The sequence below is a fragment of the Protomyctophum parallelum genome (genome assembly GCF_964188405.1).
Source record: "Protomyctophum parallelum genome assembly, chromosome: 1".
Classification (NCBI taxonomy): Eukaryota; Metazoa; Chordata; class Actinopteri; order Myctophiformes; family Myctophidae; genus Protomyctophum; species Protomyctophum parallelum.
In genome coordinates, this window is record NC_139697.1 from 100,911,868 (window position 1) to 100,983,531 (window position 71,664).

Here is a 71,664-nt window from a genome sequence, read left to right on the forward strand (position 1 = left end):
GTCGTAAACGCTGCATTCAGGGTCTGGAGAGGGCAGTTGTTATACAGACGGGTAAAAGGAGGGGCATGTGCATTCCATTAACCATGTCGTAAACGCTGCATTCAGGGTCTGGAGAGGGCAGTTGTTATACAGACGGGTAAAAGGAGGGGCATGTGCATTCCATTAACCATGTCGTAAACGCTGCATTCAGGGTCTGGAGAGGGCAGTTGTTCTACAGACGGGTAAAAGGAGGGGCATGTGCATTTCATTAACCATGTCGTAAACGCTGCATTCAGGGTCTGGAGAGGGCAATTGTTATACAGACGGGTAAAAGGAGGGGCATGTGCATTTCATTAACCTTATAGTAAACGCTGCATTCAGGGTCTGGAGAGGGCAGTTGTTCTACAGACGGGTAAAAGGGAAAGGGGCTGAAGTCAGGGGGAAAAAAAGCACCCTCGATAAAAATGGCCCAATTATATGCCAAACTAGATCCCTTAAGGCCTTGTCCGTCACATATAAAGAAGCTGGACAAATGAAGCACGCAAAAATACGTTTGAAGCAGATTTTACTGAGAATGTGGGCGTGGCCACGGTACCCGTCACTCAACTCAACGCAGCTAACCAAACGGTTACTATGCAGAGCCAGCTTTTGTCGCTGCTAACTTGGGGAGGGACTTACAGTAGTGAAGGGCTAATTGTCTGGAGGAGCTTGATGTTGAGACGGTTGCCATTTTAAAGAATGTGTCTGAAACACTTCCAAGGTGCAAGGATGTTGATGAGTTGTTTTAGTCCAGTAAGTAAAGTAAAAAACATCCTCTCAGGCTGGACAAAATGTGATTATTTTGTTTCTCAACTGATTCTGACAGGACATTAGGTCTACTAGCCAGGATAAAAATATCTACCAAAATCTGCTCTCTGCTAATACACTGCCTTAATCCACGATGGTCCTATTGATAACCTATAAGGCAATATTTTCTAAATGTCATTATGCTTTAAGTAGCATGTGACGCGTCAAACTAGGGGGTTTTCATGATTCTGAATCCATTCTTTAAGTAGCATGTGACGCGTCAAACTAGGGGGTTTTCATGATTCTGAATCCATTCCAAGCATTAGTTTTGTATGAAAAACACTCCTTGGGCTAAATATGGCCATAGCCACTTGCCCAAACGTCCCCAAAATGTGCCGACCATTACATTTGTCATGATTTAGGGTATTTGCAGTGAGCAGATTAGGGTAGATTCTTTATCCCGGCTAGACGACCTAATGTCCTGTCAGCATCAGGTGAGAAACAAAATAATCGACAACTTTTGCCCAACCTCTTGCCATTTAATTATTGGACTATTTGGCAGACCGGTGACTGCATGGTGAAATGAAGCCAAGCAGGGATCCAATGACCAAGATGCCATTGTACGTACATTGTAAGTTGTGCATTAGTTCTATATGGGCTGTGGCGATAATTTTACCAATGGCTCGCTCGCAGCAGCAACAACAACAAAATATGAATGACAAAATTTGTAACATTTTTTGAACCATGAACTTTAGTTCAAATGTTGTGAATTATGAACTGTGAACAAGTTAATGTAGAAAGTGAACTTTCCCCAACAACACTGCCCACCCCTACCATAGAAAGGATGCAAAAACCCATGTTAAAACTGGCAACTGGCAACTGGCAACTCACAAACACATGTGACGCATGTAAAAACACTGGCAAACACAAACACCTCTGAGCCTCTGGAACCATGGGCAGCTTTATGGTGACGCCCATGAAGAGAGGAGCCAGCCAATCACCTCCGAGAAGCCACCTACTAGTTAACCACTCACGTTCATACGCCACTCACACAGGCTGGTAACCAATCACACATAAGTGAGAACTGACTAATTGAACTGATTATGACTAGCAGGCTACAACCTGCTCAACATGAACTAGAATAAAAACACATTTAGATAGGACATATTTAAGAGCACAAAGGTATTGTCTAGAGGACAGTTATGATTCACACACAGAGACACCAGTTTGATGATATGAGGGTATGTTTATTTTAGAGACTGGTGGATAGGAGGGGGTTGTCCCTTTTTTCTCCAAGCAGACACTGCTCTGAAAACGCTCAGTTTTGGACAAGAGGTTGTGTGACAGTTGTGATGTTCAGGTGACCGCATAGATCGTCACACTCTTGCAAGGTCTCGAAGTTGTTGAGGTTGCCGTCACAGCCCCCGTACTGGAACAGCTCGCACTCCTTTGTGTCTGTGTTGAAGTACCACCGAGGTATGACGTTAAAGCACGGCCCAACATCCACGGGAACACCACATAGACAAAGATCGTCACACACTTGCATGGTCTCGAAGTTGTTGAGGTTGCCGCCGCAGCCCCCGTAATCGAACAGCTCGCACTCCTCTGTGCCATTGTTGAAGTACCACCGTTTCATGGCCCCACGGCATGGCCCGACATCCTTGGAAAGACTACACGACACCGCGTCTGATGGAGATAAAAACAACATGACCATTACAACATGACGATCACTGGAGGAAGAATTAGGACTAATATGTTTTACTTGGAGTAAGTCTTCATTATGGTGTTGATACTGTCACAAGTAAAAGTCTGGTATTCAAAATGGACTTACATAGTATACAAGTATAGCCATCAACATAAAGTACCAAAGGTCATTATGCAGATCAAACTGGACTTACAAAAGTATAGCCATCAACATAAAGTACCAAAGGTCATTATACAGATCAAAATGGACTTACAAAAGTATAGCCATCAACATAAAGTACCAAAGGTCATTATGCAGATCAAACTGGACTTACAAAAGTATAGCCATCAACATAAAGTACCAAAGGTCATTATGCAGATCAAACCCGACTTACAAAAGTATAGCCATCAAAATAAAGTACCAAAGGTAGTTGTGCAGAAAGTGTTCATAATGTATAAACAAACATCTGGTGTATAGGGATGAAAGTGGTTAATGCTTGTTTTGTAGTAATAGACAACCTTTACAAAGTAACTAGTAAGTAAAGTTTTAAAATAAGTGGAGAGTAATATTTGCCTCTGAGATGTAGTAGAGTAGAAGTAGGCTATTGACATTTTAAAATAGGCCACCTACTCCTGTAAAGGAGACATTTTGGAATATAGAATGCGTGGACCAAATGAGAAGCTCCCAATACATTTAAGGAATATTCTTTTTTAAATAATACCCACATTAGACTTATAAAAACCATAAACCAAAAGATTACCTGAAATTGCCATGTATTGCTGTACTTTAATATATTTTGATGATTTGTTTTTAAATGGAATATATTACATCGGGTAAAATATACCCGGATTTTAGTGGTTTGACAAAAGTTGGGTTTAGTGTTCTAGTGTTAAAACAATTTAGGAACATTTGGAATAATGCTGGTTTAGTTTGAATAAATCTTCTCTTCTAGGGGTCCTTTCTAGACGTGGGGGTCCGCGGGCCAAATATTGAACCACTGCTCTACACCAGTGGTTCCCAAACCTTTTCATGTCAAGGACCCCCAAATTGACATCAATTAGCCCCACGGACCCCCATTTGAAAAGAATATGCCAGGGACCCCTCCATGAGAGAAGATCTCTCTACCCGTTTCATTTCAAGGACCCCCAGTTTGACATGCATTACTCTATGGAACCCCCATTCAATGTCTATCTCTGGGACCCACGATTTATATTGTAAAAGCAATGTTAATTTAACTCTGAGAGTGTACGGATGGAACCAAATGGACCAACAAGGGTCCATTTGGTTCCAAACTATAATTTAGCTGGGGACCTGGACCCTGGAACTCCCTCAGGGACCCCCCCCCCCCTCCCCCCTCTGGTCAGGAAGTTGTTGCTGGGGGTGGAACAGCCTCCGTAAATGAACGCGTCACACTCCTTTGAGGTGAACTCATGTTGATGATGTAAAACAAACTGTGCCAACAAACACTCTTTATCGTTAAGGGCATCTAATGTTTGTTAGGGACAAGATGACGTACATTTTCCCTTCATAGTCAATTGCCTTTGCGATTGACTATGAAGGGGCCAGTGCCCCTCAAAATAGAGTATTATATAAATTGTGGATCATGGTAAATTCACTAATTCAGGGGTTGAAAGTTGGAGTACCATTAAAAACCTTTAAGGCAAAACAAATCTTATTTTTTTTTAATTATGCTTTAAGACGCATGAATGTGTCAAACTATGGGCTTGTCTAGCCGCAATTTGCAACTCTAGATTTTTATATAATGTAAAGAATCTAGAGTTGCAATACCCTCCAATGACTCCCCACTCATCCAAATTGCGTTTGCGATCTGTATTAACAACGTTAAACTCATCATTGCAGCTCTAGGCCAAGCTTGAATTATCCCTTTTCAATCTGCCAAGCTTTTGTTTCATAAAAATCCACCGTAGACATGTTGTTGTGAGATACTTTCTGTCAAGAAATTCTATGCATGAGATTCTTTTTCCAAGTGTTGCAGTTTGGAAGCACTCGTTATTAACGGGTTGCGCTGCTGCCTCCTGCATTATGTGCAAATGCGAAACAGGTGGCACACTAGGGACGTTCAGTGACTTACGACGAGTGCTTCTAAACTCCAGCACTTGGAAAAAGAATCACATAATCTCATAACATGTCTATGGTGGATTTTTATGAAACAAAAGTTTTAAAGAGGATAATTCAAGCTTGGCCTAGAGCTGCAATGTTGGTGAGTTTAATGTCGTTTAATGCAAGCAGATCACAAACGCAAATTGGATGAGTGGGGAGTCAATGGAGGGTATTGCAACTCTAGATTCATCCCATTATAAAAACATCTAGAGTTGCAAATTGCAGCTATAGGGTTTTGTCATGATTCTGAATCCATTCCAAGCATTCGTTTTGCACGAAAAACACTCCTTGGGCTAAAAAAACGGCCATGGCCTCTTGCCCAAGTGTCACCCACACCACACACCCCCACACACACCACATAGCACACACAAACACACACCTGTTGTTGCTCCGGCCAGAGTCATCACAGCACAGAGAAGTAGACCCACACTCGGCATCATGTTTGAAGATGGTGGCCTTGAGATCGAGAGGTTGAGATACGTATCTCTCAAGAGAAGTAACAAGGAGGAGCGGCGGAAAGGAGGATTCTCAAACCTTCAGTAGGCTACGCTGTGTACGTCGTCCTTCCTGTGTTGAAAATAAATGCAGAAACAGAAGCACTTTTATGTCCAGTTTGTGATCAGCATGTGGGCGTGTCAGACATTCACTCACTCCCCCCGAGACCACGTGCCCTATTAGAGACAGTGCACTTTACTGTGCCCTATTAGCCCATTCTGACCTGAGATCAGATTCATACGAGGTTTCCACTGGACACACACTGGTCTGATTAACCCATTCTGACCTGAGATCAGATTCTAGAAATGTCACTCGCTCTTCGATTTTTCAAAAATAGCAGACCTACAAGCTATGTTGGGTGGTGTTTTTTCCTTTTCATATGTGAACGTGTCTGTTATCTGTATGCAGCTGTGACTCTGTCTCCAAGACACATTTCTCCCAAGGGAGACAAATAAAGACAACCTTGAACCTTGAACAGGGATAATGCACACACACTCACACTCATCTGAATACACAGTTTCTTCTAATTCACAAGTAAGACGCGCAAACGCGTGAAGCGAACGCAGCTCGTGTGTGTGTGGTTGTGTGTGTGTGTGCTACAGCTGCGCCCTGTGTGTGTGTGTGTGTGTGTGTGTGTGTGTGCGTGCGTGCGTGCCACAGCTGCGCCCTCTGGTGGCGGGCCGGTGGTGTAACAGCGTGACATAACAGCGTGACACACACACACACAGACACTCAGCCCCTGCTGTCATAGTAAGTGGCTCACTGCGTTCGCAATTATCGCTGGCCAGCTTGGAAGTGACTGTGGGGAGTGGTGCGTTTTATATAGTGTGTCTCTCTAGTATATCTGAATAATTCCTGGACATTGGAATTGTGAACATGATTGTTGAGCCACCTGTCCTCTCCTGTGCTGCCAATCCTCCTGTTGATTGGGAGGTGCCAAGCGCTGTAGAGGAGAGGGGTGTTTGTTCCCGTTTTATATTGTAGCTTTTATTAATTTTTGTTTTAATATTTGTATTGGTTTAAAAAAAAAAAAAAATCACGTACAGTTACTTACTTTACAAAGGAGTAAGGACATACTGACATAACATATGAACAAAAAACAAAAACAAAACAACAACATTAGGACATGGGGGTTCCTCGATCCAGTCCATCTACACCATCATTCACACCATACCATAGGAAGCAGAACTAGATCTGTCCAGTCAACGGGGCTTTTAGAAGGATCCCAGATATTTCAGCAGGAAAATAGTCTAATAGTGGGGCCCACACCTCCTGAAAGGAAGCGCCGTTGCCTCTATGCATTGCACAGATACACACACACACATATTGTAGCTTTTCTAATTATACCAGGCCTATATAATTGTGTTTGTAAAGTGGTGCTTGAAATATGAAATGTAAATTGTATATGGTTTAAGTAATGGCCTTAGTTTGCCTTGTTTAAGTTAATTGCTACTAATTACTGTGCGTGTTCTTGGTATGACCCACCTGGTATAAAAATGGTGGCTGAATCTGCAGACAGGTAATATTGAGCAGCTCAAGGAAGCTTTGAGAAGGAAAGGCAGTGGTCACGTGACTGGGCTGCACCATGACACTTTCATGGGAGCCAACCTCACACCGGAAGTGCAATGAATACATGCCAGTGAATGTAGCCGGCTGGATGTAGCGGGCTGTGTGAACTGCAGGTGAACAGCCCATTGGTCATCAGTGCAATAATATATAGGACCAGTCATAACACGTTGCAAAACAATTCAAGGAATACATTAACCACAAGAATAGGGAAGTTGCCGGTAACTGCCTATAGCTGAAAAGAGGGAACTTTTCAGCTAAAAAAAACCCCCAAAAAACCACAGGATACAAGGTGAGCATCGCAAAGAGCTGCAGAGTGCAAGTACAAGTCAAATGTAAGGTGAATATCCCTCACAAGAGTTTGGGAACTAATGTGACGTTAATGTTAATTAATTTTCTAAATGACCGTCTAAAAAATGGGGTCAAAATAGTCTAAAAATTAAACGGGTTGATGACTAGGCCTACAAGTATTTGGGTTCATATATATCTTCTTCCCAAAAGGACTTTCATTAGGACGACCGTTGAGCCGATTCTACTCTATGGATCCGAGTCAAAGTCAAAGTCGTACGATTTGTCACACAAGTTACCGCAGTGACATTTGTGAGCCGCAGCCAAGGAGCAGTGAGCTGCAGCCATGCCGCACTCGGGAATCATTTGACTAGTAGATTTGACCCCCCGATCCAACCCTTTGATGCTGAGTGCCAAGCAGGGAGGCATTGGGTCCCATTTTTACAGACTTTGGTATGACTATGACCGGGGATCGAACCACAAGGCCACTGAGCTGGTGTACACACACATGAACACTTTCAAAGAAACAGGATAATCGGTTGGATGGCACTTACACCCGCCTTCTAATGAGAGCGCAAAATCTGTCTTGGAAGAGAAGAGCCACCCATCGACTAATCTAACCTTCCCGTGTTTCTTCACCAGTGCGATCCAGAAGAACACATTTTTCCGGCCCACTGCTACAGAGCTGACAATGAGGTTATATCTTCCCTTCTTCTCTGGAGTCCTGCCTCAGAGCAGACCAGAGGTAGAAAACTGTCCTTCCCTGATGTCATCGCTAGTATAGGGACACATGCATCAGTAAGCAGGAACTGGGAGTGGCAATGAAGAACCGGGAAGTCTGGTGTGAAGTAACATTGGCGTGGCATTGTGAAATCTGCATGGTCTCGACCGTGGTCGAAAAATGATGATGATAGTCCGTCCATGACGCACGCATGCGCACACGCACGCACACACACACACACACACACACACACACACACACACACACACACACACACACACACACACACACACACACACACACACACACAGTCAAGCATGTAAGTGGCTATACTGCATAAGAATAGAACATGCACGTGATGCGATAGTTAGTTCATTTATTTAAGTTCAACCTCAACACCAAGGCTATTGGCAAGGATGTTACAAAAGCTTTTTCTATTGAACATTATTGCTCAACATGTTCATGTCAAGGACCCCCAAAAATATGTATGTAATTGGCCGCCGATCCCCATCGGGGGACCCCCCCCCCCCCCCACCCAGAAGCAGAGATTTGAGGCTCTGGGCCTGGGCTGTGGTTCAGCGGTCCAGGCACCTTGGCCGGTATAGCCTGAGTCTGGCAGTGTGCCGCGGGTTGGCCGGTATAGCCTGAGTCTGGCAGTGTGCCGCGGGTTGGCCGGTATAGCCTGAGTCTGGCAGTGTGCCGCGGGTTGGCCGGTACAGCCTGAGTCTGGCAGTGTGCCGCGGGTTGGCCGGTACAGCCTGAGTCTGGCAGTGTGCCGCGGGTTGGCCGGTATAGCCTGAGTCTGGCAGTGTGCCGCGGGTTGGCCGGTACAGCCTGAGTCTGGCAGTGTGCCGCGGGTTGGCCGGTACAGCCTGAGTCTGGCAGTGTGCCGCGGGTTGGCCGGTACAGCCTGAGTCTGGCAGTGTGCCGCGGGTTGGCCGGTACAGCCTGAGTCTGGCAGTGTGCCGCGGGTTGGCCGGTACAGCCTGAGTCTGGCAGTGTGCCGCGGGTTGGCCGGTACAGCCTGAGTCTGGCAGTGTGCCGCGGGTTGGCCGGTACAGCCTGAGTCTGGCAGTGTGCCGCGGGTTCGACTCCCCATCCCGACGGCCCTTACTGCATGTCTACCCCCCCCCCCCCCCATCTCTCTCCCCATGTCCTGTCAGCCTACTGTCTGTCCCTCCATGAAACATTTAAAATAAAAAAGGCCGAAAGCCACAAAAAAACATAAAAAAAAAAAGAGAAGACAATTTATATTTTGTATATATTCAAAGATTTGCGCCACATTTTCACCTTTTTTTCAAAAATGGCAGATCTACAAGCTCGTAGATCTATGAGCTTGTAGATCTTCTCGTTACACAGGCTAAGCAGCCCATTCCACCACGCACTAGCACGCACCCACACACAGAAGGAGATTATCAGGATGGGGAAATGAAAGACCATGTTGTGCAACCCCCCTCCTCCCCCCCCCCCCCCCCCCTCTCCTTCCTTAACCCATTCTGACCGGGCACCCATTTTGGTGTCAGCATCATGTTATGCTTTAGCTATTGAAAATTAGCAGATCGGTGGCGCGATACGAGCTTGTAGGTCTGCTATTTTTGAAAAATCGACAGAACGACTGACATTTTTTAGAATCTGATCTCAGGTCAGAATGGGTTAATCAGACCAGTGTGTGTCCGGCGGAAACCTCGTATGAATCTGATCTCAGGTCAGAATGGGTTAAGAAACTGAAACAATTAGCAGGATGGACGTTGGTTCCCACGCTCTATCCTCCTCCTTATTAGTGATCTGTTCATGGTTGACCCGCATAAATAATCTATTAATTAGATAATCTATTAATTAAGTATTGTGTCACATAATGGACATTTAATATCTCAATCAGGAGATTGTCATTGATAAAATGGTAAATGGTGCATTTATATAGCACCTTTATCCAAGGCGCTTTACATAGATTGTGCATTACATTCACCCATTCATACACCGATGCCGGAGGAAACCATGCAAGGCACCAACCTGCCTGTCAGGAGCAATCAGGGGTTCAGAGTCTTGCTCAAGGACACTTCGACACTAACTCTGGGGGAGCCCACAGGGTTCGAACTGGGACCATCCGGTCACTCTACCCCTGAGCCCCTGTTGAACTAACAGCAGAAAAGAAAACATAATAAAATCAACAATAATAATAATAATAATAACAAAGCACTTTTAGAACAGGCTGAATGAAACCAGACACCCAAAAAGGTGTGTCCCAGCTTTAAAATCTCATCGAACTAGCTAGAATGTATGTTTGACTCAGGGATTGAAAACAAATGCAACATCAGTTGCCCTGCACTTTCGGTTAGTTACCACAAACTATAGGGCTATAATAATTCGTAACGGCGTATATAAATTACGTCGTCGATCCATTCAAACGCAGGTCGGTGTCAGGGGTGTCCAGAGCTCGGCGCAGGTTCTGCCAGAACAGTCCAGGGTTCTGTGCAGCCTGGGACCAGCTCAGGTAGGTGTGTCTCTTCACCAGCCTCCTCATGCGAAAGTAGGGAGACAACCGCTGGGCTGGAATGTCCTCCAGGAACACCAGGATCAACACGTCCTTCTTCTCGTCAAACAGACGGTAGCTGCACACACAGGACAGCAGAGCAGAGCAGCTTTACAGTATAGGCTAAGACTCAGACATTACTTGCGTTATGTGCAGACTCATTCACAGTAAGACATACGGCACTGCAGCTTACAATAAGGAAACACATGCAGTAAGTGAAGCTGCATCTATACTGCAAGTAAACATTTATGTACAGTGAAAAGGGTTATTATTTAAACATTTGAATTGAATTGAATTTAATTATTATTTTTGTATTTTCTTTATTGATATAGTAGCCTGACAAGACATGGGGAGAATGAAAAGCAGCAAAGGTAAAATAAAATAAATTGTTGGTCACAAAAAAAGGTCGTCGGGATCGGCAGTCAAACCCGCGACACACTGTCAGGCAAGTGGCAACATTAGCAGCCTAGGTGCCACAGTCCAGGCTAATGGAATGGACATTAATGGGTTAGGGCTACAGCTTTTGATAAATCAAAAAATATGAAAATGTGATTGTAAAGTTGCCCGAACGGCCAAGGCTCCAAGTACAGTCAGTAATGCAGTTTAAGGGTCTTTATTTTTCCCTAAAACTCCTCCACCAAAGTCCAGGACAGATTCAACAGTGTGAAACCAGGAAAATAACAATAACAATAATACTGAGAAATAAAATGAACACTACACACTACAAACAAAACCCAACTGGATAAGAGCTCTCTTCGGGACCGTACCTATGTTCCCTCAGCTCTATGTTCCCTCAGCCTACGACAACCTACCTCCTCCCTCACCCTAACCCTAACCTCCCCCGGGGCAGACACCTAAACCTAACCGCAACCCTCTCCCGACCCGCAGCACACCTCAGGGCTGAGCGAACATAGGGCTGAGGGAACATAGGTATGACCCCCTCTCTTCAGGCTGTACCCTGATCACACAAGGGCCTGCAGCTCTCCCTCAGGGATGTTACCTGTGTCATTGCCCACTTCTAACTAACTAGCCTGTCCCTGCAGCCTCCTTTAAATAGGAGTGGATCCTACCACTGGGCACAGACTCAATTAGCACATTTCTTCTCACATACTTCACCAATATAAATACTTCCATCAACCACCTTGAATAAACAGTAACCTAAACATTCTAAATAATGTGTTACAAATAAACAAGTATAAAACAGAATAACCACTCAATGACAATTACTCGAGAAACACCCCTCTCCTGCATAGCACGTGGCCCCTTCCTCATCAAGGGAAATGCCACCAGCAGTGCAACTAACCAATCAGTGATTACAATTTCAATAAAGGTTAAAACAATAGTCCTTGCATGTTATAGGCAACAGTTTCATGTGTGTTTGTATATAGGGCACGGGTTGCCCCGTGACAGTGATATTTGTACATCTATAGGACCGGTTATTTCACAAAATCTTTAAGCACACATTGCATAAAATAGAATGCACAGATTCTCCTGCCACTTCCCAGTGAGTAAATGTGGCGTTCAGAGAACATGCACATTTGCATGATGTTGCAGTGATATACATGTCTAGGTCATTTGGGAGCCCACCTGGCCATCTGGATCTCTCTGGAGCACCATTCACTCTCCAGGTAACGACGACTGATGACACAGATGGTCTTTCTGCTGCCATAGATGGCCTCTGTGATGTTCTCTATGATGGCTTTACCTGGAGACATGACAAACAGTCAAACCCCAGTCAAAACTACTATGCATATAGACATTAACCCATTTTGGCCTGATGTCGAAATTAAAAAAAGAAGTCTTCTAAATCCTGACAGTTTTCTGAAAGAAAAACATGTTTCTATGTCAGTCGTTCTCAAACATATTCATGTCAAGGACCCCAAATATGACATTGGCCGCCGACTCCCATCTGAAAATATGTTGTTCCAGAGACCCTCCCAGTAGCAAAGATTTGAGTTAAAAGCTCTGAAAGAATATATTCAATGATTTCAGGCACATTTTCACGATATTTCAAAAATAGCTGTTCTGCTATTTTTCAATAGCTAAAGCATAACATAATGCTTTAAAACACCAAAAGGGGTTCCCGCCCAAAATGAGTTAAATACTGCCATAATAATGCCATTAGAGGACTACTTTTCAACCTACCTTCATATAATTGGTCCTCACTATAATGTTCATGATAAAATGCCACAATTTTTGTCTGCTCTCTTTAGTCTCATGGGAGGGCTGTGGGCATTTCAGAAACCCGTCCACCAGTGACATCATCGATGGGGAAACCAAGCTAATGGAAACTGCAGGCTTTCTATTCCTGAAAAGTTGAAATAGAAGCCATCCTTCTCACAATAATAATAATCTAAATATTTTGTAAAAAAAAAAGAAAATCTTGGTTAAAAAAAGAACATTGCCATTGCCTTTGCCTTGAGACACAGACTGAGTAGAAGACAATGGTGATATTTTATCATGAACATTAGCCCCACGAGTCAGAACCCAATGGTAGTGAAGTTTCTGACATTTTTAAGACTTCATACCATGGGGTCCTGTTCCATCGCTAACCTGCTACCAGGTACACAAACATAAATACCGTCGGAAACGTTGTTTCTGCGACGTTTGAGTGATTCTGATCGTTTGAGTGATTCTGATTCTGAGAGCTATAAGATACAACGGAAACCGCTGCAAATCTTCCTGTGCCGCAGAAGCCGTTAAGTATTTTTAATCTGTGTTTGACCGATTTGGTAGCTCTGATTCCTCTCTTCCTTCCTTGTTTATTGACATCCCAATGTTACCACCTCCAGCTGCGGGGTTGGCTAGCTGTGCGTCCCTACGTTCCTGCCTCTGATCTGCTCTGCCATAGCTATAGCGCCACTAGCTAGCCAGATAGGCGGTACAATGAGGTGTCAATAAACAAGGAAGGAAGAGAGGAATCAAAGCTACCAAATCGGTCAAACACAGATTAAAAATACTTAACGGCTTCTGCGGCACAGGAAGATTCGCAGCGGTTTCCGTTGTATACTATAGCTCTAAGAATCAGAATCACTCAAACGATCAGAATCACTCAAACGATCAGAATCACTCAAACGCCACAGAGACGACGTTTCTATCATTTGCATAAGAAAACAAACTTCCAAACAGGGAGTGCATGCTTTTCATCCGACGGAGCATTGGTCCGAACGACAACCTACCTCCTCCCTCACCCTAACCCTAACCTCCCCCGGGGCAGACACCTAAACCTAACCGCAACCCTCTCCCGACCCGCAGCGCACCTCGGAGCATTGCTCCTTCGGAGCAATGCTCTGTCGGATGATAGTATGCCTCCCCCAAACAGGGACCCCATGGGTCGGCACGATAGAATGAGCTGACCCAGGGTGTCCCGAGAGGGGCTACATGAACATTAGTGAGGACAAATTATATGAAAATGAGTTGAAAAGTGGTCCTTGAAACACAATATGCCCTGTCAAAATGTCTCCAACACTTTTAAACGGGCAGGTATAGATAATTACAGTGCACTGCAAGTGAGAGACAGAGATTAGTTTGTACCTGGTAGGAAGTCTCGGTGGTGCAGACAGAGTCTCCAGCCCTGCTCTCCCTCCAGCACTGGAAGCATCTCTCTGTAAACCCAGAGCTCATCGTGAACGTTGTAGGAGATGAAGGCATCGTAGCGCTGAGGAGACCCCCTCTTTCTTTTCTGGGCATCATAAAGGAAGGCCAGGAAGAGGTAGTAGGCATAGAGGAGCTGCAAACTCAGGAAGCGGTAGGCGAAGGTTGTGAGAATAGTGAGCACAATCACACAAGTGGAGGAAACATAGCAGACGAAGCTAGCGTCCATCCAACAGGAATGGAAGTCAAAGTCCAGAAATCTGGTTCCCTTTTTCATCAGAGGATAGCCACAAGTGTAGCTGTGAGCATCAACCACCTGAGTTTGGCTGTTGTTCAGAATCCACTGCTGAAAGTCGGAATTAGTGCATTCGCAAGCGAAAGGATTGCCACTCATCTTAAGATACCTGAGAGCAGGAAGAAAACTGAACACCGAGATATTGATCACCGTCAACTCGTTCTGGCTCAGGTCCAGTAAAGACACTCGAGTCAGGTTGGACTGTTCCAGGAAATCTAGGGACTTCAGTTCATTGTGGGAGAGATCGAGAACTTGTAAGTTTGGTGTGTTTTTAAATGTGATGTACGATATGTTTTGAGTAAATAATTGATCCTTGCATTGTATTGTAAGGCTTTTCAGGCTCTTCAATAACGGTAAGTCACGGCAACTCAGCAGAGAAATTAGAGTAAGGGTTTCAAGTTCATCCAGTCCTTCAAAAGCGTTTCTTGGCTGCGGATCTTTGCTGAGTTCCTCCAACCTGAAATTTCGTAATGTAAGGTACTTCAGCCCAACCAGTCCTTCAAAAGCTAATTCGAACAACCAACCATAGTTCTCCAAAAATCCGTCTGAATACACATCTAAGTGCTTCAGAGACGAAAGACTTTTAAAATCATGATCTTCTAATTTAAAAATGTCATTCATATTTAAATCCAATAATTCTAGTTTCTGTGAACCAGTCCAGAATGTAGTGCCAAGCTCTTTAATGTAATTTTTTGTCATAGTTAGAACCTTTAACTCGCTGAGATGTTGAAAAACACACGGTTTCATTTCAGTGATTTGGTTGAAATCTAGATGAAGGTGTGTGAGTCTGGTTAAATTTAAGAAGTCTGAGCAGAGTAAATTATTTATATTATTGTCTTCCAGGTGTAAGATTTGAAGCATGGAGAGATCCTTGACATCGTCTGGCACTTTAGTAAGCTCGTTGCTGTCTAGTCTCAGGAGACTCAGTTGTGCCATTTGTTTGATTGAATCCTTTGACAGTCCAGTCAGGGAATTATATGATAGATCAAGGTTGGTTAGCTGAGTACAAGTTGTCAGTTCACTTAAGTCGGGCGCATGATTATTGTGTAGGTCAAGTGTCTTCAGTGTGGGTATTTTGCAGGCAATATTCAATAGACCTCTGTTTAGCCACTCCTCCATAGAAGACAGCTGTAGGCACTCTAGTGAATCAAGGTTCTGTAGAGACTTTCTGATGGCGTTAAAAGAAGTTGGAAAAGCAAAATACACATGCGTTATATTCCTGAGAAAATACTTGTCTGGTATGTCCCACTCCCATCCTGATTCGTCACAACATTGTGTCAGATCAATTGTCTTCAGATTTGGAAATACAGCTGTTGTGATGCTAAACGTTTTTATGGAATCTGAAATAATTCTCAATGCCCTGAGCTCAGAGGACATGTTTAATGGCAGATCTTTTGACTGAAAACACACTAATTCCTCAATTGTGATTTCCAGCACATGCAATCGTGGTACTTGTAAGATGGTGATGACATCGGCCATTTGATGTATATAGTTGAAATTCAGATATAGTTCCTGTAAACTGGGGAGTGACTGGAAGGCAGCATGGCTGATGAACCGGATCTCGTTCCAATCCAAGCCCAATAGCAAGAGGTTAGACAGTCCCTGAAACATATTGTCTGTCAGTGTTGTTAGAAGGTTATTGTTCATATGGAACACTTTAAGTTCCCCCAACCGACTAAAAGCCCCGTCATCGACATGAGTTATTGAATTAAAACCCAGTGACAATTCTCGGAGATTCATCAGATTCATCAAATCCGTCCTGTTTATCATTAGAATGTTGTTATGAATGAGTGATAATGCCATAACTTCTCTGGGAATGTTGTCTGGTATGCTACCGAGTTGACGGCGCTCACAATCTACTGAAACACCAGCGGTGACATTTTCAGAGTAAAGAATAGTGCAGTCTTTCAGGACGTAAGCCGGTATAGCAGTGAGATAAAGCGTAAACAGCAGGAATAAGAAAGGGAAAGGATGCCAGATTCCCCTCTGTGGCATCATCGCTGTCCTTAATTCAGGGTGAACGGCCAGGTCCTTTTGGGGATTATGCTGGTTGCTGGGAGGGAATTCGTACATCATCATCAAAATTGTGCATTGGTGTGCTAGCTTTTCAATTGTGGCATATGGTGTTAGAGGTATTGGCATAAGGTTTTCAAAAAACATTGCAAACGTTGCAATCACTTACAGTTTACAGTACTTCACCAAACCACCAAGATATAATATAGAACAGTCGCATGCTTCTCAAGATGATTTGCACTACTGAGATCGTCGGATCAACCCCTCTCAAGGCCCTGGCGCTTCACCAAATCAAAAGGCCCTACAGATTCAGCCAATTAATTAATTAATTAATAATTAATTAATAATTAATAATTACTTAACATGCATGCGTTTAGCGCGTATCCACTACTGCCTGCGCTGCCCGCTGACACAGCCTTTCCAACTTCAGTCTCTGCTAAACTATTATGTAAGGACTAGGAGATTACTTTATGGTTATTAATACAGTCATTAACAAGAAACATGCATGGCAATGATGAGATGAGGGGGAAAACGATGCTGTTTCATGTATTTTCTTACAGGCCTACTGTATTCAACAGCCAAACAGCTGATTGATGGACCACGCATATCATACCTTCCTGAAAAAGGCTATTCAGGTCCTGAATAGCTTACAAGCGGCAAACAAAAAGCTGCCTCCTTAATAGGAGAATATAGGCCTATACAGAACTGGACGGTTGAGAAAGACTTTGAAAAGCTCCACTTCTGGTGTTAATACCGTTTTTCACATTTTACTAAAGGCACCATATCTGTTCTGGCAAGACTGGCAACAGGTTCACTCAACTATCTGCAATTTTCCCGAAAAATAATTAGCCTATAGCCTATCTACCATTAGCAGGCAGCAGCATGTTTTGTCTAAATTGTCACAGCACTCATCTGGGATCTCTCAGGCAGTTGAGCTGACAAAGATCCGTTCCGTACCGGACCAATCAGCGTGAGCTAAGGGCGGGATATGTGCGAAACCGGACGTGAAGCTATATAGACACGTCAATATGATTGGTTGTGTTTGCACGCCCACACGGTGATAGACAGACGGTCCCATCCAATCATCTACCAAGTATCTTGAAAAAAAGGAACAGCCCTGTCATCGAATTTGCTTCCGCGATCCCAGATCCCAATAAGCTGTGAAACAAATTTGTGTAGCAAGCTTCTTGGATCTGGCAGCGTCAGGTTAAACAAATGTAGCTACATTTGCAAACAGTGCTGTTGACCATGTTGTTACATGGTCCATATAACATGTGTGCACCAACAGACAATGCCAATATGCTATATTAATATTAGAACGTTTTAAAGACATATGAATTATTGATGACAATGCAACCAAGTTGTGGGTGCAACGTCACTGAAAACTTTCATAATAGCAATTCAATTAATTTACTCACGAGTGCTGAAATCGTGAAATGGAGGATGTAAGAACACACTTTTGTTGCATTAGAGCAGGGTAAATATGACGTTTTGCGCCACGGTCTTGTGTTTATATTCCTCTTACATAGGCTGTATGTTATTGTCGCAACAACACGAAGTGGCCAGTGCCAGTGCGTTGACTCCACATGCGGTTACAGATTGGGGATGAGGAAATGAAAGTGGCATATTGTGTGACATGCACCAGAGATTGGAACGAGGAACTGAAACAATTAACCCATGAGAACATGGGTCTTGGCATCGCTTCCAAATACCGGTTAAGAATGTTTTTATTTTGGCTTTCTTAAAAAAAAAAAAAGTAAAGAAACGAGTTGAACAAATGTAGGCTATCCTTCACCAAACAAATATTTTTCAACACTAAAATGTATCTGCAAGCATTCAATTGATATTAAACCAACAGATCAGTAATAGAACATTAAGATTGAAAGGGGTGCATATGCTACTTAGTTTAGACTATAGTCATTGGTTAGACATGGGTTAGGTTAGGTTTAGGTATGCTGCCCTGTGGGAGGTTAGGTTTAGGTTTCTGGTTTAAGGAAGTGTTCAGTGTTTTGTACCGTACTATTCTATGAGTACAGAACAAAGAATGTTTGCTTTGTTGAAGAAGAGTCTGGGCAATTAAGATTTAGTCTTACTAGAAGTTAGCTCTGGTCAATATAGCCTTCTAGCTGCTTCCATTCTGCCCTGCAGTATAAGGCTATGGGACTTTCAACTTTTAAATCTCAAATCGAAATCAGACCAGCCTCTCCTCTTTTGTATAAATCTCACCAATACAAAGACGGGTTGTGTCATTAGAAAGCCTACTTTCCTTAGTGGGAGCACTCTGAGCCCCCCCAGCACACATATAAACGGTACTTTTTGGCCAAAAAGGGATTTTGTTTCAACCGGGAAAAAAATACTTTTAGTTACTCCGCTGCGCCCTCTACCGATATTGCCCAGAGAACTGCCTCATAGAGAATACTTTCTCTCCTCCGGTGAAAAAAAAATCCCTTTCTGGCCAAAAAGTACTGTTTATAGTGTGGTGGGGGGCTCAGAGTGCACCCACTAAGGAAAGTAGGCTTTCTAATGACACAACCCGCCTTTGTTTTGGTGAGTAGCAAAAACGTTATTTTTATTTACACTAAAGAGGAGAGGCTGGTCTGCATTCATGCGAGTGGCGGAAGCTGAGAGTAACATACTGTAGCTCTAAATGAAACGCATTAGAGCTATATGGACCAGAGCTAACTAGAAGTACTAAAAGTTTCTCAATCTTATATTTAGATTTAGTCTGGCTTAATCTAGTCACCTCTGAGGTAGGTGTCTGGAGGTCAATGCTTAAAGTGTGATTACCTTTGAGGGTATCAAAGCCCATTAGTGTCAACCTCAGACCATCAGATCATGGTCTGATGTTGAATCTAAATGTCTTTGTGTTTCTGCTATTGTTCCTGGCTCTGCTCTAATTGAGAGCAATTTAGAGGGTTAGGATTCAATGGTTTGTTTACTACCCTGTTTCCTGTAATGGATTGGTATCGTTTAAATAAGCCATTGTGACCGGGCACCCATTTAGGTGTCAGCATCATGTTATGCTTTAGCTATTGAAAAATAGCAGATCTACAAGCTCATAGCGCGCCACCGAGTGGCGCGATACGAGCTTGTAGGTCTGCTATTTTTGAAAAATCGAAGAGCGACTGACATTTTTAGAATCTGATCTCAGGTCAGAATGGGTTCATCAGGACCAGTGTGTGTCCGGCGGAAACCTCGTATGAATCTGATCTCAGGTCAGAATGGGTTAAATACAGCTAGGTGGTGGGTGTGACCCAATCATATCATTACATCGATATTATTTCATTGTCATATAAATTATTTTAGTTACATTATTGTGTTGTATATATATATATATATATATATCATGTTGATTATACATAAAAAACAAATAACAAAACACCCAAAGTGACCAGCACCAAGTGAAAAGAAAAAGACAATACATGGGAAAAACAGAGGGAAACATATAAAGTAAATATTTACATTTAGATAGTAACCCAAATCTCAAAATATAAATATATAAATGCAGGACCATCAGAGGAAAGGCAGGAAATCAACTTCATCATTAAGGCCAGGAAACGTTGTGGCTTTTAGAGTAACTATCCAATAGTAGTTACTAGTATTAGCCTGTATGATTTGTTTTATTCCCACCATTCTCATTGTGTTTCTATTTTTCACCTGTTGTTTAGGTCTGAAGTAATCCGGTCTGTCTGTCTCCTTTAGTTTGTACACGGTAATCTTTCAAGTTTTTGTTCTTCCTATCAGTGTTGTTTTGCCACAGATTTCACAACTAAATGGCTTCTCTTATGTATGATGTATGCGCATCATGTGCTGCTTCAAATTTCCATTGAGGGCAAAGCATTTGCCACAGACTGTGCAAATATAGGGCTTTTCCCCTGTATGAATCAGACTGTGTTTCCTCAGGTCATTCATTTGAACAAAGCCTTTGCTGCAAATTGTGCAACTATAGGGTTTTTCCCCTGTATGAATCATTATGTGTCTCTTTAGATTCTTAGTAGAATTAAAGTATTTTCCACAAAATGGGCAATTAAAGTTATTTTCCGCTGTATGAATGACCAGGTGCTTCTCCCCTGTGTGGATCATCATGTGTTGCTTCAAATTTCCATTAAGGTTAAAGCCTTTGCCACAGACTGTGCAAAAATAGGGCTTTTCCCCTGTATGAATCAGACTGTGCTTCTTCAGATCATACATTTGAACAAAGCCTTTGCCGCAAACTGTGCAACTATGTGGTTTTTCCCCTGTATGGCCCATCATGTGTCTCTTCAGATTTCTATTAGAAATAAAACTTTTTTCACAAACTGCGCAATCAAAGCTCTTTCCCCCTGCATGCTTCTTCAGCTTGTGGCTCAAAGGCAACTCGTCTCCTTCCACATGTGATGGAAGTGTGTTTAAACCCGACTGGTCTTCCTGCTTCTCCTCCCACTCATCACTGTCTTCAGTGTCCAATTCATAACAGTGTGAAGAGAGGAGCTCATCATCTCTAGTACATTGTGATGCTCCACTGTCCTCTACATCAGCTTGTGTTTCTATGTGTTGAGTTGAGGTGCTGGCCACAGGCTCCGTCTCTCCGTTTTCATCATCTTCACTTTTTACTGTCATTAATGTCAATGTTGACCAATCGGCCACCTCTGAACTATGAAGTAGCTCCTCCTGTTCCTCTTTAATGTGTGGAGGCTCTGGTTCCTCCTGGACCAGCCTGGGGCTCGTCTCTCGCTGCTCAGGGGAAACCTCTTTACACACAGGTAGGTGCAGGAAGCCTGGGGTAAAGATACAATGAGAGCAAACCGTTACACGTTTGGATGTTTGAACCTCCATCTTGATCATAGATTGCACATGAGCAATGTGGCAAAGCCGAGGTGTCGTGCACACATCCGCCTCAGTGACAGCATACTGCTGGGTGAGCGCTGGCGCTTTGGCTTGGGGGGGTCAGATCAACATATGGAATGAAGTCTGTATATAGAACGTGTCTTGAGTGTACATGGTTTGATGAGGTTAGATCAACATATGGAATGTCAGAACAGATCAGCTCCATATATGGATATCTAAGGGTAGCAGCAGGGGCAATGTCTTGAGTGTACAGGGTTTGATGAGGTTAGATCAACATATGGAATGTCAGAACAGGTCAGCTCCATATATGGACATCTAAGGGTTTGAGGTCAGATGTAAAGTTGCTGGCTGCAGATCCAGGTGATGATAAAGTCTTCTCCATGTGTGGGTAACCAGGGTTCGATGAGGTGATGATCTTCATAAGGGACTACAGATGAAATTTAGCTTCGGCTAACTCTGGCCCATTTACATTGATGTGAAAACTGACATGTTGATTAATGAGCTTTGTCCCTGTCAAATAAAGAAATAAATAAAAATATATGGAAACCTGGCATATATGGAGCGTGTCACGAGGCGTGACGGACTGATGACCATATATGGTGGCGAGATCTGTCACAAGGGGTGATGGACTGACAGCCATATATGGAGGCTTGGCGGATCGACTGATTGTCGGACAGAATGCAGGTTTTCATAGTAATCTGCGACCTAGAGATTAAAAACTAGACTATGTTAGCGAGGGAGTGTAGTGGAGAAGAGATCCAGTTTTATGCTAGGTTGCTGAAAATAGCCGATCTACAAGCTCAAAATGCGTCGCGCTGCGACACGTTGAGCTTGTAGATCTGTACTTTAGCATCTACATGCAACCGAGTGTAAAGACATTATGTCAAAATACATTTTAGTCGACTAAATCAACTGTGGATTCAGTCGACTAAAATCTCATGATATTTAGTCGACTGATACTATACTAACACCTACAAACATTTCACTTGACAACCCCTGTACTTTCCCAAAGGTTATAATGCCCACTTGCCCGAAAAGTAGATCGTCCATTATAAAATGATAGGTAAAAATGGATTTACCGTTCAATTTAACACTTTTTTTTTTTACTTTCTAGGACTGTGAGATAAAAATGTCATACCTACATTTGTATGCCAAATACCTGCATAGCTATGAATATGACAATTAGTTCACAAATGCTATTTTATATTTTTAAGTGCAGCACATAGCTAAACAGTGCTTTTATTTTACATTCCACAGACCAGAAGACAGAGTGTTCTGGCCACATGCGGGTGTTTAGACAGATATCTTGTTTGTGTTTATGGACCTGTCATCCCCTCTTAAACGATCACTGGTCGGGCAACTTGAAAGCAAACTCAACTAAGGGACGGCGGTGGCTGAGCGGTAGAGTGGCCGGATGATAACCGCAAGGTTGCCAGTTTCGAACCCTGTGGGCTCCCCCAGAGCCAGTGTCGAAGCGTCCTTGAGCAAGACTCTGAACCCCTAATTGCTCCTGATGTGCATTACAGTACATTGAGTTGTAGTTCAACCACAACTCAATACAAAAACTGTCAACTGTGAGTGGACGACCCAATAAATCATTACACTTAATTGTTTACAAGAGGGTCCACGTCCACATGTTCAATTCATCATAACAAGCAGGAAATCATCATAGAGGCCTACAGTGAGGGGAACAAATGGGGGGGGGGGGATTAATATTTTCCGGGGGCCAGTTTTGAATCGCAGCCGTCCGTAGGTGCCCTTTGAGAGCGGTTTTGAAGGAGTCAAGGGATTTGCATGTCTTAATGACTTGGTGGTAGGGCATTCCACATTTTGGTGGCATAGTAGCAAAATTAATTTAGACCCTTGTTTGTGCCGAATCTGGGTTGCAAATGGTTTGTTGTTGAACTCCCTCTGGTGTTGTGTGTGTGGACTTCGTTGACATTAAGGAAGTATTTAGACAGGTACATGTATGCATGTGTAGCCCCCAGCCAAGACCCAGCCCGGGTTTCCCCGCTTTCCGCGCAGTGCTACACATGGGTAACTATCTTGGTGGTGTATCAAATCATGTGGGCCAGAGCCATTGCAAGATGCTGTACACTGTTGTCAACCCTAAGCCATTCCAGCCTGTCAAAGTGGGCAGGGGTGAGGTGGGTTCGGGGAGGGAGGCCAAGTAGTAGCCTGACCAGTTTGTAAAAACCTTGTATGAGGGCTCCTGTTAGGGCTGGACTAGTCTAGGAAAATTGGCCTCAGATCCTGTGCAGCAGGGGCGTGGCCCAGTGCGTTGCGTTTCAAATGAAATGCGAATCAAAAGGCAGGGGCGGGTTCCACATGGAGTGGGCGCTACATCTAAATAAGACGGAAGGGAAACAATTGCTCCTTGAGCGGTGGTGGCCTACTACAATTCAATTTGGAATTGGATTCCCTTCGGACTATTTTCATGGTATGCACAGTGCTTCAGACCGGAAAGGGGAGTGTCCGCTCAGATTCTGAGCGCGTACTTCCCTCACAGGGATACGGTCCTTTTTTCCCAGAAGTCTTTCTCGCCCGCCTAGTGGCGAAAAATAAAACTTCTGGGAACTCAGATTAGGGCTGGACTGGTTGTTGACCAGTGAGGAGATCCTGCATAGGAATCTCCTCCTGGTCAATGTAGTTCAGTTCAGCTAGCTGCTATAGTCACTGTATGAACTTGTAGTTTATTGTGTTTCCACATGCAATGCATTTACAAACCTGCTTTGTGTAGTTTGATGCGTGGCTGTAGCATCACGTCCAGCAGTGACTCCATCTCTGTCTGGAATAGGTTGCACATCACCCCTGCTGCCGCATGGAGGCGCTCCAACACAAACACTCTGACATTAAGCTCCACACTACAGACATCAGCGGTGCCACGCTGCTGGCTTTCCAAAACACACAGTATCTCCTCTCCCACCGCCATCATGTGTTCATTTATCGACCGCCTAACAGACTCCGTTTGACACATTTTCACTCGTTTTGAAGACATTTTCTTCACCGTGAACGTTGTTTCACTGCTATGATGCGTCACGCATGCGCGTTGCCATGGTTACGGAGGGGAGGGGGAGGAGAGAGAGAGAGTGTGTGTGTGTGTGTGTGTGTGTGTGTGTGTGTGTGTGTGTGTGTGTGTGTGTGTGTGTGTGTGTGTGTGTGTGTGTGTGTGTGTGTGTGTGTGTCAGCAGCATTTTATGTAGACTTAGGCTATAGCATTCTCTGTAGACATAGCACTATAATGTATGTGATCCATGTGTTATGTCTACGTTATGTCCATGTTATGTGAAATGTTGTTTTGTTGCAGTTTTTTGTTTTGCTGTTGTTGTTGTTGTTCGTTTCTTGTTTATCTAGGAATTGTTTTGTCTTGTTTTGTTTTGTCTGGTTGAATTGTTTGTAAAAAGGTGTCTATGTATGAAGTGTATTCTGTGAATCGCGGACCCCCTTGAAAACGAGATGGTTCATCTCAAGGGATTGTTCCTAATAAAGACATTTCAGACAAGTACATGAATAGGTTCATTTTATAAATACTCCACTGTTAGGTTCTTACTAGCTTATGCATGTTTCATGATAACTACTTTTTTATGTATGTGATGTATTGCCAATTTTGTTCTTGCTTAATGTAAATCGCTCTGGATTAAGAGCGTCTGCTATATGCCTAAATTGTAAATTGTATATTACTCTGAAAAACCGGGAGGCATAATCTTCCGTTCTTACCTCACGTTGATTCATCTGAAGTCTCCAAACGAGTTCCAAACGAGAGGCATGCTGAAGTCAGAAATGAAGACAGAACATTGCGCTTGACAAAACCATGTAGGGCTCCCTAGATTTAGAGTTACGAGCCATTCTTTTCTCACAATGCTGTAAGTAACCCATTTTTTCACCCAGTGTCAATTAATTTATCTAATGTAATCCTGGGCCTTCCTCTGCCAACCTGGTGGGGCAGCGGACTGACCTCATGCTTTCTTCGATGCATGAGGAGTCCAAGCTGCTTCTTTTCACCTGACAGGGGAGAGTTTCCCCGGCCGGACGTAGCGCGTTGAAGGAACACGTTATTTCATCCGACCAGTTCCTTTCCCCTCCATCAGGCGCCCCGGCTGGCCAGGGGGACGTAGTTTAGAGACCAGGATTACGGCATGTTTTTGTGAGTGTATCTACCCTATAGGGGACACGGGGAGAACATGTGAGCATACCTACCCTAGGGGACACAGGGAGAACATGCAAACTCCCCACAGAAAGGCCCTTTCGCCAACCCCACCTTGGGTATGGGCACTGATGACACGGAGGAGGGAACACGCCCACAGCGTCCCCGGCGGGACTCGAACCCAGGACCTTCTAGCTGTGAGGCGACAGCACTACAGACTGTGCCACCGTGCCCCTTCGTTACGACTACGAGCTATTCTAATGGAGCCGTAAACAAGGAAGTGAACGGCAGTGCACATGCACGAAACACAAGTACGCTGCAGATGGAAAGGCCAACCATTACCATATATCAATAAAAAAAGACCTAAGGATGCCTGCGTCGCAGTCCCGCCCCCTCGAGAGACCCGGGAAATAAATCCCTGTTCATTTTCATAAAGTATTTATTTAAAGACGTTTACGCCGCGGACAAAGCCAACTCTTGTCGTGACAAATCATGACAATAAACACAATGTTTTGGGCCAAACAAATAATTAGAAAGTAGAAAAAAACGGCTGGTTACAACACTTTTTTTGTTGTTTTTCTTCTTTGTAATTATTTGTTTGGTCCAAAATATTGTGTTTGTTGTCATGATTTGTCACGACTCGAGTTGGCTTCGTACGACGCTTAAAAGGTCTTTAAATAAAATGTCTATGGGAAAAATGCATTGGGATTCATTTCCTGGGCCTGCATGGCGTCGTCATGAAAGGGGGCGGGACTGCGACACTCTATACACGTCCTTAGCACCCGTGTTTTTTATTCCCAGGACATGTATTACAAAAAGTAATTCTTAAAAGTACTTCCATATTTAGATTAGAGAGCCTGTATTATACACAAGGGGACATGCTTTATTCGAGTCAATGTTCATTCAAGACAAGAAAATACATACATATACACCACAATTCAAACACCCAGCAACCAAGAATAGACAACAAGTAATTGTAAACAAGTAATAGAGGCATACCTCTATAAGACGTATGCCTATAATAAATTATCACATACGATTACTGTGCCTTAACCCTTTACCACCTGCCGCCAATGCCTGGAGTGTGGACCCAATGCCAGCAGAATACAAAAGCAGAGAAGTACCGTTATCTGGGCGTATATCTTTTCTGTCAGTAATTAATATGCTAACGGGGAGCTCAAATTAATGTTTTGTTAAGCTCTCAGCATCGTCTTTTACCTCATTCTGAGCCCTAAAGTCACTAAAGACTGCGTTTGTGCTCCTGCACAAGTTTTGGGATTTTGGCTGCTGCTACCATGGAAGCAAGTGGTGGCTAGCGACGGAAGCTAAAATAAGGTAAGATATTAATTCTGGAAAATACTCTTATCAAATCTCGTCTTCTCGTGATTGTCAAAGGAGGGTTTTTTTGTTTTTGTTTTTAATACATACCTAATCACAGTTGGCATGTTAACCCTTGGCCTACAATTAACGGAGAAAACGGAATTAATCGAAAAATCTAAACCTCCCGTTAACGGAAAAAAAGGAATGACAATCAATATCAGTTATCGCGGGGTCAAAAGAGCAAAAAATAATATTTTTTCGCCAATATCACTAATGTTAGATGTAATTTACCAAAAAACGGCCGAAATCTGCGTGATCGTGCGCTATCGTGCACGCGCGCCGTCTCTATGTGCATCGCTGTAAAAAATGTGATATTTTGCGATCTTTTGGGGTTGATTTGAGGTTAATTTGACTTAGTTATGAAAAATATAGCATTAGCTTAGCAATCCGGACCAGCCAAGCTATTGACTAGGGTCAAAATACTACAGGATGTTGTTGATCGTTGAACCGGAAGTGACTTAGGAAGATCCGTCTATTTTAGCCAAAATCAGCATAATGGTGCTTTCCCGCCATCTGGTGGCGATTCGAGAGAATACATTTGCAATGAAAGAAAAAAGAAAAAACATCTCTTCAATCCACCAGATCTTTCTTGTATGTTAAAACGATGAATTAAAAATATGCCAATTTGTTACCCAAACAAAAAAATTGGGACTGGCAGTCCAAGGGCAGCTTTCTCAATTCTTCTTCAATTTTCATTTTTATTTCCTAAAGGAACTAACCCTAGCCACAAACTGCAAAAGATTCTTGGATTAATCCACTTGTTTACAGATAATTATTATTTATTATCAGATATGCACATCAAGCTGTGGATTAAGCTTGAAGCCGCAACTAAATGGCTTCTCTTATGTATGATGTATGCGCATCATGTGTTGCTTCAAATTTCCATTGAGGGTAAAGCATTTGCCACAAACTGCGCAAATATAGGGCTTTTCCCCTGTATGAATCATGATGTGTTTGTTAAGATTTTGTTTAGAATTAAAGCCTTTTCCACAAAATGGGCAATTGATGTCATTTCCCCCTGTATGACTGACAAGCTGCTTCTCCTCTGTGTGAATAATCATGTGTTGCTTCAAATTTCCATTAAGCTTAAAGCCTTTGCCACAAACTTTGCAAACACAGGGTTTATCCTCTGTGTGAATCATCATGTGTTGGTTCAAATTTCCAATAAGTTTAAAGCCTTTGCCACAAACTTTGCAAATGAAGGGCTTCTCCTCTGTGTGACTCATCATGTGTTGCTTCAAATTTCCATTAAGGGCAAAGCCTTTGCCACAAACTGTGCAACTATAGGGATCTCCCCCTGTATGAATCAGACTGTGTTTCTCGAGGTCATTCATTTGAACAAAGCCTTTTCCGCAAACTGTGCAACTGTATTGTTTTCCCCCCATATGCATCACCATGTGTTTTTTCAGATTTTGTTTAGAATTACAGTCTTTTCCACAAAATTGGCAATTGAAGCCGTTTCCTCCTGTATGAATGACCAGGTGCTTCTCCACTGTGTGAGTCATCATGTGTTGCTTCAAATTTCCATTAAGGTTAAAGCCTTTGCCACAAACTGTGCAAATATAGGGCTTTTCCCCTGTATGAATCAGACTGTGCTTCTTCAGATCATTCATTTGAACAAAGCCTTTACCACAAACTGTGCAACAATGTGGTTTTTCCCCTGTATGAATCATTAGGTGTCTCTTCAGATTTCTATTATTAATAAAAGACTTCCCACAAACTGTGCAATTAAAGCTCTTTCCCCCTGCATGCTTCTTCAGCTTGTGGCTCAAATGCAACTCGTCTCCTTCCACATGTGATGGAAGTGTGTTTAAACCTGACTGGTCTTCCTGCTTCTCCTCCCACTCATCACTGTCTTCAGTGTCCAATTCATAACAGTGTGAAGAGAGGAGCTCATCATCTCTAGTACATTGTGATGCTCCACTGTCCTCTACATCAGCTTGTGTTTCTATGTGTTGAGTTGAGGTGCTGGCCACAGGCTCTGTCTCTCCGTTTTCATCATCTTCACTTTTCACTGTTATTAATGTAAATGTTGACCAATCAGCCACCTCTGAACTATGAAGTAGCTCCTCATGTTCCTCTTTAATGTGTGGAGGCTCTGTTTCCTCCTGGACCAGCCTGGGGCTCGTCTCTCGCTGCTCAGGGGAAACCTCTTTACACACAGGTAGGTGCAGGAAGCCTGGGGTAAAGATACAATGAGAGCAAACCGTTACACGTTTGGATGTTTGAACCTCCATCTTGATCATAGATTGCACATGAGCAAACGCACATGCATGACGACAACAGGATCACACACACTACTACAAGACACGGTCCATGGATAATACAATCATTTTGTTTTGTTCTGTGTTCTTTGTGGCACATTCACACAGGCCAAGTGCGGTCTAACAGAGAGGCTAACATTATGATAAACAAAGTGGAAATTGAACAAGTGTTTGAGAATAAATTCTTAGGTTTAATTATTGACAGTAAACTTAATTGGAAACTGCATATAAATAAACAAAATTATCTAAAACCATTGCTATAATGTATAAAGCTAAACCTATTCTAAACCAGAACTCACTATATATGCTGTATTGCTCCCTCGTACTCCCATACATACATTACTGTGTGGAGGTATGGGGGAACAACTTCAAAACAACCATCCAGCCAATATTCCTACTTAAAAAAAAAGCCATAAGAATTGTCACCCAATCTGATTATTACGCACCAACCAACCTATTATTCATTCAATTAAACACCCTAAAACTCAAAGATATAGTAGATCTAAATACTGCAATAACAATGTATAAGGCACACAATCACCTGCTCCCGAGCTGTATCCAAGAGCTGTTCTGGCCTAGAGAGAGCCGCTACAACCTAAGAGGCACTTCCATTTTCAAACAAACAAATGCTAGAATAAACATCAGAGAGGGGTGCATATCGGTCAGAGGGGTCAAGCTGTGGAATGGATTGCATGACGAACTAAAAAACTGTAGTACAATAAATAAATTAAAAAAAATTGTATAGATCAAAAATAGTAGATACATATAGAACATTGATATGTTTTGTTTTCTCGTTTTGTGTTTTGTTTTGTTGTTTTTGTTCTTTTTTGTCTTGTTCCTGTTAACTGTATTGTCCTGTCTGTCTTTGTTTTTGTTTTTGTTTTGTTTTCTTTCCCCTTCTGTTTGCTTTGTTGTATTATTTTACCTATGAAAGCCATTTATTTGTTAGAAGGGTAGGCACTATAAGCTTAGGCTTCAGCCTACACCTTTTTGGTCTGTTGTGTTTGTTTCTTTTGCAAAAGAAAAGCAGGCACTGTATTGATTTGTTTTAATGACCAAAATAAATAAACTCTACTCTAAACTCTACTCTGTAATTCCTTTGAATGTACTAACATTACCCCCCCGGATGTGATTGAAAGGTCAAGGCAACACATGAACATTTAATGCATAGAATCACTAGCCTGGCTAATAAGCCAGACCGAATCAGCCGTTGGCAAAAAGAAAATTCCTGCCGGCGGATTACGGTCTGGAGAGGCTCAATTGTACGTCCATTTCCTACACCAGAGAACTGGTGTGGCCAATCGGGACACGGTATGCAATATGGGTGGGCTTTGGTACAGTGACGTTCAATGCTTGAGACCTTTGACTGACTCTGACCAATTGCGTCAAAGAGAAAATGTTTGAACCTGCCCCCCGGGAAACAAGATCCATACACAGCATCTCCAGACTCAAATACCACAAGACAGTGTGATTTGAGTCTGGATTATTAGCCATCCAAGAGAGAGCGAGAGGGGGAAAGAGAACTTTGAGAAGGCAATTATGAAGCGTCTTCCCATTATTAATTTCTGTATATTGTATTGTTTAAACGTTGTTGCATCCGGCGCAATCATGTGAACGAGATGAACAGCTGAAGCAAAACAGCCATTGGACAATGCAAAGAAACAACTTTAATTGTTGTGGAGTGAACCAAGATATACATACACAGAAATAAAAAATAAAACAGAGCTGTTGCTTTGTTGCCCGACTTTGCCGTTTTAATTGTTGAACTGAAGTATCCTTTCAGCTTAATGACTGCAATGTATATGTATATACAGCTGCTGCTCATTTGCTGGCTCAAATTGATTTGCATTTTGCACACTTTATTCCACTGTATAGGAAAATTGGGCTACATTTGAATAGTTGGATTTTTGATAAGGCTGAGTATTACAATTTGCAATTTTTCTTACCCGATTTAGTGTTGCACCGCATGTTCCTATGTAGTAATGTCGATGCTGACACATCAGCCTCCTGCTGTTCCTCTTTAAGCTGTGGAGATTGTGGTTCCTCCTGGACCAGACTGGATGTCCTCTTCTCAGATGAAATCTCTTTACACACAGACAGAAGGAGGAAAAAATAAGTAGAATCTGTACAACAACTCAGTGATGATATGCCATGGATGTGGCTTTTGTCAAGAATCTACCGAGTTACATGATGAAAATAAACAAGTTAGAGTTTTGGCCAAATGGCCCAGACCGCCAAGAACGAGTTAATATAGTTTTATATTGAATTAAGTTTGATCGTTCTCTTCTCCAGCGTCTGAATAGCCCTCGGTTGCTACTGCTAGGCAATCGTTACAAAGGCAGTGAACCGGAAGTGAACAATAACGGCTCTACCAGCTTCAATGAAAACAGACTTTTTAAAATCCATTGATCTCAGATTATTTTCAGATTTTCTTTTACCCCCAAAACGGCTATATTCACAGCCCATAACTAAAGTGTCGCTGATCACGGTTACAAATTGTTTCAGGTGAAAAATGTATAATTTGTGGGACGAACCGTTAACCGCTTGGTAACTTCCGGTTCAAGACACGGGGTAATTTTCGCCTTGAGTTAAGGACCCGATTTGAAAGGACCTTGGCAGCAAAGAACAGGGGTGAAAAAATTCTGGCAGTAAATGTTAAAAAGGTCTTAATGGGACATTTCACCGCTGGAAGAAACTCTGGTTACTAAATGTTAATAGTATTTGTAGTATAATAACAGTAGCACAAATTGAAATTTGAACCCCTGTGTCGATGTGTTTGACTGGATTGCTGAATTCCTACAATGCCCATAATGCTTCAGTGCACTTCCCCTCCTTGTGGAGAGGGAGGAGGCTGCATAGAGACACACAGGGACTACAAATGTCACGCCCACAAATTAGGCAGTGACCCCACTTCTGGTCCGTTAGAACGGTGTACTGCAGGCCAGCCCATAGAAGTCCATTGAAATCCAACTGCAGTTAGTCTACTTTAACCCATTCTGACCTGAGATCAGATTCTAAAAATGTCTATTACATCCTGACAGTTTCATTATTAACCCATTCTGACCTGAGATCAGATTCATACGAGGTTTCCGCCGGACACACACTGGTCTGATGAACCCATTCTGACCTGAGATCAGATTCTAAAAATGTCAGTCGCTCTTCGATTTTTCAAAAAATAGCAGACCTACAAGCTCGTATCGCGCCACTCGGTGGCGCGATATGAGCTTGTAGATCTGCTATTTTTCAATAGGTAAAGCACGACATGATGCTAACACCAAAACTTACTAAATGAACTGAAGACTATATTGATTTCTCAATAGAGGATGTATTTGACATTTAATTTACCACTTGAATGAGTGACCCATAATGTTTTTTTTTTTTTTTTTTTTTTTTTTTGCGGCTTACGCCTTTTATTGATTTTTGAAGGGACAGACAGTAGGCTGACAGGAAACGGGAGAGAGATGGGGGGATGACATGCAGTAAAGGCCGTGTCGGGTCCGGGAGTCGAACCCGCGGCACACTGCGACTGGATTACCAGTCCGGTGCCCAGACCGTTACGCTACGGCCTGGGCCGTGACCCATAATGTTAACAGAGCAGAGGGCAGACGGCAGACCTTTCGCTTTTAAGGACGTCACACTGCCTTTACGAGGTTACGAGCGCCGACTTTGAAGAGTGGAATTCTCAATAATAAATCCCGATACCGACTGACTTTATTCATTCATGTCTATATTTTGAACATGTATGTCACCATGGGCTTATATATATGCTCTACCTACCGCAGAGCTCCGACGGTGTGTTTTACAGTTGTCAACTTGTGTAATTAACTTGGCTGAATAGTTTTTTTTTTCATTTGCTGCTTTCTTTCGTTTTAGGAATTTTAGCTACAGGGGGGCGGGGGCATTCGAGCATGGGGCTAAATATGTAAAAAGATATATACAACATTTTTATTTCTTTTTTTATTCTTTACTATAGTCCTACTAGACCCCAAGAAATTACATCTGGCCACAAAAGATCACGAGATCTACTGAATGTGAAGGTAGCCTACTGGGGGGATAAAAACCTAACCTTGGTTGAAAAAAAACTAAAATTGTCCTTTAAACCACTAGTCAGCCTGTGGCCAGTCAAACCCCGTCCGCATGTTCAGTATACTGCCATAAGATTGCATTGGGGAAAACATGGCACTTGATTGATTGAAGTATTTATTAACAGTTTGGATAATTACATTTCAAGCACAACTCAATCATCAATTAATCAACCATAATGCCTTTTACACTTGTTTACAATAGGGTCCACCCTTTTCAATTCATAAATATATAACCAAAAACAGGAAATCACCATAAAAGGAGGCAAAAGGGAAAAAACATATACAGTGAGGGGGAAAGTATTTAGACAGGTACATGGGTATCTTAGTGAAGTATTTAGACGGGTACATGGGTCACCGTATCTTAGTGAAGTATTTAGACGGGTACATGGGTATCTTAGTGAAGTATTTAGACGGGTACATGGGTCACCGTATCTTAGTGAAGTATTTAGACGGGTACATGGGTATCTTAGTGAAGTATTTAGACGGGTACATGGGTATCATAGTGAAGTATTTAGACGGGTACACACACACACACCCTGGATGCCAACATTTCTAGAACGGCCTGTTATAGCTCCACCAGGAGGCAGACTTTTGAAAAACATTTTTTTTGACTCGTCCAGATTCTGTCCAAAAATCCCACAAATCATTACACACTATCTCATGTGTTCAAGATAGATCTGTCCGTTATTTCATATTCCATCCTAATTGGCCAGCATTGGCTTTCAAAGTTTGCAGCATTGGCCCTTTTGAAACAAAAAGCCTCAAATCATGAACGCAGCGTGCAATTTACGTGAAATCTTTCACAGACTTTCCTACTAGGCTAAGGAATATATCCCACCCTTTTCACATTGGCCTGTTATAGCGCCACCAACAGGTGGATTTTTGCAAAACACATTTTTGGAACAAAATGCCTCAAATCATCCAATTGCCATCAATGGTGTGAGAACACATGGCACCCTTTTCACATTGGCCTATTATAGCGCCACCAGGAGGCCACAACCTAGCTGGCTAGCTAGTGGCTAGCTGCGCGTCCCTACGTTCGTGCCTCTGATCTGCTCTGTCTCAGCTAGCCACTGTCGGTGCTGGAGGCGGTACAATGGGATGTCAATAAGGAAGTCAAGGAAGGAAGGAAGAGAGAATTTCAGAGCTGCCAAAACGGTCAAACAAACGGCTTAACGGCTTCTGTGCCAAAGGAAAATTCTCTGACGTTTCCTTTGTCTCCTATAGCTCCTATATGCTTCTTTTGAAACAGCTAACCCCAATCAAAAAAGCGCAGCACGGCCGCAACGGAGGTTATGTACAGCTGCGTCCTATTGTGGGCTTACGAACTGGAGAGGGACCCTCCGTAAAGACGTAAACATCCAAATGTCAGAAACATTTACGCGGGTGCCGAGAGGGGCTAGGATATCCTGACAATTCATGGAACCAGTTATTTATTTGATGAATTGAAAATGGTGGGCCCTATAGCCCCTATTGTAAACAAGTGTAATGCTTTATGGTGTCGCTCACAGTTAACAATTTTTGTATTGAGTTGTACTGTAATTCTGCAACTGTTAATAAATCAATCAATTATCAAGGCTAGGAGCGTAGAGTTTCACTAACTAACAGCTAGCCGCTAGTCATTGTAGGAACTTGTAGTTTTTTGTGTTTCAACATTTACAAACCTGCTTTGTGTAGTTTGATGCGTGGCTGTAGCATCACGTCCAGCAGTGAGTCCATCTCTGTCTGGAATAGGTTGCACATCACCCCTGCTGCCGCATGGAGGCGCTCCAACACAAACACTCTGACATTAAGCTCCACACTACAGACATCAGCGGCGCCACGCTGCTGGCTTTCCAAAACACACAGTATCTCCTCTCCCACCGCCATCATGTGTTCATTTATCGACCGCCTAACAGACTCCGTTTGACACATTTTCACTCGTTTTGAAGACATTTTTATTATTGATATTATTTATTTTTTCACCGCGACCGTTTGTTTCGCCGCTGTGAACGTAACATTCGTTTGGCCCTTTACTTCCTGCTTTGGCGTGCGTCACGCATGCGCTTTGCGCAATAAGATTCCATGCTTATGTAGAGCGCGCGCGTGCGCGCGGAAAGAGAGAGAGCGATGGATGTTGTGTTGTCGTGGTGTGTGCGCGTGCATGCGTGCGCCTCTCTCTCTCTCTCAATTAAATTAGCTTGATAGAGCGTCGCAGTCCCGCGGCCCGCCACCTTTCATGACGAAAAATAATATTTAAAGCCTCGAACAAATTAAGCCAACTCGGATCGTGACAACTCATGACAACAAACACAATATTTTGGGGCAGAAGAAATAATTAGAAAGAAGAAAAGAAGGGCAGTGACTTTTTGGTTCTTCGTCTTTGTATTAATTATCTTTAATTCGGCCCAAAATATATTGTGTTTGTTTGTTGTCATACTACACTGCTACTTTTCGTTCTACAGATTTGGTCCAAAACTCATACAAATCAGTGATCAAGATGTATAATGAGTCTGCATGATGTTTGAGGGGCGCTAGCTCCTCGAAAATATATGCAGCAATATATGCAGAATATTACATATAGTATCAATTAATATAGACTATATATATATATATATATATATATAGGCCTACTATGCAAATATGCAGTGTCTATATTACGTCATGATGTAAGAGCACACAGGTGTGATATTTACCATATTACATCCCGATCGATTGACTTCCAAACTGTGTGGGTAGACAACCAGGGTCTTGCTGGGATATCTAGGAGGTCATGCAATTGTAAATGTGGTAAAAAAAAAAAAAAAGCCAACACAACACAACACACTACACGCACGCACACACACTAAAAGACAGACTCTATAGGGGAATTGGCTGGCTCGTCCAGCATGTAGATTTTATTTTTTTATTGTGAACAGAATTGTTCTAGTTACTGCAGTGGAATGTGACAACACTCAAAAACACATCAACAGCTTCAGTGACTGGCCGACCTCATAGCAGTACCCGGGGTGGCATGTAAACCTCATATCAGTACCCTGGGTGGCATGTTCACCTCATATCAGTACCCTGGGTGGCATGAATAACCTCACAACAGTACCCTGGGTGGCATGTCAACCTCATATCAGTACCCTGGGTGGCATGTTCACCTCATAGCAGTACCCGGGGTGGCATGTTCACCTCATATCAGTACCCTGGGTGGCATGTAAACCTCATATCAGTACCCTGGGTGGCATGTTCACCTCATATCAGTACCCGGGGTGGCATGTTCACCTCATATCAGTACCCTGGGTGGCATGTTCACCTCATATCAGTACCCGGGGTGGCATGTTCACCTCATATCAGTACCCTGGGGTGGCATGTTCACCTCATATCAGTACCCGGGGTGGCATGTTCACCTCATATCAGTACCCTGGGTGGCATGTTCACCTCATATCAGTACCCTGGGTGGCATGTTCACCTCATATCAGTACCCTGGGTGGCATGTTCACCTCATATCAGTACCCGGGGTGGCATGTTCACCTCATATCAGTACCCTGGGTGGCATGTATGACCTCATATCAGTACCCGGGGTGGCATGTTCACCTCATATCAGTACCCTGGGTGGCATGTTCACCTCATATCAGTACCCTGGGTGGCATGTTCACCTCATATCAGTACCCTGGGTGGCATGTATGACCTCATATCAGTACCCGGGGTGGCATGTAAAACCTCATATCAGTACCCTGGGTGGCATGTTCACCTCATATCAGTACCCTGGGTGGCATGTTCACCTCATATCAGTACCCTGGGTGGCATGTACACCTCATATCAGTACCCTGGGTGGCATGTTCACCTCATATCAGTACCCTGGGTGGCATGTTCACCTCATATCAGTACCCTGGGTGGCATGTTCACCTCATATCAGTACCCTGGGTGGCATGTATGACCTCACAACATAATCAAGCAGAGATAGGATTGGTGGTGCGTCATTCGAGGGTTCAGTTCTATTGTCATAACACCATATCTGTTCTATTGCCATGCTGGTACTGTGTACGGAAACACTTGTGAGTAGTGCAATACTGCAGTAGTGAAACACTTGTGAGTAGTGCAATACTGCAGTAGTGAAACACTTGTGAGTAGTGCAATACTGCAGTAGTGAAATACTTGTGAGTAGTGCAATACTGCAGTAGTGAAACACTTGTGAGTAGTGCAATACTGCAGTAGTGAAACACTTGTGAGTAGTGCAATACTGCAGTAGTGAAACACTTGTGAGTAGTGCAATACTGCAGTAGTGAAATACTTGGGAGTAGTGCAATACTGCAGTAGTGAAACACTGGTGAGTAGTGCAATACTGCAGTAGTGAAACACTTGTGAGTAGTGCAATACTGCAGTAGTGAAACACTTGTGAGTAGTGCAATACTGCAGTAGTGAAATACTTGGGAGTAGTGCAATACTGCAGTAGTGAAACACTTGTGAGTAGTGCAATACTGCAGTAGTGAAACACTTGTGAGTAGTGCAATACTGCAGTAGTGAAACACTTGTGAGTAGTGCAATACTGCAGTAGTGAAATACTTGGGAGTAGTGCAATACTGCAGTAGTGAAACACTGGTGAGTAGTGCAATACTGCAGTAGTGAAACACTTGTGAGTAGTGCAATACTGCAGTAGTGAAATACTTGGGAGTAGTGCAATACTGCAGTAGTGAAACACTTGGGAGTAGTGCAATACTGCAGTAGTGAAACACTTGTGAGTAGTGCAATACTGCAGTAGTGAAACACTTGGGGTGTGGTAAATAGTACCACAGTAACTGTGATACTTTTGTGCCATTGTATTTACCTGGTATTTCTACATAACCTTTAACACATTTTGGGCGGGAACCACTTTTGGTGTTTTAAACATTATGTTATAATTTAGCTAGCCTCGATACCCAGGCTTTCATTTCGTCTGCGCGAAAGATGAAAGCCTGGAAAAAGCCGTGGGCTGAACCAGTCTAAAAGTGGGAGTCAACCCTTCCGGGTGGGCGTCGCTCTAAATGATGTGACGTAGCGCTGCACTAGGGGGGAGAGGAGGGGCCGGGGGTGACGGACAGATCGATGAGATCCAATCAGGGTGCGCGCATTTCTGAGGCGCGACTCGCCCCTCTAGACCAGAAATGTCTCTGCTTAGGTCAGGCTATAATTTAGCTATTGAAAAATAGCAGATCTACAAGCTCGTGGGTCTGCTATTTTTGAAAAAATCGTGAAAATGTGACACAAATCTTTGAATATATATTATTACAGAGTGAACATTTTAACTCAAATCTTTGCTTCTGGGGGGTCCCTGGAACAACATATTTTCAGATGGGGAGGGCGGAGGCATAATACATATAATTTTCGGGGTCCTTGACATGAAATATTGAGCACCACTGATACAGAAACATGCGGTTTTTCAGAAAACCGTCAGGATTTTGAAGATTTCTTTGACATCAGGCCTAAATGGGTTACAGCCGCCTCCTGCTCATTTTCCTTGTGGTTTCTTTCCACACTAAATGCATCACCATATCGCACGTGGGCTTTGGGTTGTCGGTTGAAATCCTACTACAGAAACGCTGCGGCTGAGTAGCAATGTCTTGCTCAAGTGGGAATCACATTTAGCAAAAGGAGCTTAAGATTTTGCTGTCAATCGACGTTATAATACAATGCAGGCTGGCGCTGGAATTATTATTAAATGGCTAGTTCAGATTGTTGGACTTAAAAGCTGTAGGACATACTTTCCATTAATATAGTGGTTGGAAATGTATTCGTTGATTGCCCCGAGTCCCGTGGTGGGAGTTCTGCTCTGGTTTTGGTGAAATATTTAAGTAGTTCTGGCCATTTGGATTCATCCAGTGGCCACTGGATTCATCCAGTGGCAGCGGTGGCCGAGTGGATTGCGGAGCGGGCTAGATATCGGAAGGTCGCCAGTTCGAATCAGCGGTCCGACACGTTAAAATTACCACCGTTGAAGTGCCCTTGGACAAGGCATTGAACCACTACCATGAAATGCTCCATGTGGGCCTGGCTGTAAACAAGTATCTGATGCTTAGTCCAGTTACCCTTGGTAAACTTGATTTACCAGAACGCATTTCTTCTTCTTCTTCCACGAAACTAGCATCATTTGTATTGTTGACCTATTTCTACCATATATATATATATATATAGAGAGAGAGAGAGAGAGCTACTTTCGTTGTACTTTGACCCCACCTGTCACATGGAACTATGGTGTTGTGCTGCTGATGGCGTAGTGATACTCGGTACACAAAGAAAGTTCCATGTGACAGAGAGGTCAAAGTTGAACGAAGGTTTCTCTGTATGGTAGAAATAGGTCAATAATAACAAATGATGCTATAGCTTGTGGGTTCATTTATTTTTAATGCGTGCACCCCCCCCCCCCCCCCCCAATTAATACCTTTTCAATTCCAACCACTATATTTATGGTATAAGTATTTCCTACAGCTTTGAGTCCAAAAATCTGAACTAACCATTTAAACTGCAATGTACTAAAACACTCAAACTGGAGGGGAGCTGTGATTAAAAGCGAACAACACTAAATCAGTGGAGCTCAACCTATTTTCATGTCAGGGAAATACACATATTATTATTATATAATATTACCCCACGGATTAGTGTTAGTGTCAAAGTGTCCTTGATCAAGACACTGAACCCTTAATTGCTCCCGATGTGCAGGTTGGTGCCTTGCATAGTTTCCGCCGCCATCGGTGTATGATTGTGTGCGTGTGAATGGCGTGAACGTAGTAATGCACAATCGCTGTGAAGCGCCTTGAATAAAGGCACTATAATAAATGCACCATTTACCACGCTCACATTTGAAAAGATACGTCAAGATTTGTATCAGTGTCTTTAAATGTATAAAGTTATGAAGTTATGAGAATATGGTTGGGAATCCTGATCGGGGGTCCTGGACATGAAAAGGTTACACAGCAGGTCGTCTATGACGGACTCAACCTAAAAGCAGTTACTGCTCTTTACCGCCAGAGGGCAGCATTGTGTGATAGTTAAGTGTTTTAAGAGCATTGTGAGACAAATTAACAAAGTTGCCATAATGGAAAATACAGTTATTAAAGCATTATGTCATACTTTAGCTGTTGAAAAATAGCAGATCTACAAGCTCATAGGCCACGAGCTTGTAGATCTGCTATGAAAAATCGTATAAAACGTGGCGCAAATCTTTGAATATCTATTCTTTCAGAGCGAACGCTAGTATTTAACTCAAATATTTTCTTCTGGGGGAACTACATATTTTCAGATGGGGTTCGGCGGCCAATTACATATATTTTTAGCATGACGCCGAATGCTGATGCTATATGCAATAATATCTCATTTTGCTTGTACAGTAGAACAGATTGTACAACATAGTTTTTAGATGCTGGACAAATTCTACACATTAATTTGGGGGTCCTTGACATGACAATGTGTGAGAACCTTACAATACTGTCACCCTGTGGCTGTGTTTGGTACTGCAGTGTTTCACTACTACTATTCCAGTAGTCAGTATTTCAGCACTAATACTCTCATACTCTAGAGTATTTCAGGAGTAATACTCTAGTACAGTACATATAACCAGTCCTTTCAGCGTTCTGTAATTTGCATACATACACAACAAACACCAATCAATCTCAGCACCACATTCAATAGTTCTTTTTCTACAAACCCTGCAAGATTCCCGCATTTTAATGGCATAAAATGCTTGAATTATCGTTAACCAATTAACCAATAGCATCGTGCGCTATTCACACCAATGTGAGTTTGTTTGTTATTTGACAATTCATTATTTTAACATCACTTTTCAGGGATCTTTCTTTTTTTTTACCAGAACCACCCAAAATAAATTAACGGCATAATGATGTATAAACGTTGGTGACCAATCAGATTGCTTCCTCGAAACGACCTGTTGTACAATGATGTATAAGGTGGGTGACCAATCAGATTGCTTCCTATATAATTCTTTCACCATATGTGACCAGGTTTGACTGAGAGACTGCCATCGCGCAAATTCCAGCTTTTCACCAGAGAAAAAACGTTTTATTTTATTTTTTTCAAAATGAATTAATAGCCTAGGCAGACTCTTCACATACTAGAGCATGTCTCAAATAAATATTAGAGCTGAAATCGACATGTAAATATGAAATAAATGCTCTAACATGTAGCTAGGTGTAATGCTAGAGACCACAGAAGTGAAGTCTGTTTTCTCAACTCGCCGTTTCTCTGCAAGACATTACCCTATAAGCCATATCTCCAAAACTGGGGTGGGTCAAACTGAACAACCAATATGTCAATTTGAAGCTATATGATTCCCTGCTTTCATGTGACATGAAACAACGAAGAAAAGAATCCAATGGCAGTCCCTCAGTCAAATTTGGTCACTGATTATAGTAAATGCATGCTGCATTCGTTGGTCTGGAGAGGGCAGTTGTTTTACAGACGGGTTAAAAGGGCAGGGGCCGAAGCCCCCTTTGATGTCTGTGTGCACGCCCCTGCACCGGACGATGTCCCCCCCGATGTCCCCCCCCCCCCCCCCCCCCCGAAAGATTCATTATTGTCATCTTTTCGTGGCCGACGTTCCTCCGCCCACTTTTCGACCATCGCCTGCTATCGTAGCAGGTAGCAGTACTGGTAGTAGTTGCCAGTAGGGGTCCCATTGACAAATAATGCACTTCCGGAAAGGCTTTCGCCCGCTGTTAAAAAACGTACTGTAACCTTCATTTCGCTGGTTGCAGAAGCATCAACACTAAAGGCCTATTCATATAGTTTGGATTTTCGGTGGTGAGGTGACCACCGCTCCGGTGGTGAGGTGACCACCGCTCCGGTGGTGAGGTGACCACCGCTGTGGTGGTGAGGTGACCAACGCTGTGGTGGTGAGGTGACCACCGCTGAGGTGACCACCGCTCCGGGGTGGTGAGGTGACCACCACTGTGGTGGTGAGGTGACCAACGCTGTGGTGGTGAGGTGACCACCGCTGAGGTGACCACCGCTCCGGGGTGGTGAGGTGACCAACGCTGTGGTGGTGAGGTGACCACCGCTGCGGTGGTTCGGATGTCGCCAATGTTGTGGTTGGATGAGCGGGTGGTGAGTAAAAACAGAGAGAAGGGCTGGGGTTTTCTCTTCACCGCGGCTCAGTGACGTCATGTTGTAGTTCGGGGGTGCAGTACTTTAGTTTAGACAGCTTTTGGTTTAGACTAGTCATTAGTCCTACAACTACAACCTATCTCAAACCCTCACCCGAAACCTAACCTCCCACGGGACAGCACACCTAAACCTAACCTTGACCCATGTCTAACCAATGACTAGTCTAAACTAAGTATGCACCCCCTACAACCTATCTCAAACCCTCACCCTAAACCTAACCTCCCACGGGGCAGCACACCTAAACCTAACCTTAACCCATGTCTAACCAATGACTAGTCTAAACTAAGTATGCACCCCGCAGTTCGGTGGTCACGTCACCACCGAAAATCCAGACTATGAAAGAGCCTTAAGTGAATGGCTATTTGACCGGACTTGACCGGATCACCAGTTATTTATTCACCGGAAAAAAAGGGTTACACAGCAGCGACTTCCTTTCATAGGACGTGCAATCGTTTCCGGGGGCAAAGGAAGCGAACAGGGCTTCCCGTACCTCATGTTGTGGACGTGGCCAGCAGGCGGTTCTCTATATATGGAGATATACAAGAGACCCGTCACACATTCAGGACAGTTTTAAAGCATTTCATGTTATACTTTAGCTGTTGAAAAATAGCAGATCTACAAGCTGTGGGGTCTCTGGAACTACGTAGTTTCCGATGGGGGTCATGTTGTAGTTCGGGGGGTGCAGAACTTAGTTTAGACAGTTTTTGGTTTGGACTGGTTACATGACTAAGGCCGCACTACGAGCTTGTAGATCTGCTATTTAAAGTATAACATAATGCTGAAAAAAGACCCGTTCCAGAACGAGTTAAAACTGCAAGTCGTTTGCTCAATGTGCAACGTTGTCTCCTGAACAGGAAGCATGCCAGCGTACGGTAACAACTTAACCCATTCTGACCTGAGATCAGATTCATACGAGGTTTCCGCCGGACAACACACTGGTCTGATGAACCCATTCTGACCTGAGATCAGATTCTAAAAAAATGTCAGTCGCTCTTCGATTTTTCAAAAATAGCAGACCTACAAGCTCGTATCGCGCCACTCGGTGGCGCGATATGAGCTTGTAGATCTGCTATTTTTTAAATAGCTAAAGCATAACATGATGCTGACACCAAAATGGGTGCCCGGTCAGAATGGGTTAAAGAGTATATATGAATAGAGACGGCACCCGGAGGAATCCCTGAGGCCAAATGGACATAGTGGCCGAATTTGGTATTTCAGTTTTGCCCCAAACACGTGAACGCGCTGGTCCGTTGACTATCATTGCGCAACGTTCATGATGACACGTTGAACGCGTGCAATGACGATAGTCAACGGCACAGCGCGTTCACGTGTTTGGACCCAATCAGAATGGGTTAATACATACTCTAAGGGTAACAGGTGTATATAGGATGTCTGTAAAGTGACAATTAAAGGACTTTCAAGACCTTTTTGAACACCTTTTCTTAACATGACATACATGAACAGAAATAAGACCATTACTGCGGTCAAAGGTCATCATCAACTACCCGGGTATACTATGAAAAAGAAAAAAAAGAGATGGTCAAATGAACAAATTGTCAAATATTACCTAGAGAAAATAACCGATCTACATGCTCACAACGCTCGCGTTGCATCATGGAATTGAGAGCTTGTAGCTCGGCTATCTTCACAATAGTTTAAAGAATGGTTTACGGTCGCAGAGAACAAAAAAACAACAATAAATAATAACATTAATAATACCAAATAGATGGTATAATCTCTCGGTAAACCCTTTGTTTACTGTGAGGTGCTTAAAACATGGCTGTCTTTATGAGGCGTTGGAGGTACATCATTCACTCTGGAACGTTAGTATTGGTCAGCGGTCACATCATAACTGTTGGCAATCAACCTTCAAATTTCACCCTGCTCCAATGAGAGGAGGCGTTGTTCCTGAGAGCCTTCCTGATTGGCTGGTCGGCTAGGAAAGGCCTGGTGATTGGATTAGAGCGTCGGGTGGGGGGGGGGGGGGGGGGGGGGGATAGGGTAAGGGGGGGGGGCTTCGAGGGACAGGGGGAGGAAGAGAATTTATCCAAAAACAAAACGATTCCATCCCCCACCCCCCACAAAATAAAAATTAACTGTGATCGCAGAGGGCTGGGCAGTAGCTCCGTCTTATATATCGATATGGTGATGTGAGACTTAACCCATTCTGACCTGAGATCAGATTCCTACGAGGTTTCCGCCGGACACACACTGGTCTGATGAACCCATTCTGACCGGAGATCAGATTCTAAAAAATGTCAGTCGTTCTTTGATTTTTCAAAAAATAGCAGACCTACAAGCTCGTATCGCGCCACTCGGTGGCGCGATATGAGCTTGTAGATCTGCTATTTTTCAATAGCTAAAGCATAACATGATGCCAACACCAAAATGGGTGCCCGGTCAGAATGGGTTACGGTGCGTTCAAAATATTGGCCTCGGTTCGTCCGTTCGCCCCGTTCGCCCCCGTACCACGGTTCTGCTTTTCTCTACAAAACGGCACGTCCAACGAGCCAAAGCCATCGATATGTCGTCGCCGCTGTCGGAAACGTATACGTTGATATTGGCGGTGTTCGGAGAACGCTCACGCTCACATGGACATACGAGGGGGGGGGGTGCAGTACTTAGTTCAGACTAGTCATTGGTCCGACAAAACGACAACCCACCTCGAACCCGGAACCCGACCATAACCACCAGGCAGCGCGTGTTCCACTAATGCTCCGTCGGAGATGACGTGCGGTCCCCCCAGGGAGAACGCGCTCAGAATGTCAAGAGTGTTCTGGTGTCAGATATGGGTTCATTAGCCAAACAGTCGACTATAGACACTCTTTAACGAACGTCGCCTAGTTTTCACCCTTTATAATTAATGTCGTTCATTCGAGGGTTTTTTTGTCACTCGCAAACCCGCAAATAAATTATCCGCCCGCTATCCAACCGCACCATCCTATTTATATTAAAATATTCGCAAAATTAGTGCGACAATTCTCTAAGAACGTTATTTCCGAACGCAGACCGTTTATCATCATCATCATCATCATCATCATCATCATCGATATGGAGGTTATTTGGTGAAAAATAACACTTTTTTTCCTTCTTCTTCTTGATGGCCCAGCCCCTGGTGTGTGTGTGTGTGTGTGTGTGTGACGTGTGTGTATGTGTATGTGTGACGTGTGTGAGACGTGTGTGTGTGTGTGTGTGTGTGTGTGAGACGTGTGTGTGTGTGTGTGTGTGTGTGTGTGTGTGTGTGTGAGACTTGTGTGTGTGCGTGCGTGTGTGTGTGTGTACGGTGGTAAAAAGGTTCAGTTCTCTTCTATCATGTTCAGATCTAGTTCTGTACAATCCCTCTCAAACACTGCAGTCTGCTGCGACGAGGGTAGGGGCCCCTCCTCCTCCTCCCCCTCCTCCCCCTCCTCCTCCTCCTCCTCCTCCTCCCCCTCCCCCGCCTCCTCGTCCTCTCCCCCCTCCTCCACGGGCCCCCCTCCCCCCTCCTCGTCGCTCTCGCTGAGCGGTCCGATGGAGGAGCAGCGTCCCAGGAGGTCGGCGGGGGAACAGGAGCGCCTGTAGTCCAGGAACAGGTCCCTGACCCCCCCTCCTCCTCCTCCTCCTCCCCCACGCTCCACCGCCTGGGGGTCAAAGCTACGAGTCTGCAGTGATCACACACACACACACACACACACACACACACACACACACACACACACACACACACACACACACACACACACACACACACACACACACACACACACACACACACACACGTATTAGTATACAGTACTTGTGACAGGACAAACATTTTAACCCATTCTGACCTGAGATCAGATTCATACGAGGTTTCCACTGGACACACACTGGTCTGATTAACCCATTCTGACCTGAGATCAGATTCTAAAAATGTCAGTCGTTCTTCGATTTTTTCAAAAATAGCAGACCCTACAAGCTCATAGCGCGCCACTCGGTGGCGCGCTATGAGCTTGTAGATCTGCTATTTTTCAATAGCTAAAGCACGACGTGATGCTATAACACCAAAAGGGGAGCCCGGAATGGGTTAAAACTCTATCTCCGACCCCTAAACCTAAGAACTTATAAATGCCTTAACCTAATCCCAACCTGAATCTCAAATTCTACTTAAAGGACAACTTCAGTTTTCTTTCAACCAAGGTTCATGTTTTAGGTTGTTATTAGAGAAAGTAAAAGATGAGTGTTAATTTTCTTTCATTTGCTGCTTTCTTTCGTTTTAGGGATTTTAGCTGTTTTTGACAAGGGGGCGGGGGCATTCGAGCATGGGGCTAAAATTAAATATGTATTTCTTTACCAAATGTTATAGCGATTTTTCTTTTTTTTAATTTACTATAGCCCTACTACACTCCAATAAATTACATCTGGCCACAGAAAATCACAGGATCTACTGAATGTGAAGGAGGCCTACTGTAAGCCACACTGTAATAGGCTCAACATGTCAGTTTGACACATTCAGTAGATCCCGTGATCTTTTGTGGTCAAATATAATTTCTTGGGGTCTAGTAGGACTATAGTAAATAATAAAAGAATTAATCGCTATAACATTTTGTAAAAAATATATATATATATTTAGCCCCATTCTCGAATGTCAACAACAGCTAAAATCCCTAAAACGAAAGAAAGCAGCAAATGATTATTTTATAACACTCATCTTTTACTTTCTCTAATAACAACCTAAAACATGAACCTTGGTTGTCATTTAACACGGGGGAAAGAGGAGGCGTTGCGAGGTGTTGCGAGGCGCGAGCATGGCTCGCGGACCAAATGGGGCCGTATCGCTAGCTAGATTCTAGCTGACCATTTAATAATTGCACACAATAATTTGATCACTTTGTAAATGAACTATAACAGCTGTGAGTTTGACTATGCTACACTGATGCAGACAGCATGTTGGCATAACCATGAAGAATTGTCACCATGGCGACTTGGTAAACGGGCGAGTTTTCCGGTATAGAGCGTCACAGTCCCGCCCCCCCTCGAGAGACCCGGGAAAGAAATCCCCGTTAATTTTCCTCATAGACTTTTCAGAAAGTGTTTGTTTAAAGACGTTTATACGCCACGCGGACAAAGACAACTCTTATCGTGACAAATCATGACAACAAACACAATTTTTTCGGGCCAAACAAAGAATTAGAAAGTAGAAAAAAAATGGCAGGTTACAACACTTTTTTCGTTGGGTTTTCTTCTTTGTAATTATTTGTTTGGTCCAAAATATTGTGTGTGTTGTCATGATTTGTCACGACAAGAGTTGGCTTCGTACGACGCTTAAGGTCTTTAAATACATACGTTTTGAAATGTCTATGAGGAAAAATGCATTGGGATTAATTTCCTGGGCCTGGCGTCGCCATGAAAGGGGGCGGGGGGGACTGCGACGCTCCATTCGTTAGCAGCTGTGTCATCTATTCGTTAGCAGCACTAAGGAGCGTACCTGTGTCATCTATTCGTTAGCAGCACTAAGGAGCGTACCTGTGTCATCTATTCGTTAGCAGCACTAAGGAGCATACCTGTGTCATCTATTCGTTAGCAGCACTAAGGAGCGTACCTGTGTCATCTATTCGTTAGCAGCACTAAGGAGCGTACCTGTGTCATCTATTCGCTAGCAGCACTGAGGAGCGTACCTGTGTCATCTATTCGTTAGCAGCACTAAGGAGCGTACCTGTGTCATCTATTCGCTAGCAGCACTGAGGAGCGTACCTGTGTCATCTATTCGTTAGCAGCACTAAGGAGCGTACCTGTGTCATCTATTCGTTAGCAGCACTAAGGAGCGTACCTGTGTCATCTATTCGTTAGCAGCACTAAGGAGCGTACCTGTGTCATCTATTCGTTAGCAGCACTAAGGAGCTTACCTGTGTCATCTATTCGTTAGCAGCACTAAGGAGCGTACCTGTGTCATCTATTCGTTAGCAGCACTAAGGAGCGTACCTGTGTCATCTATTCGTTAGCAGCACTAAGGAGCGTACCTGTGTCATCTATTCGTTAGCAGCACTAAGGAGCGTACCTGTGTCATCTATTCGTTAGCAGCACTAAGGAGCGTACCTGTGTCATCTATTCGTTAGCAGCACTAAGGAGCGTACCTGTGTCATCTATTCGTTAGCAGCACTGAGGAGCGTACCTGTGTCATCTATTCGCTAGCAGCACTAAGGAGCGTGCCTGTGTCATCTATTCGTTAGCAGCACTGAGGAGCGTACCTGTGTCATCTATTCGCTAGCAGCACTGAGGAGCGTACCTGTGTCATCTATTCGCTAGCAGCACTGAGGAGCGTACCTGTGTCATCTATTCGCTAGCAGCACTGAGGAGCGTACCTGTGTCATCTATTCGTTAGCAGCACTAAGGAGCGTACCTGTGTCATCTTGGTGAAGTCCAGTCCGGGTCGGGTGAAAGGTCGGTCGGGGTCGCGCCTCCTCTTCAGCCCCGGCTTGAGCAGCAGCAGGAGGTCGCACGGCTGCGAGTGGCAGCGGGGCAGCTGGGGAGGCAGCGCCCTCCGCAGGGAGGAGGGCGTACTGCACGCCGACGACGCTCCGCCGCCGCCTCCTCCTCCTCCTGACGAACAGACGGAGCAGCCCCCCCCGGTGGTGGGGGGTGGCGGGGCATGATGGGGAGGAGGAGGAGGAGGGGGAGGGAGGGGAGGAAGAGGAGGAGGGGGGTGCGGGGGCAGGAAGCAGGCCCCGCCTCCCCCCCCGCCGTGGTAGTCTCCTCCTCCTCCGCGGATGAGGACGGGCGACAGCTGAAGCGTCTCTGGGGCTTGGTGGGGCCGCCGTAGTAGTAGTAGTGGTGCTGTTGGTGTTGGTGGTGGGAGGAGGAGGAGGAGGAGGAGGAGGAGGGGGGCGGGGGCGGGGCCTGGGGCTGCGGGGGATGGGGGGGGTGCAGCGGCGAGGGGGAGGACGAGGAGCAGGAGGAGGGGGAGGGGAAGAAGCAGCAGCAGGAGGCCGCTCCCCCGCCTCCGCCCCCCAGCAGGGGGCCGTCCTCCCAGGGCAGGCTCCAGGGCAGCGGGGAGTCGGGCGACAGCGCCAGGCTGAAGAAGGTGGGGCTAGAGGAGGAGTGGAGGGAGGAGTTGAGGGACGACGAGGGGGCAGCGGGGGCGCGCCCCCTCCTCCCCCTCGCCCCCCTCCTCCTCCCCCCCCTCCCCCTCCCCCCCCCGGGCCCCACGGGGGTCCAGACGTGCGAGGCGCTGGGTCTCCAGGTATAGCCGCGGCAGCGCGACAGGTCCTCCGGCACCGACAGCGAGCGACAGTGGCGCTTGGAGGGCGGGGGAGGGGGCGGGGCAGGGGGCGGGGCCTGAGAGGAGGAGGAGGAGGAGGTGGAGGCAGGGAGGGGAGGGGCAGACGGCGGGGGGTGTTGGTGGTAGTGGTGGTGGTGGTGGGGGGGGGGGGAAAGGCGCCGCCGAGTAGGAGGACGTGGTGGAGGAGCAGGAGGAGGAGGAGGAGGGGTTGTGGTGGTGGTGGTGGGGGTGGGGCGGGGGGGGGAGGTCCAGGGGGTCCGGCCCCCCCCCCACCACCCCCCCCACCCCCTCCTGGAGGAGCAGGAGGTGGTGGTGGGCCGAGTCCGGCGGGGGAGGGGGGGGGGAGGGGCCCCGGAGGGAAGGACGAACTCAGGAGCTTGGAGGAAGGAGAGCACAGCTGGTGGTAATATCCACCGTCTGGAGAGAGAGAGAGAGAGAGAGACCATTAATATCCACTGTCTGGAGAGAGAGAGAGAGAGAGAGAGAGACCATTAACATCCACCGTCTGGAGAGAGAGAGAGAGAGAGAGAGTGAGAGAGAGAGAGAGAGAGAGACCATTAATATCCACTGTCTGGAGAGAGAGAGCGAGAGAGAGAGACCATTAATATCCACTGTCGAGAGAGAGAGAGAGAGAGAGAGAGAGAGAGAGAGAGAGAGAGACCATTAATATCCACTGTATGGAGAGAGAGAGAGAGAGAGAGAGAGAGAGAGAGAGAGAGAGAGAGAGAGAGAGACCATTAATATCCACTGTATGGAGAGAGAGAGAGAGAGAGAGAGAGAGAGAGAGAGAGAGAGAGAGAGAGAGAGAGAGAGAGAGAGAGAGAGAGACCATTAATATCCACTGTCTGGAGAGAGAGAGCGAGAGAGAGAGTGAGAGAGAGAGAGAGAGAGAGAGACCATTAATATCCACTGTCTGGAGAGAGAGAGAGACCATTAATATCCACTGTCTGGAGAAAGAGAGAGAGAGAGAGGAGAGAGAGAGAGAGAGAGAGAGAGAGAGAGAGAGAGAGACCATTAATATCCACTGTCTGGAGAGAGAGAGAGAGAGAGACCATTAATATCCACTGTCTGGAGAAAGAGAGAGAGAGAGAGAGAGAGAGAGAGAGAGAGAGAGAGAGAGAGAGAGAGAGAGAGAGAGAGAGAGAGAGAGAGAGAGAGAGAGACCATTAATATCCACTGTCTGGAGAGAGAGAGAGAAATATAAAGCATTAATAACTCATCACTTCAATATGTTCTGGGAGAACAGTCCAAATGCACAGTTTTGGCAGCAGAATACGTGTGTAGTTGTTGGGACAGCCAGTGGACAGAAGAGACAGGTATATCTGTCTGAACAACAGGGTCATTACGTTGCTGTTATGTGTCTGTTTGTTCATTTATTGTCATTGTTACTGTATCGCTTGTTGTTCATTATTGTTGGGATGTTTGTCGTTGTCTCTGTGTGCGCAATGTTGACTTTTGTTTTGTTGTATGTACGCTTTGGCAATGCAGAACATATTTATCATGCCAATAAAGCTTTTTTAAATTGAAATTGAGAGAGAGAGAGAGAGAGAGAGAGAGAGAGAGAGAGAGAGAGAGAGAGGGAGGATATTTTCACACGTCAAAGAAGAAAGCAGAAATGGAACGATGCAAGAAATCTGACCCGTCTGAACTGGTGCTGTACTGTGCTTGTACCGTACGTGCGTACTGTACGTGTGTGCGCGTTAGGCTGCGCAACAGTGACACAAGGCTGCTGTACTTTATACCTCATACTTTAAATGCTTAGTATGACTATGGGGTATAAAGTACAGCAGCCTTGTGTTCACACAACAGAAATATTGGGTATTAACAAATACTGTACACTTTTTGGAAAAAGTTCTTCCTCCTCATATTATAATAATAAATGGTAAATGGTGCATTTATATAGCGCCTTTATCCAAGGCACTTTACATAGATTGTGCATTACATTCACCCATACACCGATTGCGGCGGAAGCCATGCAAGGTACCAACCAGCACATCGGGAGCAATTGGGGGTTCAGTGTCTTGCCCAAGGACACTTCGACATGTAGACAGGAGCCGGGATTCGAACCGCCGACCCATGGATCATTGGACGACCTGCTCTACCTCTTGAGCCACAGTCACATAAGTCACACACAGTCACATAATACCTGATGATCATGTTTTAGGGTGGAAAAACATTGTGGCACTCCATCTTTAACCATCCGTACATTTAAAAACTGTACATTGGAGACTATAATCTAGCCTTTCTAGCTGATCTTGAGGCCTACAAAAGAAACGGGAAAATCAACTAGTCAATTAGTACCAGCAAGGTTGACTAGTGGACTTACTAGTCGACTAGTTGCTTAAAGGACCACTTCACCACTTTTCAACATATCTTCATATAATAGGTCCTCACTAATAATCATGATAAAATGGCACGATCTTTTTCTACTCAGTCTGTGTCTCATAGGAGGGCTGTGGGCAGTTTAGAAACCGTCTTCCAGTGACATCATCATTAGGCTTTTTCTTTTAAACAATATTTATTTTACAAAAATGTTTAGATTTTCTTTATCGTGAGAACGATGGCTTCCATTTTCGCATTGCAACTTTTCAGGACTAGAAAGCCTGCAGTTTCTATTAGCTTGTATTCCCCATCGATGATGTCACTGGAAGATGGTTTCTGAACTGCCCACAGCCCTCCTATGAGACACAGACCGAGGAGAAAAAGATTGCGCCATTTTTCCATGATTATTAGTGTGGACCTATTATTAGATAGGTTGAAAAGTGGTGAAGTGGTCCTTTAACCCATTTTGACCTGAAGACGATTCAACAAATGTCTTCTAAATGCTGAGCGTTTTCTGAAAGAAAAACCCATGTTTCTATGTCAGTGGTGCTTGTAGCTTGTAGATCTGCTATTTTTCAATATCTAAATTATAACAACGTTTAAAACACCATAAAACAATGGGCCCCAGGTATCATCAAAATAACAGATCTGTAGATCTAGGTAGCTCTCTAGGGAACAGAGGTTTGTACGACCTGTGATGTATTGATCTGCTGACTGATGGAGATGAGTCTGATGGAGGTGATGATGAAGATGATGATGATGGACTCACCGGGCATCAACCCATCAGGCCACCGCTCAGCCAAGTCTCTAGGATCCAGCTGGGACTGACAGACACGCGCACACACACACACACACACACACACGCACACACATACGCACGCACGCACACACAAATAATTGATCATTGTTAGGGGTGCGTGATTATGAAATTATGACCGACGATATCCGATTATTTTACAGGGTCATGTCTGCCGATTCTGACCGATTCCGATATTATACAGAAGACCACAATGGAAACAAGCCTATAGAGAGCGTCGCAGTCCCTCCCCCTTTCAGAACAACGAGTGGCCCAGGAAATGGTTCTCCATTCATTTTCTCCATAGGCTTTTCTTAAAGTATTTATTTAAAGGACAACTTTAGTTTTTTTCAACAAAGGTTCATGTTTTAGGTTGTTATTAGAGAAACTAAAAGGTGAGTGTTCATTTTCTTTCATTTGCTGCTTTCTTTCGTTTTAAGGATTTTAGCAGTTTTTGACAGGGGGGCGGGGGCATTCGAGCATGGGGCTAAATATGCATTTTTGTACAAAATGTTATGGCGATTTATTTTATTATTATTTACTATAGTCCTAATAAACCCCAAGAAATTTCATCTGGCCACAAAAGATCACAGGATCTACTGAATGTGACAAACTGACATATTGAGCCTATACACACAGTATAAGCCTTCCCCCAGTAGGCTACCTTCACATTCAGTAGATCCTGTGATCTTCTGTGGCCAGATGTAATTTCCTGGCGTTTATTGGGACTATAGTAAACCATAAAAAAAGAAATCACCATAAAATGGTGTAAAAAAATACATATTTAGCCCCATGCTCGAATGCCCCCGCCCCCCCTGTCAAAAACAGCTAAAATCCCTAAAATGAAAGAAAGCAGCAAAATGAAAAAAGATTAACACTCTTATTTTACTTTATCTCATAACAAACTAAAACATGAACCTTGGTTGAAAAAAACTAAAGTTGCCCTTTAAAGACGGTTACGCCGCGGACAAAGCCAACTCGGATCGTGACAAATCATGACAATGAACACAATGTTTTGGGGGCCGATCAAATAATTTATAAGAGGAATAACAAAACAAAATTGAGTACCACAGACGAAAAACAGTCCAAGTCCAAATTTCATTCTGACCCCTCCACGAAAAGGCCTTGTAGTCCTGAACCTGTATCTATCATTTATTATACATTATGGATCAATAGTGTGTTTTTCGTCTGTGGCATTCAAATAGTGTTGTCTCCTGCCTTTATTTTCTTCTTTCTAATGATTTGATCGGCCCCCAAAACATTGTGTTCATTGTCATGATTTGTCACGATCCGAGTTGGCTTTGTCCGCGGCGTAACCGTCTTTAAATAAATACTTTAAGAAAAGCCTATGGAGAAAATGCATTGGGATTCATTTCCTGGGCCACTCGTCGTTCTGAAAGGGGGTGGGACTGCGACCCTCCCCCTTTCAGAACGACACCAGGCCCAGTCCCGCCCCCTTTCATGACGACGCCAGGCCAGGAAATAATTCCCAATGCATTTTTCCTCATAGACATTTCAAAACGTATTTATTTAAAGACCTTATAAGCGTCGTACAGACAGAGCCAACTCTTGTCGTGACAAATCATGACAACAAACACAATATTTTGGACCAAACAAAATAGAAAGAAGAAAAACAACAAAAAAAAGTGTTGTAACCTGCCGTTTTCTTCTTCTTTATAATTATTTGTTCAGCCCGAAAAATTGTGTTTGTTGTCATGATTTGTCACGACAAGAGTTGTCTTTGTCCGCGGCGTAAACGTCTTTAAATAAACACTTTCTGAAAAGTCTATGAGGAAAATGAACGGGGATTTATTTTCCGGGTCTCTCGAGGGGGAGGGACTGCGACGCTCTATAGAGGCCCTATAGGGTCCACCAAAATCTCCCGGAGGGGGCGTTAACATATGTGTCACGTGGTAGCAGCCGCCATGTTGGCAGGCATTTCTCGTTTGTTTACAGTCACCAGAGGGAGTTCAACGAGCTCGTTCCTGGCGACAACACAGTGAGCCAACACCAGGATGGAAAGAAAAACGTCGGCCTCGACATACCTTGCTTACAAGGACAAGCTTAACTTTGAGGAAAAAGAGCGTTACCTCAACAAAATCAAGGATATTGACGGTCTCGACCCCTATGAACACACTGACTGAACAGAGGATTCAATCTTCTACCACCACTAATGCGACTACATTTAATGCTTGTCCTTGTAAGCAAGGTATGTCGAGGCCGACGTTTTTTCTTTCCATCCTGGTGTTGGCTCACTGTGTTGTCGCCAGGAACGAGCTCGTTGAACTCCCTCTGGTGTTTAAAAATTTGAACGCACACGGATGGCCGCTGACTGTAAACAAACGAGAAATGCCTGCCAACACGGCGGCCGCTACCACGTGACACATATGTTAACGCCCCCTCCGGGAGATTTTGGTGGACCCTATAGGGGCTGATTGCAATTTACAATTTAGGCATTTATCCAAAGCGACTTACATTAAGCTAGAACCAAAAAGCATGGGAATACATCACATAAAAAGCATTTATCATGAAACATGCGTAAGCCAAGAACGCAACAGTGGAATATCTATATAATGAAACTATACATATAAACTATACATATATACTATACATATATACTATACCATGCTATACATATATACTATGACGTGCTATGACTACATACAATGCAATTATAGTGCTGTCTCACATAACATGCTATAAGTCTGTATCAAATGCCCATTGATTGGCCCAAGGCCTGTTAATAAAGTATTCAATCAATCAATAAATAGCATAATGTTTTGAGTGTTTTCACAACTGAATGACTATACTGAAGGAGACGAGTACACAAATTAAATATAGATGCATTTATACATTTTTCTGGTGAAAGTGGATTAGATAATGTGTATTATTTGGAGACCTTTCCGATACCGATTTTTGTGGCCGATTTGGCCATAAAAAGTGTAGCAATTCCGAATAGAGCACCGAAGTCCTGACGTCACTCGCTCATCCCTTCGATTCCACTGGTTCACAGAAGTAATTTCTCTATGGAGAATAACATGGGGTGATCTTAATATCGTCTACTATAAGCTTCGTGGTCCAAAAATAAACAAGCTGTCTCAGCGTTATTGTCAGGGAGGTGTCTCTGTATCGTTTGCAACAGTCAGTCACTCATAATATGATACGGTCTGTTTCTAGCGAAAATGTAACTAATTCAGTAGCAGTAACATTAGCGTTTTCTCTCAGTCAGTTGATTCTTCATATCCATATGAGTGAAGCGGCCGGGGTGACATGTTTATTTTTCAAACACAGTTCTTATATGAGGCGATCTAAAATCCCCCCTATGGGGATTATAATGCAAATAAAAAGTACATGAACCTGTGGATTTACGCCCTCTACCTCTACTATTGACGTCAGACTTCGGTGCTCTATTGCTACACTTTTTAAGAACATAAAATAAGGGCCAATTGATATTTCAGTAGCACCTAAGAGCCGACTTTAGGACGGTACCCCCATTGTCACATTGTAGGCTCTAAAATATGAATTGCGCCTGTCTGAACCCATTGTCATATTAACTGAACGTTTTCAGAATAATCCATGTTTCTATGTCAGTCGTATGTCACTCAAACATTTTCACGTCAAGGTCCCCAAACTTATATGTAATTGGCCGCCAACCACCATCTGATGTTGTTCCAGGCAGGGACCCTCTACCTAAAAAACGTTAAAAATGCTCTGAAAGAATACATATTCAAAGATTTTCATGATTCATGATTTTAAAACAAACAGCAGTACTACAAGTTCATAGCGCGGCACCGACGAGCTTGTAGATCTGCAATTTTTTTCAACAGCTAAAGCATAACCAAATGCTTAAAACACCAAATTCAGTGCCCATACCCGAAGGCGGGGTTGGCGAAAGGGCCTTTCTGTGTGGAGTTTGCATGTTCTCCCCGTGTCCCCTAGGGTAGGTACCCTCACAAAAACATGCAGTAATCCTGGTCTCTAAACTGCCTCCCCCTGGCCTGATGGAGGGGAAAGGAACTGGTTGGAATAACGTGTTCCTTCCACGCGCTACGTCCAACCAGGGAAACTCCCCCCTGTCAGGTGGAAAGGAGCAACTTGGACACTCAGGCATGAAGGAAGCATGAGTTCAAGTCCGTTTGCTCTCCCCATGTCCCCCATATATGGGGACTAGGTTGGTGGAGGGTGTGTAGAGCCCAGGATCACATTAGATGATTGACACAGGGGTGAAAAATGGGTTACAAAATCATGGGATAAAAAATATATATATATAAAAAAAAAGAAACACCAAAATGGGTTAAGCTGAGGTATTATTACCAGGTGACTGCCCCCCGGGGGCGGGGCGTGCGCGTCCAGAGTCTCTCTGGTCAGAGGACAGTCCACCAATCAGGGGACCACAGCATGATGATGTCACACCGTGGGTGGAGGAGGGGGGGGAGGAGGACCGACCACGATCCGTGGCGTGGGGGGGGGCGGGGTGGGAGGAGGGGCTAAGATTCTGGCTCCTCCTCCTCAGGGCTTGGGCAGCCCTGCCCACGACCTTAAAAGGACATCGTTAGATGGCGTCGCCCTCGGCAACTAGCGCACCTGAGGAGACAGGAAGAACAGGTGAGACTTATTAGTACACCACAGAGATTAACCCATTCTGACCCGAGATCAGATTCTAACGATGTCTTCTACATCCTGACAGTTTTCATTCTGACCTGAGATCAGATTCTACTAAATGTCTTCTACATCCTGACAGTTTTCATTCTGACCTGAGATCAGATTCTACTAAATGTCTTCTACATCCTGACAGTTTTCATTCTGACCTGAGATCAGATTCTACTAAATGTCTTCTACATCCTGACAGTTTTCATTCTGACCTGAGATCAGATTCTACTAAATGTCTTCTGCATCCTGACAGTTTTCTGACAAAGCTATGTTTCTAATGTCAGTCGTTCTTCGATTTTTCAAAAATAGCAGACCTACAAGCTCGTAGCGCGCCACTCGGTGGCGCGCTATGAGCTTGTAGATCTGCTATTTTTAAATAGCTTAAAGCATAACGTAATGCTAACACCAAAAGGGGTTCCCACTTCCCGCTCAAAATAGGGTGCATTTTGCATCCCAAAACGCAGTTTTATAGACGCAATAAAACAAAAACGACCATCCATGTTATGCAAACTACTGTTTTATTTTTATTTTTTATTATAGTTTATTTTGCTAGCTTTAGTTATAATAATCATTTCTTCCTCTGTTTTCTACATGAATATATATAACCACATTATAACCATATAAACTGAAATGGGAGTTAAATGGTGCAAATTGTAAAAAATGCCCGACATGAAAATGATTGAGAACTGGGATGCGCACGCACGCACTCTTGATTATCCTTTTTTTTCTCCTTGCTGTTGTAGGTTTATAATCATGTTATTTGTATTAAAAAAAAAATGCTTATGCTGCTACAATGTCTGAAGACAAAATCGTGTTATTCTTTTTTATCCCACAATTTTGTAACCCATTTTTCACCCCTGTGTCAATTATCTAATGTGATCCTGGGCTCTACACACCCTCCACCAACCTAGTCCCCATATATGGGGGACAAGGGGAGAGCAACGGACTTGAACTCATGCTTCCTTCATGCCTGAGTGTCCAAGTTGCTCCTTTACACCTGACAGGGGGGGAGTTTCCCTGGTTGGACGTAGCGCATGGAAGGAACACGTTATTCCAACCAGTTCCTTTCCCCTCCATCAGGCGCCCCGGCTGGCCAGGGGGAGGCAGTATAGAGACCAGTTCCTTTCCCCTCCATCAGGCGCCCCGGCTGGCCAGGGGGAGGCAGTTTAAACCGTGTTATTCTTATGTACACAACACCAACTTGAACCTTGACATGAACAGTACTTCATGTATACTCCATCCCATGGAGGAGGTGCTCCGCTTGCCTTAAAACGACTGATCTACAAGCTCACAGCGTGCCGTGATGCAACACGTTGTTAGCTTGTAGATCTACTTATTGTAGCCGAGTGATCTTTTTTTTTCTGCTTTCGAACAATTTCGTGTCCATAAATAAATCCTTGTAATCCACAAAAGTCTCTCCTCAGAGTTACAGACCTGGAACCCTGAGGGTCTCTGGATGGACCCCAATTTAACCCATTCTCTACGGGAACCCCTTTTGGTATTTTAAGCATTCCGTTATACTTTAGCTATTGAAAAATAGAAGATCTACAGTACAAGCTCATAGCGCGGCACCGAGTGCCGAGCTACGAGCTTGCAGATCTGCTATTTCTGGAAAATCGTGAAAATGTGCCTCAAATCTTGGAAAATATTTTCCCTGGAACAACATATTTGCAGATGGTGGTCGGAGGCCAATTACAGATCATTTGTGGGGTCCTTGCCATGAAATATTGAGTGATATAGGCCTAGAAACATAGGTATTTCAGAAAACTGTCATGATTTAGAAGACTTTTTTTTTTTTCGACTCCAGGCCTAAATGGTCAAACTGATGTTGATGTAACTATTGTACCGAGGGACCCCCTAGAACACTCTCGAGGGTACACTTTGAGAAGAACTGGTCTGGTGAACTCTGTATCATTAAAATAATAATAATACACAGTCTGCTCATGTCTTTATAATAGTACACAAACATTTTTCATTTCATTTCAATCACTTTGAGCACTATAAAAAGAGTACAGTAGTGCTTGAAATTATGTTCTTGACTTTATGCATAAAACAATATCATGTGTGTATTGGGTCCAGGGACACTAGTGGTTCCTTGAGGGCCTTCCAAATATATGGACCCTTACAGGTCTGTAACTCTGAGTGTAGCCTACAAAATATGGAACTAAATGGACCCTTACATGGTCTGTAACTCTGAGTGTAGCCTACAAAATATGGAACTAAATGGACCCTTACATGGTCTGTAACTCTGAGTGTAGCCTACAAAATATGGAACTAAATGGACCCTTACATGGTCTGTAACTCTGAGTGTAGCCTACAAAATATGGAACCAAATGGACCCTTACAGGTCTGTAACTCTGAGTGTAGCCTACAAAATATGGAACTAAATGGACCCTTACATGGTCTGTAACTCTGAGTGTAGCCTACAAAATATGGAACTAAATGGACCCTTACATGGTCTGTAACTCTGAGTGTAGCCTACAAAATATGGAACTAAAATTACTAAATGGACCCTTACATGGTCTGTAACTCGAGTGCACAAATGGAACCAAATGGACCCTTACTCTGAGAATGTAACTCTGAGAGTGTGTACAAATGGAACTAACCGAATGCCGAATGGACCCTTTTACATGTATGTAACTGAGAATAGACCAATACAAATTATGGAACTAAATTAACCCTAATACAGGTCTGTAACTGAGAATAGACCTATACAAATTATGGAACTAAATTAACCCTAATACAGGTCTGTAACTGAGAATAGACCAATACAAATTATGGAACTAAATGGACCCTTACAGGTCTGTAACTCTGAGTAGGATTATACAAATGGAACTAAATGGACCCTTTACAGGTCTGTAAATGAGAGTAGGCCAATACAAATGGAACTAAATGGACCCTTACAGTTACAGGTCTGTAAATGAGAGTAGGCCAATACAAATGGAACTATAACCGAATGGACCCTTACAGGTCTGCAAATGTTCTACACAAATTAAATTCTACAGAATGCCAAAACCACAGACAGTGCACAAGCAGCCATCATCACTTGCAGTTAGCTTGAAGCTAACGTGGCCATGGGTTTACAATGGTGACTGATACTATGCTAACAATCTTTTTTTTCCCCTTCTTTTTCTCCAACCACCTGCTGTGGTCAAAAATTATTAGTTTCTCAATAATAATATAAATTATGCCCTAAAAATATACCCCCCCCCCCCACACACACACACACATCACACACACACACATTAGCCAGACTACACAGATAGCTCGCTTCAAATACAGTCACATTAGCTAACCTGCTAAAAATAAATATTAAATAATGAAAATCAATCCAGTCACAGCATACAACAATTTAATCCTCCCTGTTGCACGTTATTATAGCTCCCCCAAAAAATAAACAACATTTATCTCCCAATGTCTACTCCCCCCCCACCCCCTCTAATTAAAAACATCACAACAATAAATACAACCATGAATACTAGGCTAGCTAGGCTAACTAGCTAGCTAGCTAGGTTAGCCATCCAGCTAGCTAGCTACATAACGTCAGCTAGGATGCGATATTGACTTTTTTTTTAAGGACAAAAGCAAATGCGTACAAAATATGAAAGAGCGCGAGCGATACGTGTCGAAGCCAAGCAGAGGTTAGAATAACAGAGATAACAGTACCACATCTCTGTGTCATTGATTAGCTGTCTGCAGCTTGTGGTAGACAGCAGGCAGGATTAAAATAACGACGATGCTACACATGCTACAGCTAACATGCTCCGTGTGTGTGTGTGTGTGTGTGTGTGTGTGTGTGTGCCTGTGTGCGCGTGTGTGTGTGTGTGTGTGTGTGTGTGTGTGTGTGTGAGCGTGTGAGTGTGTGTGCGTGTGAGTGTGTGTGTGTGTGTGTGTGTGTGTGTGTGTGTGTGTGTGTGTGTGTGTGTGTGTGTGTGTGTGTGGAGAGAGAGTGAGACCATGCATGAATGCGTTCAGCTGTAATAATAATAATATTAATAATCACATTATTAACTATATATATATAATTTTAAAAATCGTGGATATATTTATAAATATCCATATACAGGGCTTCTTGCCAGGGTATTTATAACGGACACATTTAATACTATAGCTACTACACTACTACTACTAATAATAATAATAGCAATAATAATAATACTAATACTACTACTACTACTACTAGCTACTACTACTATACTATACTATACTACTACTAATAATAATAATAATAATAATACTACTACCTACTACTATTATTACTACTACTACTAATAATAATAATAATAATAATAATAATACGATGTATGATTTATATCAGCGACAATGCTGCTAATTAAATCAGTTGATCATTCATCATAATAAACACAGTTACCTGCCAGTGAGTGTATACTGGGGGGTAGACTGTAGGCTACTATATATGTGCGTCTGACCTAATATTTAAAAATACAACATTTGGAGCCCTGGCTGCACAGCAGCAGTGCTGCTATATCCTCACATCCATCCATTGATTGAAGTATTTATTTAACAGATTGGAGAATTCCAGACAGTATACAAACATTTCAAGCACAACTCAAACACAACAAACTGTTAACTGTGGACGACACCATAAACTTTAAAGCATTACACTTGTTTACAATGGGATCCACCATGTTCAATTCATCATAACATTTAGAGACGTACAAATATAGGCCTACACTTCTATATAGCCTGGCTAAAAAGTGGGGGAAAAACATATAGTGAGGGGGGGGGGGGGGGGGGGGGGGGTTCAGATTTTACAGGGGGCCAGTTTCAAATTGCAGCCGTCTGAGTAGGTGCCCTTTGAGAGCGCTTTTGAAGGAGTCAAGGGATTTGCATGTCTTAATGACTGTTGGTAGGGCGATCCATATTTTGGTGGCATATAGGAGCGAAATTAATTTAGTCCCTTGTTTGTGCCGAATCTGGGTTGCACATGGTTAGTTGAGCTCCCTCTGGTGTTGTGGGTGTGGACTTCGTTGACATAAAGGAAGTATTTAGACAGGTAGGGTATCTTGGTGCTGTAGCGAATCTTGTGGACCAGACCCATTGCAAGTTTCTGTACTCTGTCGTCAACCCTAAGCTATTCCGAGCCTGTCAAAGTGGGCAGGGGTGAGGTGGGTTCGGGGAGTGAGGCCAAGTAGGAGCCTGACCAGTTTGTTTTGGGAAGTCTGGAGCCTTGATTTAAGGGCCTTTGAGGTGCTGTGGTATACCATGAGGTGCATGCATAGTCGAAGAAACCTTGTACGAGGGCTCCTGTTAGGGTCTTCAAGGTGTTTTTGTTGACCAGTGAGGAGATGCACCTGTGTGTGACTTTGTTATGGTCCAAACCGTTATGGTCCAAGCCTCTTGAGACTGTGGCTCAGGAGGTAGAGCAGGTCGTCCAATGATCCATGGGTCGGCGGTTCGAATCGATGTCGAAGTGTCCTTGGGCAAGACACTGAACCCCAAATTGCTCCCGATGTGCTGGTTGGTACCTTGCATGGCTTCCGCCGCAATCGGTGTATGAATGTGTGTGTGAATGGGTGAATGTAATGCACAATCTATGTAAAGCTCCTTGGATAAAGGCTATATAAATGCACCATTTACAGTAAACGTTTTGGAGCCCCCTCCAATATATATATAATATATATATATATTATATATATATATATATATATTTTTTTTACTGTTAGAAAGACCTGAATGTATTATTATTATTGTATCAGTTTTCTAAAATTAAAGATGATTTCTGGAGGGTGTTAGAACACCTGACGCATTGCTGTTGAATTGTGGGCAATGTAGTTTAGCATTGAACACTGTCCCTATGCGCGTGCGCGCGCCTGCACGCACAGAGAGAGAGAGAGAGAGAGAGAAACTGACAGATTTACTGTGACCGCGTGCTTCAGTGTTTGTGATAGATGCAAGAGCGACACCTGGTGGACATTAGTAGCTTCAGCCCATACACTTTCATACTAGAGTTTAGAACCCCGTTTGATCTCATTTTACCGTCCACTGCCGTGGAACAGTCAACAGCCTCTCTCCACTCGTGGTGTGAAGTAGGTTGTTTATGGTCTTAAGCATGATGGGGTCATATCAGGGTTGAAATAATCTTTACACAGATGAAGTTTATGTTTACACAGACAGCTGCTAGGTTGCTGATGTCTGCAACATTGCATGGTATAGGCCTATATATCCAGTGCATCTCAAACCTTTTCACATCGAGGGCATTTTAAGATGGGGGGGTCCACAGCCAGATATATTTAATACATTTGTGGTCAATGTGTTGATGTGCCATTTTTGAATAGCCAACATATACGTAGTGGTTAAAATGATTACAATGATATGGTGCATTAACACATTTTACTGGGGACCCCCTGGAACCCCCTCAAGGACCCCTGGAACCCCCTCAAGGACCCCTGGGGGTAGCCTGGCGTTGTTATGCTAATATACCACTGCACTTCACTGAAGTCTACCCTGGGGGTCCCCAGACCCCACTTTGAGAACCAGTGTCCTAGTAGACAGTTACAACTTGTTTACTAGACGTATCCTCCTAGTTACATGGTAGAGTAGAAACTATATTATTCGTTCCACTTTCATATAATTCCTGGTCAATGTAATAATTAAATGCAATGCCAACAGGCATTTTCAAACACGTTTCAAAGGAATACTTTTTGAAAAATATTGGCATACTAGTCTTAAAACTCTTATTCTGAATTGAGAACAGAAATGAGGTCGGCCATGTGACTTTGTGAAATAATTAATTAGTCTTTATTTAGTTTAGTTCTGTCAATTCAACGCTCAGAATTCAACTTTTTTTAACAAACGACCAGATAAACATAAAACAGAAAAAAACCCACGAACCTAATTTACAACACACACACGCGCGCACACATGCACACACACACACACACACACACACACACACACGGATACAGATGGCAGAGAGAACACACACACACCCAACGTGTCAGTTTTACATTACATCAAATAAATCCTCAACCGTAACATTTTTAAACAGACCCGTCAAATTAAATGACGTCCGATATTATATTAATAAAGAATCACATTTAGTGACATTTCAGGACATGAAATGTATAAATATATACCATTAAAGACAGTGGAGAAAAAAAAGAAAAAAAAAATCTAAACATTGCTGGAACACGAGTGAAGTTGCTGTGCAATGATGATGAGTGAGTCGTGGGGGGGAGGGGGGACACGCAGAAATCAAAATTAATAAAAAAATAAATGATAAAAAAAGTATTAAATAACATTAAAGTGCAGACGTTCATCTCATGCGCACATCTCCTCCGGTTAGTTCAAGACAGCCATTTTTAATAAACCAAGTGGCTCTCAGACCCGGTTTGTCATCATTAGGCCACACATTAGGACCCCCGGTTTGTCATCATTAGGCCACACATTAGGCCATTCGTTCAACACTCAGAGTTATAGACGGGTTCGGATCTATAATCAGTCATTAAGCTGTAGGGGACCCCCCTGGAACCCCTTCAGGGACCCCTGGGGGCCCCCCTCCTAACCATCAGTCATTTAGCTTTAGGGGACCGCCATAGAACCCCTTCAGGGACAGACCGCACTTTCGAGAACCACCGGTACTTCAGGTGATCCTGAACAAAAAAAAGAAAACATGCGCGTGTGTGACAGTGTGTGGGGCGTGGTTACATGTGTGTTGTCATGGTTGCATGGTGCGCAGATCATGGTTCCATTAATCACAACAATGTCACAGAAATCCTTAAAATAAAACAACACAAATCGATCATACACAACAAACGGCTGCTTCTGGACCAAAAAGAAAGGCCAGTTTCAAAACCATGCTGATAATTCCCATAATCAAAATAAGGGAGCACTCCCCCCCACCATATCTTTGTATAAAATCGGCCCTCAATAATCCTCATGATACGATGCTAATGCTAATGTTCATGATACGATGCTAATGCTAATGTTCATGATACGATGGCATTTCTGTCTACTCACTGTCATTGGTGGCCTGTGGACAGTTCAGAAAGCTAGCCTTCCCCCCGGTGACGTCATCGGTAGACGTGTGGTGTTTGTCACTGTCACACATATATATATATATATATATATATATATATATATATATATAGGCAGGTCTCGGAACTGCCCACAGTCCACCATTGAGACACAAGAGTGCGTAGACTGGAAACGGCGCGCGACGAGCAACAGCGAGAACCAATTTCACGCAGACATGGTTGATAATGGAATGAAGTGGTCCTATTGATGGGTAGTTGTGCTTTACTAGTTGCTATGACAACTCTAAAGTTGCGAGGACTCATTTACCACCCCCCCCCCCCCACCCCCCACTCCCAACATCCCATAATATCGCTGAATGACAATCAGTATGGGTTCCATGACGACGGGTCGCTGATCAGGGGGACCAGCTGGTCTTCGGGGGCGTAGTCTAGGAGCAGAGAAGAGCAACTTTAGATGTATATAAAGAATTTACCATTAAATCATTCTGTAAACAATTGTCACACCGTAATATGAAAATAGTAACACCTCTTCAGACTGCCACCTCACCCCCTAGCACTCACCTCTTCACTCCACCTCACCCCCTAGCACTCACCTCCTCAGACTCCACCTCACCCCCCTAGCACTCACCTCCTCAGACTCCACCTCACCCCCTAGCACTCACCTCTTCACTCCACCTCACCCCCTAGCACTCACCTCTTCACTACACCTCACCCCCTAGCACTCACCTCTACAGACTCCACCTCACCCCCTAGCACTCACCTCTTCAGACTCCACCTCACCCCCTAGCACTCACCTCTTCAGACTCCACCTCACCCCCTAGCACTCACCTCTTCACTCCACCTCACCCCCTAGCACTCACCTCTTCACTCCACCTCACCCCCTAGCACTCACCTATTCACTCCACCTCACCCCCTAGCACTCACCTCTTCAGACTCCACCTCACCCCCTAGCACTCACCTCTTCACTCCACCTCACCCCCTAGCACTCACCTCTTCAGACTCCACCTCACCCCCTAGCACTCACCTCTTCACTCCACCTCACCCCCTAGCACTCACCTCTTCACTCCACCTCACCCCCTAGCACTCACCTCTTCACTCCACCTCACCCCCTAGCACTCACCTCTTCACTCCACCTCACCCCCTAGCACTCACCTCTTCACTCCACCTCACCCCCTAGCACTCACCTCTACAGACTCCACCTCACCCCCTAGCACTCACCTCTTCAGACTCCACCTCACCCCCTAGCACTCACCTCTTCAGACTCCACCTCACCCCCTAGCACTCACCTCTTCACTCCACCTCACCCCCTAGCACTCACCTCTTCACTCCACCTCACCCCCTAGCACTCACCTCTTCACTCCACCTCACCCCCTAGCACTCACCTCTTCACTCCACCTCACCCCCTAGCACTCACCTCTTCACTCCACCTCACCCCCTAGCACTCACCTCTTCACTCCACCTCACCCCCTAGCACTCACCTCTTCACTCCACCTCACCCCCTAGCACTCACCTCTACAGACTCCAACATTGGACGGAATTATTTAGATCAAGAATTATTCACGTTTTAAAGATGGAGTGCCACAAATTCTGTATTTTTCCAGTTTTTCATGTGTCTATGAGGTGACAGTACTTCATTAGACACCCTGGAGTTGTTTTTATGTGCAATGGTGTATTAACTTTGTATTTAAGGTTTCTTCCTGGAGGCTGAACCTTGACAGTCAAACGGGCCAATGAAGTAAACAGTAATATACTGACACCACACTATCAGCCCCTCCCCTAACCCCTCCCCCTTTATCATACAACTACAGCTCTGGGTGCGGCTTCAGTTCAGGTGGATCACCACCCATCACCACCCACCAGGCAATCCAGGCATACTTAATGAACTGGTGGGCGTTGTCCACATAAAAGCATGATTTTAACAAATACTGTACACTTTTTGGAAAAGGTTCTTCCCCCTTATATTGTAATAATACCTGATGATCATGTTTTAGGGTGGAAAAAAGGGTGGCACTCCATCTTTAAGATTTTGGGGGGGAATATTGTCGATGATGTCCCACCGGAAAATAACATGTGTTGCGCAACAGACGCTCCCAGCCTGTGGAGCAACAGACGCTCCCAGCCTGTGGAGCAACAGACGCTCCCAGCCTGTGGAGCAACAGATGCTCCCAGCCTGTGGAGCAACAGACGCTCCCAGCCTGTGGAGCAACAGACGCTCCCAGCCTGTGGAGCAACAGACGCTCCCAGCCTGTGGAGCAACAGATGCTCCCAGCCTGTGGAGCAACAGGCGCTCCCAGCCTGTGGAGCAACAGGCGCTCCCAGCCTGTGGAGCAACAGGCGCTCCCAGCCTGTGGAGCAACAGGCGCTCCCAGCCTGTGGAGCAACAGACGCTCCCAGCCTGTGGAGCAACAGACGCTCCCAGCCTGTGGAGCAACAGGCGCTCCCAGCCTGTGGAGCAACAGACGCTCCCAGCCTGTGGAGCGATGCGATCGGTTTTGATATCAATAATCTCCGTCCTTTTGATCAATCTCCACCTTGAGCGCTGGGCGTTACTAATTGATAGGGCGGAGAACTCAACTGTTACTTTCACATTGAAGTGAAGGTACAAAGCAAAGCAAAGCAAAGTTCTTTGTAAACCCAGGGAAGTGGACTAAGCTCAAGAACTTGTTTACAGCCAGGCCCTGCTCATAGAACATTTCATGGTAGGGGTTCAATGCCTTGCTCAAGGGCACTTCAGCGGTGGTAATTTTAACGGGGGACCTTCCGGTATCAAGACCGCTCCGCCAACCGTTCGGCCACCGCTGCCCCGTCCACTACATACTTAAATTAGAACAAATTAAATACTTGGGACTCGTTAATTTTTTTACCGTGGGTGTGGTCTGCCTCGTGGAGGAAGCGGAGCCAGCCAATCAGATTCTCATCCGTGGTCATGTGATTCCTGAAGGAGTAGGTCAGTCCAAGAGGGGAGACCTCGGAGCTCCTGTCAATCATCTAGAGAGAGAGAGAGAGAGAGAGAGAGAGAGAGAGAGAGAGAGAGAGAGAGAGAGAGAGAGAGAGAGAGAGAGATTGATTGAAGTATTTATCAACAGTGCAGAATTACAGTACATTTCAAGCACAACTCAATGCAGAATTACAGTACATTTAAAGCACAACTCAATACAAAAACTGTCAACTGTGAGTGGACAACCCAACAAAACATTACACTTGTTTACAAGAGGGTCCACCTTGTTCAATTCATCATAACATTTAGAGACGTGCAAATATATACTTCTATATAGAGCGCGAGAGAGCCAGAACGACAGAGAGCGAATGAGAGATAAAGAGACAATAGAATATAGGTGTCGTGTTCTGTACAATACATCAGAATGTATATACTATTCCTTACATCCTACAAAACACTGTGACAAACAACAGTTGTGTCAACTTTATCTCTATCTTATTGCGTGCATGCGTGCGTGCGTGCGTGCGTGCGTGCGTGCGTGCGTGCGTGCGTGCGTTACCGTAGAGGGCGGCAGGTTCTCCATGGCAGAAAGGCAGGAGAAGGTCTTGGAGACAGGAGGAGTCTCCTCTCTCTGCACCTCCTTCTCTCCTCCCGCCCCCCCATGGTTCATCCTGCTGGTCAGGTGTTCTCCTCCCGACCCCCCATGGCTCATCCTGCTGGTCAGGTGTTCTCCTCCCGACCCCCCATGGCTCATCCTGGCCAAATGGGACATCCTGTACGAGGAAAAAAAATAAAAAATCAATCAAGTCAACAGTTTTTAATGCCGTGATTAAACAATCGTGTTCCAAGATCTGGTGTTTCCACTAAACCTTTGATAATGACTTCATAAAAATCCACTTTAATTAAAAACGGTGTAATCGATTGTCGTAGTGTTAAAATACTCCAAAGTGGCGATCACGACAAAGCCAACTCTTGTCGTGACAAATCTGAAACACAATTTTTTGGGCCGAATAAATAATTAGAAAGAAGAAAAAAACGGCAGGTTAAAACACTTTTTTTGTTGTTTTTCTTCTTTGTAATTATTTGTTTGGTCCAAAATATTGTGTTTGATGTCATGAGTTGTCACGACTCGAGTTGGCTCTGTCCGCGGCGTAACCGTCTTAAATAAATACCTTTTGAAATGTCTATGGGGGAAAAATGCATTGGGAATTATTTCCTGGGCTTGGCGTCGTCATGAAAGGGGGCGGGACTGGGCCTGGCGGCATCATAAAAGGGGGCGGGACTGGGCCTGGCGTAGTCATGAAAGGGGGCGGGACTGGGCCTGGCGTCGCCATGAAAGGGGGCGGGACTGGGCCTGGCGTCGCCATGAAAGGGGGCGGGACTGGGCCTGGTGTCATCATGAAAGGGGGCGGGACTACGACACTATAGGATCCATTTATTCACTACTAAGAACCCAAACATTTTAATTCCGTCTACAGTACTCACAGGTGTTCCATGGTGTCCGCCGATTGGATGCCTTCTGACTGAATGCCGTTCTGCGATTGGACGCTGGTCTCCGCGTCGGCCGGGATTGGATCCCACAGGTGGAGGTTCCGCCTCCACAGCCTCACCTGCATGTCCCAGCTCCGCCTACTGTACTTCCTGTACTTGTTGGGAGTGGAGGGGTGGAGCTTGGGGTCCCTCATGTGTCTAGAGAGAGAGAGAGAGAGGGAGAGACAGAGACAGAGACAGAGACAGAGACAGAGACAGAGAGAGAGAGAGAGAGAGAGGGGAGAGAGAGAGAGAGAGAGAGAGGGAGAGGGAGAGGGAGAGGGAGAGGGAGAGGGAGAGGGAGAGGGAGAGGGAGAGAGAGAGAGAGAGAGAGAGAGAGAGAGAGAGAGAGAGAGAAAAACTCCTGTTTTCATAAATTCACAGATTGTTTTTAGTAATACTGTGCATTAGTGCGAATATTCCATATTCGAAATAAGCGAATTAGCACAACACCCCATAGCCCCATTCAATTCAATGCAATTAATTTAGGGCTTATGGTAGGGGAAATAGCCAATAAGGAGCTTTTGCACAAAATAACACCTGGACCTCTTTGGTGGGGACGTAACAACTACAAAGAAAGGTAAGAAAGCCTTTTAGTATGGATCTCCTTTAAAGTATGATGAAAATGTTCCTTATATTGGTAGGCTATATGGTGTGGTATATACAAAAATGGCCATATTGATATTGTATTACTCGACGACGCTGAAAATTAGTTTAATTACTCAGTGTAATTTCGAGAATAAATAAAACTTGAATGAATTAATCTGTTATGGGGGTTCCCTGGCATATATTTTCAATTGGGGGGTCCGCGGGCTAATTAGTGCCAATTTGGGGGTCCTTGACATGAAAACGTTTGGGAAACACTGCTCTATATCAATAGTAATAGTAGTATTAGGCACGATTCATACTCGTATTTTAGAGCCGAATAAAAGTCGGTTCGGCTCTGTAGAGCCTACAATGTGACGTCATTTGAGGTTCCGGTGGGGGCAGGTACGGTCCTAAAGTCGGCTCTTCGGTGCTACTGAAAATGTCTGACGAGCCGAAATCATTTCGCCACTACAGGGCCTAAAACAGCAGTAAATTAGGAGTATGAATCGGCCCTTAGTCTTACTTGGGTACTTGTATATCAATAGTAATAGTATTAGTCGTACTTGGGTTAGGGTGGCCAGACGTCCGGTTTCACGCCGGACAGTCCGGTTTTAGACCCACCTGTCCTCCTCCCACCTCAACCTCTGGCCGGACACATAATTGTCCGGTTTTTTTGTGATATACAGTGCTTGTGTCATTTACGTCGTCTGCCTGGGTATTAAAATCTCCGCAGCGCTGCTCAGCTCCGCCTCCGCAGCGAGCCGGCCACACTGTCTTAAAAAGAGAGAGGCTAGTGGAGACGTTCAGAGTGTTGCCATGTCCGCTTAATTATAAGCGACTTTAGGCTTGTTTTATATAATAGGCTATAAGCCTAGTCAGGCTTCTTTTGGGCTTGTTTTCATAGACATGGTTGCTTGGTTCTCTTCCAAAACTGGGCAACACTGCCAGGCCAGTGGGATGGTCGGTTTGTTTGTTGTGCTCTCACAATCACTTTAGTATAGTTAATGCAGAGATAAATAAACCAAATATGCCAAAATGAAAAACTACATTTGAGCAATGGAGCAAGGACATCATAAAGAAAGGGAGGCTGTGTGAACATATAGGCTACTGGCATCATTCTATGTCCCACACCGATGACCATAAAACTGTATAAAAAAACCCACAAAGAGATTAAACATAAAACATATCTAAACATGAAATAAAATAAATTGATTCTAAAATGAATGGCCTTTGTGGTACCCTATAATTTAAAAAGGTTAATTTAATTAGCAAATATATGTTCTCTGTGGACATAATGCTGGAGATGATGGTGGTGAAAATCAGGTGCAATAGTAGTAGTAATAATATTAATATATGGGGGGGGGGGATCTGGGAGGGGGGGGGGGGGGGGGGGGGGGGAGCGAGCCCCGCAAAAGTGTCCTCCTTTCTGAGGTCTTGCAGGTGGCCACCCTAACTTGGGTACTTGTATATCAATAGTAATAGTAGTATTAGTCGTACTTGGGTACTTGTATATCAATAGTAATAGTAGTATTAGTCGTACTTGGGTACTTGTATATCAATAGTAATAGTAGTATTAGTCGTACTTGGCTACTTGTATATCAATAGTAATAGTATTAGTCGTACTTGGGTACTTGTATATCAATAGTAATAGTATTAGTCGTACTTGGGTACTTGTATATCAATAGTAATAGTATTAGTCGTACTTGGGTAC

General features: G+C 44.1%; 1 long non-coding RNA gene and 1 pseudogene across 2 annotated transcripts; both read right to left on the reverse strand.

The window, feature by feature from the left end:
* Window positions 1-44,276: 44,276 nt before the first annotated feature.
* LOC310856158 lies at window positions 44,277-49,189 on the reverse strand (annotated as a pseudogene). Its single transcript, XR_014571037.1, has 2 exons — window positions 48,251-49,189; window positions 44,277-45,533 (listed from the first exon to the last, which is right to left on the reverse strand). The product of XR_014571037.1 is annotated as an uncharacterized misc_RNA (transcript).
* A 239-nt stretch (window positions 49,190-49,428) lies between these two features.
* LOC310867141 lies at window positions 49,429-60,663 on the reverse strand. The gene is made up of 4 exons (XR_014569973.1): window positions 60,564-60,663; window positions 56,562-56,831; window positions 52,144-52,275; window positions 49,429-49,546 (listed from the first exon to the last, which is right to left on the reverse strand). It is a non-coding gene; the product is annotated as an uncharacterized lncRNA (long non-coding RNA).
* Window positions 60,664-71,664: the final 11,001 nt, after the last annotated feature.